Source organism: Chaetodon auriga, chromosome 15 (assembly GCF_051107435.1).
Source record: "Chaetodon auriga isolate fChaAug3 chromosome 15, fChaAug3.hap1, whole genome shotgun sequence".
Taxonomy (NCBI): domain Eukaryota; kingdom Metazoa; phylum Chordata; class Actinopteri; order Chaetodontiformes; family Chaetodontidae; genus Chaetodon; species Chaetodon auriga.
The window spans coordinates 24,599,432-24,671,520 of record NC_135088.1 but is presented as its reverse complement, the minus strand read 5'-3'; the positions used below and the strand labels follow the sequence as shown (position 1 = coordinate 24,671,520).

At 42.4% G+C, this 72,089-nt stretch overlaps 1 protein-coding gene and 1 pseudogene across 1 annotated transcript; one reads left to right on the top strand and one right to left on the bottom strand.

Annotated features, from left to right (window-relative positions):
- The first annotated feature begins 13,300 nt into the window (after window positions 1-13,300).
- Window positions 13,301-15,217, top strand: LOC143333133 (uncharacterized; annotated as a pseudogene).
- Window positions 15,218-22,341: 7,124 nt separating this feature from the next.
- sim2 (SIM bHLH transcription factor 2) lies at window positions 22,342-62,853 on the bottom strand. Its single transcript, XM_076751138.1, has 11 exons — window positions 62,679-62,853; window positions 48,865-48,947; window positions 39,791-39,880; window positions 39,490-39,598; window positions 37,709-37,794; window positions 35,710-35,906; window positions 35,440-35,546; window positions 34,428-34,575; window positions 34,176-34,329; window positions 33,247-33,406; window positions 22,342-23,057 (listed from the first exon to the last, which is right to left on the bottom strand). Exons 1-11 carry the CDS (start codon window positions 62,851-62,853, stop codon window positions 22,342-22,344), a joined length of 2,025 nt encoding a protein of 674 aa, XP_076607253.1.
- Between the last annotated feature and the right edge of the window lie 9,236 nt (window positions 62,854-72,089).

Below are 72,089 nucleotides of genomic sequence, written 5' to 3'. Positions count from 1 at the left end.
AGCAAAAGCTGGATTTATCCCGCCCAACATGACCAGTCCTAAGTGGAGAAACTCTGAACAAACTAGTCGCTGGGTATATCGTGGAGGAAATGCTACCTATTTCCACGGTTGACTCGCCCTCATTTCGCCGCATCATAGAGAAAATACCCACACAAAATAATTTCAGGCTGCCATGGAGAAAGACGTTTGCTGCCTACCTGGAGAGAGAATATGCGACAATGGAAGCTAATTTGAAGGCCGCACTGGAAAAGTTAGACTTTGTTTCCACCACAGCGGACATCTGGACCGTGAACATTAGAAGCTATATGGGTGTAACACTTCACTGGATTATCAGATCTACTTTGGAGCGCAACAAAGCTGTCTTAGCATGTAAGAGAATGAGAGGCAGACACACTTTTGATGTCATAGGTGCAGAGCTAGAACAAATTCACTCATCATATGGACTGCTTAGCAAAGTTGTTGCTACAGTGACAGACAATTCAAAACATATCAGCCCGCCATCTCTGAGTCTGATGAAGAGGAGACATCTGCCAATGACGAAGATGTCATTTTTACAGATCTCTCAGAAGCTCTCTCTGCTGAGAATGATACTGATGGTCAGTTGACTCTTCCCTCACACAAAGGCAAGTCGATTGCATCAGAACGAGTGGAGGAGGTGAGCCAGAGAAAGCTCCTGGTACCATCATCCACTAGGTGGAATTCCTTTTACGAGGCTGTTTCCAGAATCACGGAAATTCCCATGAATGAGCTGAACAGCCTGTGCACCACAGTGGGAGTGAAGTGCTTTAACGACAAGGAATACCAGTTCCAGCGTGAGTATTGCACTGCCATGAAGCTGCTTAAAACAGCACAGGACTTTTTACCATAACTGTTCTTATGGGACTTTATTACCCACACTCGAAGCCCTGATGGCAAAGACCCGTGCCTTGAAAGACAACCTCTCCAGGCTGACCGCTGACGTTCCAGATGTCATTGTGAAGGTATGTTTAGGAACATCTTTTAGCTAATTTATGGCATTTTGTTGCATTATACCATTCATGAACAGGGAACAGATAATACTGCAGTGTGTTTTAAGGCAGTCAGTTATCAAAAATAATAGTTAAAATATTCAGCATTATCACAGAAAAAAAAAGATTAAAACAAATACAGGGGTTAGTAAATAGCCTAAAACAAAATTGAATCTATGATCTTGATCCTATGAGGCATGGTTTAGGTCTACAGCAAATTAGTCTGCATGGCAAATAATTTTGACAAAATAAATAGTACACTTAATTATACAACTACAATAAATAGAACATATCTTATTTTTCAGGCCATCCAGACTCGTTTTGCAGATGTGCTGGACAACAAAGAGGCACTTCCTGTGGCTGTCAGCCATCCAAAATTCAAACTCCGATGGCTGAGAGATGACAGCAGGAGACACCAAGTGAAGGAACTTCTGATAGCAGAGCGTCGCACAACTGCTCCTGCAGCAGAAAGCCCTGCCAGTGGTCCTGCAACATCAGCCATCTCTGATGGTAAGATGGACTTTTTTGGATCATTTGAGACAGAGCTTGAGGAGAGCTTCTCAGCAGAAAAAGAGGTTATGGACTACTTGAGGTCAGGGGGGTATGAGCTTGAGAGTCTGAACCAGTTTTCAAACATCAAGAACATTTTCTTGAAGTACAATGCCAATCCCATCCAGCGCTCCTGTTGAGCAACTTTTAGTTTGGGAGGCTTGGTGCTTACTCCTAGAGGGAACAGACTATCTGACAAGAGGTTTGAGAAGCTTCTGTTAATGAGACACAACCACTGTTTCACTAGTTCTACTCCACTGTTTCACTCAGAACATTAGGACCTAGGGGCAGGCAAATAAAAAGAAGCAAAAAGCTTGACACAATATCAGCCTACATTTGGTGTTATGCGGTGTTTTTTTTTTTACTTAATTTTTTTGTATGATGGTGGAATATGCAGAAGTACTGATTAAAAGATTTACAAGTGCTAGAGTGAATGAAGTCAGGAGAACATTACTTTATTTTATATGATGGAATATACAGAATAAACCAATTACAATTTTTGAAAGGTACAGGGATAAAAATTAAGTGAAGACTGGCATTGTTTATTTTTTATATGGAATATTCGAGGAAAACAAGGAAAAGTGTTTAATAGTTTGGGTTAAAAAGTCAGTAGAGACTGGTTTTGTTTTATTTGTTATGTGATGGAATATGCACTTTAGTTAAAATATGTAAATGTTACAGAATTAAAAAGTCAAGACAGACTGGCTTTATTTTTATTTTGTATGATGGAATATGTTACAGGGTTAAAACAGTGAGGAGCAACACGCATTGTTAATTTGTTTTTACCTATTTATTTTTAATATATTTTTTTAATATTCAGGAAAACAAGGAAAAAGATTTAAAAGTTTGTGTTAAACGTTAGTAGAGACTGACTTTATTTTGTTATCTGATGGAATATGCATTTCACAATAAAGTGTATTTAGGAGCTGGCTAAACAGGTTGTCCTTTTTGCGGCATCAAAGGAGATGTAAGGAAAGTAACTAGTAACATTACTATTAATGTAACTAAGTATTTCTGAAATCAAGTAATCAGTTAAGTAATTTGAATACTTTTTTACAGAGTAATCAGTAATCAGTAATCTGACTACTTTTCTAGAGTAACTTGCCCTACACTGATTTATTGACAGCAATTATCAGTTCTGTAAAACATTCGAGCCTCACTTACATGTAAAATGTAACGGCGGTAATGACACACAATTATGATAATCCGAGGTCACTAAAATTATTGTGGAATCGTGTATATATGCAAAGACAATGTTGGACCAGTTTTCTCTGGGCCCCTGCCAGATTTGGCCAGTGATGACATGTTTACCCACATGTCATCATTCAACTGCTGGCTGTTGAGGTGCTGTCCAGCAAACGCTGTGGGCTTCAGATATTAGATAGATGATTGGCAGACTTTCTGGGGAAGACCTGGTCTGATTTGGAGAGATGGCATCCATCCCACTTTGGATGGAGCAGCTCTCATCTCTAGAAATCTGACTGATTTGAAGTGAGTGATAACTTCCAAGTTGGATTATTGCAATTCCTTACTATCAGGCTGCCCATATTCATTGCTAGATATTCTCCAGTTGCTCCAAAACACTGCAACATGTGTTCTGACAGAACAAGAACGAGATATCACATTTTTCCAATATTAGTGATTCTGCACTGGCTCCCTGTAAAATTTAGAATAGAATTTAAATCTGTCTCCTTACTTACAAAGCCATAAATGGTCAGGCACCATCTTATCTTAAAGAGCTCATAGTACCTTACTATCCCACTAAAACACTTCGCTTTCAGAATCTCTCTATTCCAGCTGGTCGAGGCAAATGGCCACCCACGCAGAGCCTGGTTGTCATGTCCAGGAAATTATGTTAAGTTATGTTTAGTTTTTGTCTTGTGTCTATGTTGTCTCGTGGCTTTTATTTTGACATCCCTCTCTCCTCTCGTTTCAGGTAACTTGCCCTTCCCTCGTGTGTCTCTGATTGTCTGCCCCGCCCTGATTATCTCCACCTGTTTCCCATTACCTTGTGTGTGCGTGTAGTCTCCCTTTGTCCTGTGCCAGTTCGTCTTGTCTGTCATGTCAGAGAACCACGCCAATCCCATGCCAAGCTCCTTGTTATTCCAGGTCTTGTATTATGTTGATACTTTGTTTAGCCTTTGTCATTGCCTTGCCATTTGTTATTTTGATACTTTGTCTTACTTGTGCTTATTTTGATACTTTGCCTTTGCCATAGCCTGAGTCACTTTCCTCATTTGAGTGTTTTTAGTTCTCGTTATTTCCTCCTAGTGAGTGATTCCTTATTTAGTGCATTTTGTGATTTTCCTTGTTAGAGTGATTTTCTGTTGATACTTTGTCCTTAATAAATTGTTTGTGTTAACCTTGTCTCCTGAGTCGTGCATTTGGGTTCACGTTCAAGCTCAGTCGTGACACTGGTTCTGCCTGAGGTTTCTGCCTGTTAAAAGGACGTTTTTCCTCGCCACTGTTGCAAGTGCTTGCTCATGAGGGAATTGTTGGGTCTTTGTAGATAAAGAGTATGGTTTATACCAGCTCTATATGGAAAGTGTCCTGAGACAACTTCTGCTGTGATTTGGCTGTGAAACTGTGAAAGAAATCTTGCTGCCTCTAATTGTGGCAATTTTGCAATTGAAGAATGATGCAATTTCTTCAAAGTTTGATGCAGAGAACTGCAGATAGGTGTGGGTGGTGTTGAGTAGCTGGTCAATAGTGGGAAATACTATTCTGGAGTTCCCAGCACTCTCTGTAATAATATTGGAAAAGCAATCTGTTCTTGCAGGATGTATCACTTTGTTATAGTCAGTCATCGCTTTTTTTAACCTTTAGTTCAAGGTCATTTAAAGAACAGTCATAGCTGTGTGACTTAAATTATCTCATAATATTGTAGAACCTTGCTTCAACCTTGTCATCTAGGAATCTTGTTTGAACCAACCTCCCTATTAGGCTTTGTTAAGATTAGGTTGAAATCAAAAAACACACAGTGATGGTCAAAAATAAGTAATTCTAACACTGAAACATTGTAAGTGTTTAACCCTGTTGTTATTACTAAGTCCAGAATGTTACCATACTGGTGAGTGGCTTCATTTAGAAGTTGGCTAAGTTCAAAGCTGCCCAGTAAATTCACAAGCTCCATAGCTTTGGAGTCTTTGCTTTTGTTAATATGAATATTCAGGTCTCCACTCAGGATTAATCTGTCATATCTAGTCATACCAAGTACAATCAGTTCTGGGAATACCTGCATAAATAGTGATGAATATCTTTGCGGTTGATACAGTGTATTGACAAGCACAGAATTCTGTTTTGAGCTGTTTTGGTTTATGATTGTTACGATGTGTTTGATCATGCCACTGGCTGTATAAGATCACAGTATATTTAAGGAAGGGCCATGGCATATATTTCATTTCTGATAGGCACCGAAGTGATGATGTCTGTTGTTATTGTTGTTTAATAGTTCACCACTTTGACCGAGCTTCAGTGTGACAGCTTTAACTAACTCCTTGATTAGCGATTGTTGATGAGGTATAAAAAGGGAGTCTTGGGTCCCTGGAGGAAGTGATGAAGAGGGGGAAGAGGGACAATGGATTTTTGACTGAGATAGAGACATCCTCTGTCTGCCTGTGTGTGGTGTGAAGCAGAGGGTTGGGTGAGTAGTCAGACACAGGCTTTCTGCCTGTGTATGCTGTCCTTGGTTCCTATCTGTGCATTCTTGTTTTGGTGTGGTATGCCAAGAGCGTGTCGCAGGTTGGCGCTGAGCAGCCTGCAATGTGTGATGTTTGGATGTATCCAACCAGGCCTAAAGCAATCTTTGTAGTTCCAAAAGATATTGAAAGCAGTGAACCATTCAATTCCTTTCTCCAAGGTTGGAATGGTGCCTGACATGAATACATGTTGTGATTGACAGTTGTTCAGTTTCTTCAGTTTTCCTTGGCAGAATGTTGAAAAGTCCTGGCTGGAGTGGATGCTCTCGATCTGGCACTAGTGCTAGCAGCTGATCCAGTTGTGCTAGGACACATCCAGGGTAATGTGTCAGCCAAATCTGTGCAAGGATGCTCTAGAGCTTTCTTCCTGTGTATAATAGTCTGTCCATTTTCAATGAATTGCTCATTTCCATATATTTGATGCAGCATCGTTGTAATCCTCTTTTCAATATGTGCAATGCTCTCAGTCAGTTGTTCACAATCTGTGCACCTCACAGACTTTTCCAAGTTGACTCCATTCTGATTAGTGGTGGGAATTCCGGGTCTTTTAGAAGAGCCGGTTCTCACAGCTCGGCTCTCATAAAAGAGCCGGCTCTTTCGGCTCCCAAGTGGCTCTCCAGATTTTTTGCTGCTGAAATTTATTTATTACCAAAATAATGTAAAATTATGTGTGAAATTAATTACTAATGTGCAAAACATACTCTATATCAAATTTGACTGCATTTCCTGTCACTCATTTTCTCACCTTTCCAGCGTTTTGTCTGTCGCGGCTCTGTGTGTGTGTGTGTGTGTGTGTGTGTGTGTAAAAATGCGCAATCATTGTATGTGGTTAGACACAGGCTTGACCAGAAAGGAAACCTTAGATTCTAATTTGTTAGTACAATATACTATATGTCAAGTCATATTTTCCAAAAGAAAACATTTCCACTGCTTTACAACTTAAAATGTAAAACATGTTATACATTATTAGAGCATTTGTGTTCTACATTTATTAGACTGTAGACAGATTATTACATTATATATGTTATTGCATTCTTTAAATTACATTATGCATATGCATCACATTATTATATGCATGTGCTTTGTAAATTATATGGCAGTCTAACCATTATTTCCTGCATGTACAAGTGCCTGATGGGATAATGGTGCCAAAGGAAAGGTGATGAGGTTGCCAAAAACAAACAATAGTACAGAGATGTATTTGGGTACATTATGCGTCTTCTTGAATGCACAAAGGTAACCCATGGACGATGTTATTGTGATCAACAAATATTATATGGGATGGCTGTGGCAGGTACACCACATCATCTATTAATCACAGGGTTGGTGATTTGAGCCTGTATCCTCATGTCCATGTGTCACAATGTTCGTTCCCAACGATTTGGCCAACGGCTTGCACAGCAGTTCACTGCCATTAGTGTGTGAATGGATGAGTTAGAGATCTTGCTTGATCTCTTACAAAAAAAATCTCTTCACAATACATGACTTCTTTAATCAGCAATCACTCCAATAAATTAAAGCTAATTCAAAATGGTTGCCAGTCCAGTCCTTTGTTCGTATGCCTGCATGTGAGCTCTAAATTTTGTTTTATTTGTGTCTTATACTGATAATCCATTCAAGGAATGTGACTTTTTACATCCACTCAAGAGGTTCACACCAGACTCTCTTTTGGCTTCTTACAGCAACCCAAAAATGAGATCAAATTGAAACCAAGTGACAACAACTTGCACTGGAACAGACACAATCCTATGATTAAATGACTTTCTCTGCCTACTGAGAAGCTGACTTAAGAGGTGCAAGGTGGAGTATTTTTTTGGTGTCTTACAATAGTCCAAAAGTGAGTTAAGGTTACTGGTACTGGGTTGTAGAAGACCTGCAGGAGCTGGTTTGGTCCTGATTCAATCACCTAGCCTGCCAGCTGGATTGATGCTGGCTCATCAGCGGCCGCACAGTGCTGGATGAGCAACTGGAGCAGCTTTTCTGGGTATTCTACTGAACTGTGCTGTGTAAACCCAACTAGGCCCATGTTGCTGGTATGGTGGATGCTGCGTCACTACTCATTGATTGCATTTTCTCAACAACACACTCCTGAAGCCAGCTGCTGGCTATATCCAACTCAGTACCTGTTATTTCATGTACTACGTTTTCCTATGCAAGCATACTGTGTCTGTTTTTTGTTTTTTTGTTTTTTTTGTTAAATGAATTACTATGTGTCTCCTTGGACTTTCTGGACTATATTGGGCTGGTGAATTTACATCATCTCACTCTCTCTTACAAACTCAGTCCATGCAACAGAAAAAGCTCCCAAGCACAAGTGGGCATTCTGCTATACCTACAATCTCTAAAAGCTCTGAATGATATTCTCACTGTGCAAAAAGCCTCCTTACACTTCACTGAGATGCTCATTATGACATCAACACAAACACCGGGAAACTGAAGTATTTTATTTTGCTGCTGCTGCTATTTGGGAATGTGAAACCAAACCCAAAATATACTCAGTCTGGCAGACGTCAAAAGTAGATCAGGCCTTGGCCTTGTGCATTTTAATGTTATAATGGATATAATAAAGCTCTGGGTTATCATAACAAATATGGATATTATGTGAAGGGCAGGAATTGAACCCAAATGCAGTACAGCAAACACACACAGGAATCACTCTTATAACAGGAAACCGGAGCAGCAGTGTAACGTGCTGAGTTAGTTTGAAAGCCAGATGGATTTACTCTGTCGGTGCTGGCACTTGACCCAAAGCACCGATAAAGGCTTGGATCGAAGTCAACCAAACTCTGTGTACCAGTTTAGCTCTTTTACCCTTGGTGGGTGAATTGGTCTGTATGCAACAATCTGGAGAAAGTTTGCAGGACTGCAACAGGCAGACGGAGTCTGGATGCAGGAAAACAAAAAGCAGGACAGGTCAGGAACAGGCGAGGTCAAAAACCAGGAGAATTCTACCACAGGTCCTTGACCCCAACAGCTGTCAGACTGTTTAATGTCAGCACTGTGCTGATGCTGTCTTTCTCAATTCGACATCATAAACTCTGTTTTCCACTGCTATCCATATTGGCAACAGTACTTTTCTAAACTGTATATATAGTGCATATGTATAGTCCTCGTATTTCTCAAGTGCAATAGTATTTCTCAAGTGCCACTCAACATATGACATTAGTAGTTTCTCATAAGAATATTGGCAATGGTACTTTTTTATGGCAGTCAGATTTTTGTGGCATTTACTATTTTTTAGAATCTGTACAAATGTACATATACATAGGTGTTTTTTTTATTCTGTACACTTTTTATTTTGACCCCTTTATGCCACTGTACTTTTTGTAATACTAGCTGGACTGAGTCCTGGCTGGGGGGTGTCTCGGGTTCTGGTGGTGTGGTCTGGACATGGCGGGCTGTTCTGGGGGCCTCCTTGGATGAGCTGAGGAGGAGGAGGCAGAAAGATCAGGGGAGAAAGAGGCCTCATCTGCACAGGCTTGATCTTGCAGACATGGAACATGGAATGGATTTTCACCTACCTGGGCAGATTCAGCCTCACACATATATGGACTGACAGATTGTTTGATTCGATTATATCAACTTCTGTGTGGACACATCTGTTCCAGTAAAAACAAGCAAAATGCCTATGCCTTGGGAAGGTTCTGGTGTTGAGGAAGATATCCTACCTTGTTCCTGTACCAAAGAAGGCCTCCCCCAGCAACTATAGGCCAGTCGTGCTGACGTCATATATCATGAAGACTTTTGAAAGTCTGGTCCCGGATTCCCTCCGTCCACTGGTCAAGCCCTCATAGTACTCCTCCTATATCTGCTTCATTGTGTCTACACCCACCTGGACAGGTAAGGCACTGCTGGGGAAGAAGATGACGTCATGCAGATGGATGCTCCTCTGGTGTCCTGGATTATGTGCTACCTGACCGGACACCCCCAGCATGTGTGACTCAGTGTGAGCAGTACTGTGTCTCCACAGGGGACTGTCCTGTCCCCTTCACTCTTCACCATGTCCACCGCTGACTTCAGGTACGACACAGAGACCTGCCACTTTACAGGAGCTCTGCAGCTGTTGGATGCACCAGGGGGGAGAATGTGTTTGGGTACCAGAAGGTGGTGGACAGTTTTTTGGACAGGTGTAAATTGTACTACCTGCAGCTCAACATCAACAAAAGAGCTGGCGGTGGTCCTCAGGCAATCTGATTTAGATGGTGGAGAATGTACAGGAGTACAAATACTTGGGTGTCCACAAGAACAGCAAACTGGACTGGACCAGAAACTCTGCGACTCTCTACAAAAAGGGTCAGAGTAGAATTGAATTGTTATTTTTTCCAAATGGCAATTACATACAATACACACAAATAATCACACCAAATAAGCAGCTTTACCATTGAACTAATCTCTATCAATAGATATCTCCATATGAATGTAGAATTGTTACCTTTCGGCAGGATTTGAACTCAACAGCAGACACACAGGCAGGAAGCAAGGGTATAATAAGAGTTGATTGTAGTATCTGTGGAATCCTGGCAATAGCTGGTGAGGCACAAGACACTAAAGTGGAGTGCCTCGTGCAGTTCAGGGATACACTGGGGTGCACAGAGCTCAGGTGGGGTGAGTGAAACTCGGTGGTGACGGTTGTGGACTGGAGGCTTGAGGCAGGTGGTTGCAAGAGGCTGGGTGGCATGGCAGCAGAGATGCTGGAGCTGGAGAGTATTGCAGGAGAACTCACTGAGCACAAAGGAAAAGACACAGGAGATCAGGCACTGGTAATTAACACTAGAGAAACACAAACTAAATATAAACTTATACATGCGGGAAACACTGGTAAAGTGGTGAACTCGGAGCAGAAACAATCTGCCAACGAGTCTTAGGCAGTCCACAGTCTTTATGCTGTACTTGATTGTGATGAGTCCCAGCACTGTTGAAGCCAGCTCCCAAGCCACCTGGTGAACCATGCCCATCCTCTGCTGGGAAACACAGGAAACAAAGCCCCACACCTCTCCACAGTACACAAGAAAATATCTGAGTTTCCCAAACCACCACAAGAATCTGTAGACGCTCATACCGAAGTTAAATCCAGCAATTGTTGTTTTCCTTGCCGTGCCGCAGACTCTGGTAACACGAAGATGTGGAGGGAAAAATTACAAGTAACGCATACTGAGGTCTCTGTTAGCTGCAAGACCAGCACAAAAGTCTTCATCTAGTCCCGCCGTCCGAAGAAGTGAAGATCCAATGGATTAACTTGATGGAAATGTCTCCACAACAACAGGAAATCTCTCACTTCAAAACTGAAGCTCAAGGATGGACTAATACAAATTTCAAAATTAGAAGCTATAAGTCTTGCTATTTTTATGTTGCTTATTAGCCTGTTGAATCTTGTTTTAGCATATTACTTCTTTCACATTGCTTTTTGTGCAGTCTCACATAACCAGACGTAGTGTTATCTCTACACTTCTTGCTGCCATATGTAAATGCACTTGATAGACATGACATGGTACACTGACTATTGTACCGTATGCTGTTGAGATGCCTAATCCTACCCCTTGCCTAACTCTAAGAATGAATCACATTACAAGGAAGCTACTCCTTCCATGTGGATGTAGCTCTATACCTCATTATCATTTCTATTTGAGGCCAATAAAAGCATTTTCATTTCCTCATAAAGGTGCAATGCAAAGCCAAAAAATAAACTGCCATTATCCACAGAATGTGGAAATAACAATTCTAATGGTATGGTAAGACGGGTATGTATTGCAGAGAAATCTATTAAAATTAGCATACTAACCAGCTAGCTACGTAATGTGTTGTAACACCACTTTGTACCTCAAGAAGCGATAATCCATTAGTATAGCTCCCTGTCGTTTCAGTGAGGATGTGAATGTGAGCATAAGTTTGCTACATTTCACATGCACTGTTAGCTTTTTTAGTCGAATAAATAAACAAGATGAATTCACAAAAGGGAAATACTCTTACATCTATTTTACTTATTAAACACAAAAATACAACCGTATTCAAGTTCCTCTCTTTTACTGAATTAAGACAAGCTTAATTACACAGTTGACTCATCATATAACACACTTCATTCAAACAAAAATAAAATCAGCCTAGCAAAAAACAAAGGTCAAATATGTGGCCAAGAACAAACGTTGCCAAGAAACAACAGGAATGCAAGAAGGCTGTAACTCAAGGGTCGACTGACGTGGGTCATGCCCTCTGTCTGTCGCTAGCCAGCGAAATCCCGAAGGTGCGGGATTTTCATTGAACTCATAAAAGAGAGACTGAGCTTACCACTAGCAGAGCAAGCTAGGTTTTTGGATGATAGGAGTTGGAAATTGAACAGTAAGGGCTCTATTTTCGTCCCCGCTGCTGCGAAGCACAGGGTGCGCACCCCGTGCAGTGGTATTTCCGTGCAGTGCTGATGGGCGCGCAGCGCACTTGGTATTTTGGTAAACCACAGTGCACAGAGGTACGCCAGGATGGGCATTGCGGTGCAGTAGGGGGAGGTGTCAGCAAGATCAGCCGGTGGATTTGAATTTTCGGTCCATTTCGGTCCCCGCCAGTGGCGTAAAACTGCGCTGAAAGCTTGCCACCCCAGACCTGGTCAACTCCAGTGGCACGCCGCTGGGCAAGTGGATTTTCGTAAACCAGTGGAGTCGTGCGCCCACGTCACCAGTACCTCACATGCAATTTTCCACAGTGTCTGGCATTTCACTGCGATCAATAATTAGCAACAGCCACGTATTCAATGCAGCTATCTGAGTCAGCATATACAGTCAGAGCTAAATTTATATATTTTGATCAGTATCTCATCTGACCACATCACAAGCGCGTTCAGCATGCGTAATGGTCACTCAACCTGACTGAATGTACACAGGTGAAACAGGGATGCAAACTAATCAAGTAACGTCGCTGTGCCAATCAGGAGCAGCCATGGCATCCTACAGAGCATATATGCTGCATCTATCTCAGAGCACTCGAGAGACAGAGAAAGAAAGACACACGGAAAAAACGTAAGTGATGATCGTTGTCCGCGATTACCATTTCATTCCAAATACAAATGTTATCGTTGTAATGCTTAACGTTATCTACAAAGGCCACTGCGAGCCTGGACCTCCCGGACCAGAATCAGAATCAGAACCAGAAAAAGCTTTACGAGGAATTTGTTGTGGTGAAGTTGGTGTATGACACATCTACCAAAAATAAGAGTACAAAATATAACAATATAAATATATATACACAAGTCTGTTTTTTGTTTGTTTGTTTGTTTTTTCCAGAAACACAGTCTGTTTTTTTTTTTTTTTTTCAGAAAGAAGTCCAAGCTGAGCGTTAATGTAACGCATAGAGTCTATGTCAATGTGACAAGATGAGGCAGAGGTGGAGTGTGAAGAGTGTCGGGGGGGTTCCGGGCCTTGTTGATAAGGCTGACAGCAGACGGGAAAAAACTGTTCTTGTGGTGTGAGGTTTTGGTCCTGATGGATCGCAGCCTCCTGCCAGAGGGGAGTGTCTCAAAGAGTTTGTGTCCGGGGTGAGAGGGATCAGCCACAATCTTTTCTGCACGCCTCAGGGTCCTGAAGGCGTACAGGTCCTGGAGAGATGGGAGATTGCAGCGAATCACCTTCTCTGCAGACCGAATGACATGCTGCAGTCTGCCCTTGTCCTTGGTGGTGGCAGCAGCGTACCAGATGGTGATGGAGGAGGTGAGGATGGACTCAATGATGGCTGTGTAGAAGTGCCCCATCATTGTCTTTAGCAGGCTCTGCTGTGCTTTCTTGATGAGGGAGCTGATGTTCAGCTAGCCCTGACCGAAACCTGGATCCATCCAGAAAACACAGCCACACCGGCTGCGCTTTCAGCTGACTTTACTCTCTCCCACACACCTCATCCTGATGGACGGGGAGGTGGCACAGGCACACTCATTTCCAAAAACTGGAAATTCATCAAGCGCACTCCTCTAAGCAACTGCTCTTCATTCGAATATCATGCAAACATGGTTACTACTCCCACTAAGCTGTATATATTGGTGGTATATTGCCCACCTGGGCAACTGGGGACATGCTACTCTCAACCATTCCTGAAGATGGCACCCCACTGATTGTCATGGGTGACATTAATATCCATCTTAACAAACCCCATGTGGTCAACTTCCTTTCACTGCTGTCCTCATTTGACCTAAAACAGGCCTCCACCACTCCCACACACAAAGCGGGCAATACTCTTGACTTAATTGCTATGCGAAACTGCTGCACGGCTAAGCTACTCACCCCACTACATGTATCAGACCACTATTTTATCGTATTCTCTGTGTCCTTACCAGAGCATCCTCAAGCTCCACCACAAATGGTCTCCTTCAGACGAAACCTCCGGTTCCTCACACCGGCTCAACTCTCCGATGAGGTCTCGGCAACCATGCCTCCTCACAGTGTTTTCTCCTCACTATCTGTGAATGAAGCAACAGATACACTCTGCTCTTCACTAGCCGCCTCTCTAAACAATCTATGCCCACTCTCAACCAAACCTGCTCGTAAAACCACTACCAGTCCATGGCTCACTGGTGTCATCAGAGAGCAACGGACGGTGCTCAGAGCAGCCGAGAAAAAATGGAGCAAAACCAGAGACCCCTCTGACCTCAGTGACTATCAGACTCTCCTGTCTGCATCCTCCTCCCACCTGAAAAGTGCCAAGTCCACTTTATTATCAGGAGAAAATCAGTAGTGCCAAAGACGCTCAGAAACTATTCTCTGCTTTTAACTCACTACTCAACCCTCCACTGCCTCCACCCTCAACTGCGCTCATAGCAGATCACTTTGGGTCCTTCTTCACTGATAAGGTTTTGACCATCAGCAACCAGTTCTCTGAGCCTGACCAACTCAGTATGAAACCACCAGCTAACAGAACCTCACTTCTCTTTTTCCTTTCCAAGACTCTTGAGCGCACAGTCTTTAATCAGGTCTCTGAATTTCTTTCTGAGAACAACCTGCACGACCCCAGCCAATCCAGTTTTAAATGCAGACACTCTACGGAGACCATGCTCTTATCTGTAGTGGAAACACTATGATCATCAAGGGCTACTGGACACTCCTCTGTTCTACTATTGCTCAACCTATCGGCTGCCTTTGACACAGTTAACCACCAAATCCTCCTTTCCTCACTCGCTGAGCTTAGTTTCTCAGAATCTGCTCTCCACTGGTTTGAGTCCTACCTCTCAGGGAGATCCTTTGCAGTATCTTGGAGGACTGCACTTGGTGCAGTCATCCACTCACATGGCCTCTGATACCATTCATATGCTGACGATACCCAGCTCCTCCTTCCGTTTCCAGAAAATGACCCCACGGTCTCGGCTCAGATATCGGTATCTTTATCCATGCCGATATCTCGGCACCAGCTAACTTTCAAAGAGCATGTGGCCTCTATTGCTTGGTCATGCAGATTCGTCCCGTACAACATCAGGAAGATCTACCTACCTACCTGTCTGAGAATGCAACACAACTCCTAGTACAAATGCTGGTACTATCACGCCTCGACTATTGTAATTCCTTACTGGCAGGGCTCCCAGCAAGCTCGCTAAAAACTTAGCAGATGATACAGAATGCGGCGGCTTGTCTGGTATTTAACCAGCCCAAGCCAACGCATGTCACTCCGCTGTTCATATCCCTCCACAGGCTCCCAGTTGTTGTCCGCATCAAGTATAAGTCCTTGATGCTTGCATACATAATTGCCACCAAAACCACTCCGACCTGCCTGAACTCCCTCATTCAGGTTTATGCTCCCTCCCGCTCACTACGCTTTGCCCAGGAACGGCGCCTGGTGCTACCACCTCCAAAAAGCCCTAAGTCTCTGGCTAGACTCTTTTCTTCCTTGGTTCCCAGGTAGTGGAACGAGTTACCAAACTCCATTTGTTCTGCAGAGTCCCTTACAATCTTTAGAAAAAGACTAAAGACCAAGCTCTTAACTGAACACCTTGTTCTTTAAAAATATATAATGAAAAAAAAAAACCTCTATCAACTCTATGCACTTTTTGCACTACTTCATAGCATTGTCTTGTAGCACCTATGTCCAGTTGGAACAGAAATTTGCGTTAGGGCACTTATCCTTGTTGTTCTCTCCCATCTAGAACCATGCTTGTGTTGTATGAAAATCTCACATGTACGTTGCTTTGGATAAAAGCGTCTGCCAAATGATAAATTGTAATTGTAATCGTAAGTCTGCATGTAGACACAGACAATCTGCTAACTGATTGGATGACTGAATACAGGCGCTAAGAAAAACTGGTGGGAAACTGAACAATGACCGGAAGGAAACCATACAGAAATGCACGAGAAACACCTCAAAATAAAACAAGAAATTCAGTCAAGCACAGTCCATGCACGACATCACACATTTTTCCTGGCAGTTCATCCTGTTTAGCATCTTTTAGGACAGTAACGACTTGAGAATGGTCTTTTTCATCACTGTGACTGCATCTCCACAGACTAACACACTGGCTTGCATTTTACTTGAGCAAAAAATTTTAAAAAATCATCATTTGTCCTTTTCACTTGGAAAGCATGACACTCTGCATATCAGCCATTCTGTGTGTGCTGCACTCAGGGACTGCTCGGAAGAATGTGTTAGTTTATCTTCTAAGTGCTTCAAAGGCAACTGGACTTGCTTGTGGTTCTAGAAGATGTTTCATCTCTCATCCAAGAGGCTACTTCAGGATTAACTGACTGGTGGGGAGTCCCAGTGAGAATCAAAGAGCAAATATTGATCTGTGTGCGTAGGTTTTCTGTATACTTCAATGTTGAGGCTCCTGTCATCTTCAATGTGCACTGCACAATCGATCCATAATGATGAATCAAAGTGTTGGAGAACCTGAGACCTGTAACTGACCTTTGTCCCTTGCATTCCTTCAGGAGAGCTGGAGACGAAAGACATTTCAACTACAAAGGGTTACCTATCAGTTAAACTCTTTTTATGGAGATGCCAATTCTTTCTTCCTGCTCCACACCAGATGAAAGCGTTAAAACCGTCAGGATGGAGAATAAACAGGTCTCAGGTGTATGACACATCTACTAAAAATAAGAGTACAAAATATAACAAGAGTGTCGGGGGGGTTCTGGGCCTTGTTGATAAGGCTGACAGCAGGTGGGAAAAAACTGTTCTTGTGGCGTGAGGTTTTGGTCCTGATGGATCGCAGCCTCCTGCCAGAGGGGAGTGTCTCAAAGAGTTTGTGTCTGGGGTGAGAGGGATCAGCCACAATCTTTTCTGCACGCCTCAGGGTCCTGGAGGCGTACAGGTCCTGGAGAAATGGGAGATTGCAGCCAATCACCTTCTCTGCAGACCGAATGACACGCTGCAGTCTGCCCTTGTCCTTGGCAGTGGCAGCAGCGTACCAGATGGTGATGGAGGAGGTGAGGATGGACTCAATGATGGCTGTGTAGAAGTGCACCATCATCGTCTTTGGCAGGCTGAATTTCTTCAGTTGCCTTAGGAAGTACATCCTCGGCTGTGCTTTCTTGATGAGGGAGCTGATGTTCGGCTCCCACTTGAGGTCCTCGGAGATGATAATTCCCAGTAAGCGGAAAGACTCCATAGTGTCAATAGTGGAGTCACAGAGGGTGATGGGGGCAGGTGAGGCTGAGTTCTTCCTGTTGTCCACAACCATCTCCACTGTCTTTAGAGCGTTGAGCTCCAGGTTGTTCTGGTTGCACCAGGTCACCAGATGGTCAACCTCCCACCTGTAGGCGGTCGCCATCAGAGATGAGTCCGATGAGGGTGGTGTCGTCTGCATACTTCAGGACTTGTGTACAGGGAGAAGAGCAGAGGAGAAAGAACGCAGGCCTGGGGGGATCCAGTGCTGATGGTCTTTGCGTCGGAGATGTGTTTCCCCAGCTTCACGCACTGTTTCCTGTCAGGAAGTCTGTAATCCACCTGCAAATGGAGTCAGACACGCTCAGCTGGGAGAGCTTCTCCTGAAGAAGAGTTGGGATGATGGTGTTGAAGGCAGAGCTGAAATCCACAAACAGGATCCTAGCGTAGGTTCCTGCGGAGTCCAGGTGCTGGAGGATGAATCAGAATCAGATGCCTTTATTAGTCTCCCGAAGGAGAAATTCCATGAAGTGGAGGGCCAAGTTGACTGCATCGTCTACAGACCTGTTGGCTCTGTAGGCAAACTGTAGTGGGTCCAGGAGAGGGTCAGTGATGTCTTTGAGGTGTGAGAGCACAAGGCGCTCAAAGGACTTCATGACCACAGAGGTCAGGGCGACGGGTCTGAAGTCGTTAAGGCCTGTGGTCCTTGGCCATCCAGAGACTAGTAGCGGTTAGGTTTCAGATACATGAGACAATTATAATTAGTAATGCTTAATTTGCCAAATATAATCCGCCTTTCCTTGTTCCTTTTTTCTATTAGTTAGCTGTACTATTAGTTATCATATAAGTTAGTAGTAGTATTGAAGAATGTTGCCATCAATCAATGAAATGTATCTGATGCATGTGTATTGGTGTCAACATAGATCTAAACCAGTGACGTGCAGTGAGGTTCATGACTGGTGAGGCACTGACTCTTCTGGAGTTGGATGTAAAAATATATGAACCCAAAATAGGACCAACCTGAAGTGTCCAATATTGCCTCTCAACATCGGCACCGGTTCAACTGGTTTGCCCCAGTGGACTGCAGCACAGATTGGAGTCACAAGCGACAGCCTGGGTTTTGGGACAGACCACCATTGGAGCGCTGCTGGCACAGAAGTAGGCATTTTCCATGCTGCATTGAAATAAGAGTTGGTGTCGTAGGCTATAACAATCTCAGTTTTCATTGGACTCACTTAGTCATTAATTCAAGAAATTAACACGTCCTAATTTTTCTTCAAAACTACTTCTCACTATTGTCAAACTCATTCCTTTTGTTATTTTACTATAGCTTCTTCATCCAGTTGTTTGTGTTAGATCATATAATCCACATTATTTGTCTTGTCAGTCATTATTCATATCCATTCTCATCATTGTGTCAGATAAATAATACTTCTCATGTAAGTCACTGTCTGACAGTGTCCTTTTGAGCTGGAAATAGACAATCACTGTATTGAGAGCTTACACTTCAGATGATGAGACTGATCTACCATTAATTCATTAATTATTATTAAATCAGCATTAAAAGAAAAGAAGAAAAGCTGAGGAAGCTTGGTGCCCCTTTTTATATTCATTCATTCATCTTCTATACCCGCGTATCCCTTTCGGGGTTGCGGGGGGCTGGAGCCTATCCCAGCTAGCAATGGGCGAGAGGTGGGGTACACCCTGAACCGGTCGCCAGCCGATCGCAGGGCAACATAGACAGACGCCCATTCACACTCACACCTACGGACAATTTAGGGAGTGCCCGGAGAGAACCCACGCATGCACAGGAAGAACATGCAAACTTCACACAGAAAGGCCCTGCCCGACCCGGGGATCGAACCAGCGACCTCCTTGCTGTGAGGCACGTGCACTACCTGCTGCGCCACCGTGCCGAACCTTTTTATATTGATGAGTGCAAACATTAAACACAAAGTTTAGCGACCTAATTCCCCTACACAAGCCAAGTTGCCTTTGGGGGCACTTAGAATTACCATGGACCTGGATGAATGAGAATCTTCACAAACAATGAGTTAGTCTACTATTTTATATTATGTTCTTTATTGCTGAAAAAAGTAATTGCTTTTTTGTATTTATGAATTGCCTCATGGGTTGGATCAAATGGTCCAGAAAATTAACAATATTATGATCCAACAGTGCCCCCCCCCCCCTTTGACATTGTCTCCTTTGACTGCTTCTTTCTTCCCTGGTTGAAATCTCATTAATTAACAACACTTTCACTAATATTAGGTTGGGATCCTACTTTACCTGTGAACCACAGATTAAAAAATGACAGCTTGAGTTTATCTGTTGGGTAGATTTTATTTATCAAAAATGCTAACAAAGCAGCACAGTAAACAACAAGCAGAAACGTGGGGCCATTTTTACCTTGGACTGCTTTGAGGGCCTTCGAGGAAACCACCCTCTGCTGTTGTATGTAAATGTACTTGGCTTGCAAGTGGCCTGCTTTTGTGATATTCTCCTGCTAACTTTGAGGCAGATTTGTGATGACAAGTGAGTGCTGCTGTTTCCTATGACTGCTGCAGAGGAAATCAGAGCCGCTGTGACACAACCTCCTGGACCTCCTTGAATGTTGCAACCAAGGCACCCACATCCACATTTTTTATATAGAGCTCTGTATATATAATGTTGCTTCCTTTGAATTCCTCCAAAAGAGACGCTCACTGCCTCTGAACCATTTTGGTTCTGCTATGTCATGGACTGAGATGACTAATTAAGTTTAAAGGGCAAGTTAATACATATCTAGGATTGACTTTGAGTGGATTCATATCACATCAAGCCACTTATTTTAATTATTTGCTTCAATTAATTAAATTTATTTTCTTTAATAGGAGCAATATGCTGATTTGTTACAGATCAAGCTTCATCTTATTTTAAATTTACACCTAACAATTTAAAAATGTAATTTCTTGTAATTTGGGTACAAGTTACCTTTAATTTCATACTTTATAAGGAAGCAGAATAAGGGCACTCTGTGATCACTGCAAGTAAAATTAGTATAGATATGATCCAGTCCAGCAATTCATAGATAACTGGATATACATAGGTAGTAAACCGCTACCAGACCCTGAATAAAGTTACAATTCAATTATACAGCAATTATTGTACAGTAAGTTAACAGTTCTCGTAGTTCAGACTAACCACCTCTGCATCTCTGCCCATGGTACACTGAGCAGTAGTCAGTGTCCCCTGTGTCCCCTGAGGCCATAATACCATTTCCAATATCCATATGCCAACTCAGTCACAGAGTTTAGTGTAATGGACTTTTCAGCCTTTAGGGCCTGCTAGCTTACATTATACCAAAAACTTCCAAGACTGAGTATGTTAGTATGTAATTGACTTCAGCTGTGCAATGTAATATCAAATAGAGCATTTAAAGAAGAAAATTGTTTCTTGTTAAAAAAATTTTCATTTTCAAGAGGTGTTGTACTGGAAGGTTGTGTTTGCTCATGCTGTTGCGGCATCTTTAATTTTCAAAAACTTCTGTAAAATAGATCAAATTTTTGAGAGATTTTCCAGTTTATGGATTTATGCTTGCCATTGCTATGAAACATTACTTTTCATTCAAAAATTATTTTCACGGCGGCACGGTGGCGCAGCAGGTAGCGCGCGTGCCTCACAGCAAAAAGGTCGCCGGTTCGATCCCTGGGCCTTTCTGTGTGAAGTTTGTATGTTCTTGCCGTGCATGCATGGGTTCTCTCCGGGCATTCCGGTTTCCTCCCACAGACCAAAAACATGCTCATTAGGGTAATTGGTGACTCTAAATTGTCCTTTGGTGTGAGTGTGAACGTGAATGGTTGTCTGTCTGTATATGTTGCCCTGCAATCGACTGGCGACCGGTTCAGGGTGTACCCCGCCTCTCGCCTGTTGACAGCTGGGATCGGCTCCAGCCCCCCCGCAACCAAGAAAGGTATAGTTGGGTATAGAAGATGAATGAATTATTTTCACCTTAAAACATTGCAAACTCACATTGTCATGAAAAATTTGTTTTGTTTTCTAAATAAAGACTGATGTTGTCTGACCCAATACAGGCTGTCTGATATCCTCACATGCTTCTACATGTTTAAAGTTGAATGGTCTTTTTTTCTTTCTTTTCTTTTCCTTTCTTTTCTTTTCTTTTCCTTCCTTCTTTCCCTTTTTCTTTTCTTTTCTTTTTTTTTTTTTGCTTTGGAAGGTTCCTAACTGAGTTAAATGGCCTGGAAGTAAGTGGCAGCCATGATAAGAGCTGTTTCTCTAAATGCTAAAGAAAGGTGCTTCAGTGCTTCCTTTTGTATCTCCTTTGTTACAGGATACACTGGACCATCCTTTGTGAAAGGGAAGAAGATAATTCTGTCCCAGAATTCCTTGTGACAGCAACATCTGAGGCAACACAGCATTCAGCTGTTCACAACAACAAAAGATCAATATGTCACATTACACATCCACAGCCTGTATCAGTCATAATTACTCCAAAGCACAATCAAGTCAGTGTTTAAAGGTGCTTACTGAGTTGTGGCTTTTAAACTATTATATGCATAGCCTCATAATGAGATCAGAATCAACATCATAAACTTAACAGAGAAGTCTGCCTTTCAAGAAACATGTAACAATGGAGAAAGATGTTTTCAGTCAGATGATATTTTTAATTCAACATGGTTGATCAGTAATGTAATGATATGTACAGTCATAGATTTGTAGGCCTAACACTTAATGCTTGTATAAATTTAACAATTATTTTCATACAAACGTTCTAATTAGAGAACATTTACACTATGCTCAGACGGCAAACTTAAACATGAACACACCGTAAAGCAACAGCAACTGTCATAGGGGGTACTGCAGCCCCCCTACTTCTGGCATCCATACCTATATTCCTTTTTTAATTTCAATTCCAACTTTGGGAATAAAGTAATATTTTTCATTGTCCATATTTATATAGCCTATATGGAACAACACAACACACCATCTAGCATAATTATCTAGCCTTGTGTGAGTAGTCAGATTCTCTTAGCATTGAGGTTGTCTTTTCTAAGTTCTTTGAATTCTCCTTCATATCTCTCCTTGACCTCATGACATTTTCCATCAAGGTTAAAGAAAAGTGTTCAGGAAAAGACATAGGATGCAATTTTTTTCACTATTAGACTGCACCCCGAGTTAGAAAAGGCATTTCCATGTATGGAATTAAAATGTTACACATATGCTTTTGTCTTTGAGTACAAATTGAGGTTCAAATCAAAGATAATGTTTCAACCCTTAGTTAGGGTTTGGGTTGAATAATAATAAAAAGAAAAGCTAATAAAACTTTCACAAAATCTGTATATGTTCAGGTTGATACTTTATATTAAGGACAACATGCGAGAAAAAGCTGTAATGTCCTATTGCATGTCAAACTATCCCGCAGACATAAAATATTAAATAAAAAAAAGAACAGAAATTACCCTGACTGGAATTTGTTAAAGAGTCAGGTTATGGTTTAGGAGTCTCCTGAGCTTCTGTCTTGGAGCTTACCTCTCATTTGTGATAATGACGGATGTGCCGATGTAATGTGGTATCTCTCTATGGCTCTTAGGGGATGAACTGGACCTGGTGCTCTGACTGTTGCAGCTGTAAGAGGCCATCTCTTGATTGTGGTAACTGTGGCTGTCTGTTATATGGCTCAGTGTGGTAAAAGGCTGGGTTTTAATAGAACCATGTTTGCTCAAGACTTTATGAAATTTCAAAGACATGTATGGAGTTTGGACTGGAAGTCTCACCCCATACCCCATGCCAGTCACCATTCTCATATCCTCCTCAGCAGACCTGGCCTGCAGCTCCACAGCAGCCCTACACTGCTGGTGGCCATCAGAAGATTGTGGATATCCTGCAGCTGGATAGATATAGGGAACATCCATTATATCTAACTTCCTCCTCTGCTCCAGCATCATCTGCACAGGGAGAGGCTGGCCCATGCTGTGCAGCAAGTCACCCTGCTCACCTTTACTCAGTACCAGGCCACTGAGCAAAGGGCAGTCCAGGACCTGGTCACCTTGAAGTCCCTCAGCAACTCTTGTATTATGCTGGTCATCCTGGCTTAAAGGCTTACTGTCCTTGGTAGTATGAGGAAGTGTGTAATGCTCATAGGGTTCTTCCTTCAGCCTGCTGTTAGAACTTGGGTTTCTGCTGCCAGAACAATGCTGGTACATCTCATCATGGTACCTATGGTCAGCTGCAAGCACGTGGCCTGATAAGGAAGATAAAAGAGAGAGGAAGCAGCAGTTGAAACATTCAGTTCTCAGTAAAGTATTTAAAATTTTAGAATGTCACGAGGTGTGTTAATGAATATGGTGGAAAACAACTCTGGTATGTCCATTACGCAAAGGCAGTGAGACTTGTGACCTAAGCATCTACTGGCCTCTGTCTGTCCTTCTAAAATCCTAGAGTCTGTGGTCAATTCCTGACTGCATGCATTCCTGGAGAACATATAATGGAGAAATAATATCCTTCAGACAGAGCAGTCACACTGAAGACCTGTTCATAGTGCAATAAGTGCTGAAAATGTCGTGAATTAAATTAACTCACATAATAAAAAAAGCTCTTTTTAGATTTCTCCAAGGTTTTTGACACCATTGATCATAACACTAATCGTCATTAAAGCTGCAGTAGGTAACTTGTATAAAAGTAATTTTTTTAGTCAGATTTGCTAAAACTGTCCCTATGCCCAGACAGCAGTACAGTGAAGCAAGTAATCTGTGAAAAAAATCGGCTCCATTGGTCCCACCTACTGCTCCTACTACAATTTGCAAGAATCCACCACACCCAACACAAAACAACCAATCAGACCCAGAAGAGTGTCTGAGGGAGTGTCTGACATCTGTCAATCACTACTGACACACGCTGTGAACCGCCCTCTCCCTCCGCTCATGCTGCTGGCTGCTGCTCAGTTAAACAGCCCCGTGAGCAGTGTCAGGAGGCTACTGAAAGCTATGGCAGAGCAACAGCCATCCGCAAAGGAGAAACTGCCCATACCGCCACTGCCAACAACAGCATATACGGCTAAGACAACAAATAATCATAAAGCTAATATGGTGATTGTAACAGTAACGCTCTGCAGCGGCTACAGTATGTTAGGGACTGTGATGTAGCAGCTGGGCAGAGTTAGCTTGTTTCTGATACTAAGGCTAACATTACCGGTTGTCACGGCAGCCGCGCAGACGCCGCAGAGAGGAGGGGCTTAGAGGCAGGCATGAGTGCAGCGGAGAGGGAGGGGGAGTGACGTGGAACTTGTGTTGGTTAAAATTTTCAGGCTAAGTCTGCTCTCTTCTCAATCTTACGTACTGCAGCTTTAAATGCACTGCTTTCCTTGGATTTTGACTCTGATAGAGTTGTCTGATAGAGTTGTTGCTCTCCAAAATGGCTGATAGATGATCAAAAGAATAGGACCACATATTGTTTGTGTATTTTAACTAAGCAATGCAATGTCTTGTATGTCATAACAGACAAGACAAGATATGATAAGATAGACCTTTATTTATCCCAAGGGAAATTGTTGTGCAGCAGCTGTGGTATAAAGTAGGAACAAAGCAAATATATCGGATGCAAATATAAAAGCATCAATAAACACTTAAAAATCTGTACAATGGCAAGAATATAAACAAGGTTAACAGTAAGATTGCTTCTTCTGAGTTTCATGTACATATGTATGAGAAGTGACATATAGTATAACTATGTATGTACAACATCAAGTCTCAAGTACAAGTAAGTGTATATAGTGTTTGCTTGACATCTAACTAAGAATACTCAAATATTGGAAAATATTGGCATTAAATGAATGCTCTGCACGATATCAACATGGGAAAACGTACAGTGCTTTCTGGTCTTTTCCACAGTAACATCACATACCTTGAATCATCGTGAGATGTGCAATATGTGCACTGATGCCTCCAAGGTACCACTGCTACCATGACATTGCTCCCTCAAAGACATAGTCTCACATCATTTTCATTACACAACTTTAGCACTCAACCAACAATAAATCATTTTCTTCTTTTTCTTTTTGTCCTTTAACAGGCAGCCCATCTCCTTCTTTTCTGTCACTGTCCTTCTTCCTTACCAGGAAGAATTTCCTCAAAAGTCTGTGCTTGTGTGATCATTGTTGTTTCAGCCCCAGGCTGTCAGGACTGGCAGTATCCTCCTGCCTGTTTACTTGTGTTTGTCTTGTTCCTCCTCCTTTGTGTTTCTTGTGTGTCCTTGTCCTTCCCTGAGCTGAACTGGACGTGGTTCACCTGCTCTCCGCTGCCAGCCCACCTGCCCACCTGAGGTTGATCAAGTAATCAAAACTCATAATATATAAACCCCTGTACTTTACTCCAGTCTTTGTCAGATTGTCAGTTATCCCATGTAGTATGTTGTCTTGGCTCTTGTTCTGCTCTTGATAGTCTGTTCCATGCTTTGTGCTCCTGACCTCACATCTGTGTTTTGTCTCCTCTGCCTAGAAACCTCGGAGCCATTCTTCACCTGGATTCCCTGCCCTAAGTCAGCCAAACTCCCTGCCTCATCTCTCTGATAAGCCTGTCTTCCACGGTCTCCCTGCTTCTTCTCCCTGATCTTCCTTCATCTGCGATTCCTTGTTGTTTGCCCAAGCTCCAGCTAACTTCACGTTCTGAACGCTGATACTGTAATAATATACTACTTGCACTGATTTCTGTCTACCATTCTGCTTCTGGGTCCTATGAGCTCACACATTATGACAGAATGAGCTCACCAAATAGACCTAGAAGTTTTGTGACAAGAATCAGTGGTGCAGAATACCATTTCCAACTACGGCAAACTCCTGGGACAGCACGACCAGATCCTCAAGATACTCTACAAAGAAAATCAAGTCAAAACAAACTGGGTAACACAGTTAGCTACACAGATGGAACAATTAATCACCCAATGTTCCCAGCTCCACCCATTCAAGAGTCTTATGCCCTGGATCCAGCCCGCTTCTCCAGTGATCTTGGCAAGTGTTGATGCTTCGTTCTGCAGTGCTACCTGGTATTCAGCCAATGGTCACTCACATTCTGCTTAGATACAAACAAGGTACATTATGTTGTGGGATTACTGTGGGGTTGGGCAATAGATTGGGCAAAGGCTTTTCTGGCCAACTGGTCCACTTCCTAACTAACATATGAACAGTTTGTATGGAACCTAACAATTGTGTTTGATCACCCAGACCACATGGGGACAGCATCCAACTGGTTGGTGATACTGAAACACGCCTCACATACTGTGGCAGACTTCTCCATGGAGTTCCCCACTCTTGCAGATGACTCCCAGTGGAATGAGGGTGCCCTTCGCAGCGCTTTTTTGTAATGCTCTGTCTCATGAAATTAAGGATAAGTTAGCCATCTACAATGAAGAACCAAACTTGGACTCTGATCTCCACAGCTATCAGGCTGGATGCCCATTTAAGAGAATGTCATTGGGGAAGGGTGGACCATCCCAACTCAGCAAGTGCCGGTCAGGTCACATCTACTCTACTCTAGACTTAGCACTCCCCCTACCTCGCATCAACCTTATGACTGTGCCATAGACATTCTCACAAGTGCACCCTTACCATCTCACATGTTGTTCAGTTTATCTCATCCCGAAAGAGAGGCAATGGAAAATACATCTACGAGAGTTTGGCTGTTGGCATTGTCCATCCGCCACTGGGTTTCATGAATCCATGTACAGTGCAAATGGCTCTTCCCCAGTTGATGCTGGTTTCTTCTTCATGGGTAAAAACGACTGTTACTCAGTTCATAGTCAAGATGTACACTGAGACATTGGGGTTAGCACACTTCTTTCTCAACACACTGAATCAGATGGGAAACTCCACCCATGCGCCTTCTTCTCACGCCATCTGTATTCCACAGAGAGCAACTATGACATGGGAAACAGGGAGCTGCTGGTGGTTAAACTGACATTGGAGGAAATCTGTCTTACATTCACACCGCTAAATGTCTCAACTTTTGCCAGCATGGTTGGTGTTTTTTGATAGGTTTAACTTCACACTTACATTTATTTTCCATACCTGTTAAGTCTGACACTCTGACAGACTCTTCCAACAGTCCTGAGACCATCTTGCCCTCCTCCTGCCTGGTTGGAGATTGAAACCTAGAGGAAGCTCTGCACTCTTAACCCAACCCAGGTAATGGTCCTCCTAACCACACCTTTGTTCCTGAAGTGGTCTGATAGCAAGTGGTCCACGCTGCTTGCTGTCACCCTGGCACAAACTGATGTTGTCTTTTCTCAAGAGAATGTATTGGTGACCCACAATGGACTCAGACACCCAGGGATATGTCCAAACCTGTTCGGTGTGTGCACAGAGTAAAGCCTCACACTGTCCTACTGTCCTTACCTTCCCAAGGTAATATGGCTATATTAAGCCTTATTGACCAATTCAGTAAAGCCGCTCACCTTGTGGCTCTTCCCAAGCTCCCCTTGCCATGGAGACTGCTTGGATCCTAGATGATCAAGTCTTCCTTCTTCCATGCCCAATGAGAGCGTGCTAATCAAGAACTTGAAGCTGCACTTTGCCGTGTTATGTTCACAAATCCCTCTCTCTGGACTTCATAGCTTCCCTGGATCAAATACTTGCATAACTCTGTGACCAGCACAACAACCAGGCTGTCCCCATTGAAGGCATCATTGAGCGGATACTGACCACCTCTGTTTCCCAGTCAGGGAGATTGCTGTCCCATCAGTACAACACCTATGCCATTGTCGCCGGGTGTGGAAGAACAGTGTTGCATCTCTATGCTACGTGGATCTGAACAAGAAACATGCCGAGAATCATCGGATCCCTGCTCTAGCATACCACCCAGGTCAGAAAGTTTGGCTTGCTTCAAAAAAATATCCCATTCAAAACTGACTCAGAAAGAAAGAAAAGAAAAGCCTTGCCCCTGAAGTTGACACTGTCATTAGCCCATCAGCAGTTAAACCAAAACTACCTCGATCCCTGAGAGTGCATCCTCCCTGTCTCTCAGCTTAAACCAACTTTGTCTACCCTCTATGTTTCTGCTTGAAAACTGCACCTGATTTCCTCCTTGTTTGGCCAGTTAGGGTCTAAGTTCTCAGACAGGATGGGGAAAGTTGTCAAAATTTTCTGACCCTATATATCATCAGAGCCAGGAGGGGATCACCCTGTAAAGGTAGCAAAGGGGATTCTCCCTTTGCTACCTTTACAGCCTATCCATTACTCTGGGCATAAAGCAGACTAGATGTTAGATGAATTAAGCATCTTTTTTGCTGTACTGGCTGAACTACCATACTGTGCAAAGGTGGCTGTTAGCTCTTCTATGATCTGGCTACTGGTTGCGTTGGGTAGGTGCAGGATCTCTAAATACCAAGAGTAGTGGTCTGACACTACCAGATGGTACTGCCTTTTCTACTCGCACAGGTATATACATTTTGCCATCATCTGGAAGGCAATAAAATTGACATTAGTGGCTCTTAAAGCATCAGGGACTTCTTTCTATATTTGAGCATACCTGGTCTCCATGCCCCTGAGTCTCTGGAAGCGGTAAGCCACAGGTTTCCAGTCCTCACCATGCTGTTGCAGCATGACCTCTTCAAAGCTGTAACTGCTAACCAACACCACAGTCGGCCTGGTAGCATCATAGAAGGAGATGCAAAGACACAGAGTCTCAGTATGTGGAAAGAAGTCTGCTGTTCAGGACCCAACAGCCATTCTACCTTCACCTTCAGCAGTTTGTAGACTGGTTGTTCTGCTGTATGGAGCTCTGGGATGTATTTGGCTGAATACAAGCCCAATTCCAAAAAAGTTGGAACGCGTTATAAAGCATAAAGATTCAAGATTCAAGATTCAAGATTGCTTTTATTGTCATTGAGCATGGCCATGTCAATGAAATTTGCATTGCAACCCCCGTGTAGAAAGAAAAGATAATAAATTAAGATAAAATAAAATAATAAGATGAACTCACATCTAGATAAAATAAATTCACAAGATAAAATAAACTCACAGGATAAGATAAACTCACAGATAAAATAAACTCACAAGATAAAATAGACTCACAGGACATAAAAAGTCAGCATTTAAAACGTATATACAATATACATAAAATGCAATAGTACTGTGTGTATACTTAAATGTTAAGTACACAGAAGGTGCAAGTGAAGGTGGTCGCAGTGTGCAAAAAGAAGTGTCCTCTCAGTCTCTCCCTCCAATAGGTGGGAGTGACTGTGTGTGGCTATGTGGGGGGGAATGTGTGTTTGGCAGCGGGGGAGGGGGTGTGGGTGTGAGGCGGCGGGGGAAGGGGTATGTGTGTGTGTAGATGTGTGTGTGTGACTGCAGGGGGGGGGTGAGTGTGTGGGTGTTGCTGCGGGGTGGTGAGGTGTGTGTGAGGTGCTGCAGGGGGTGATTCCTCTGACAGCTCTGGGGAAGAAGCTGTCCCTCAGTCTGTTGGTGGTTGTTCTTATGTTCCTGTACCGCTTTCCTGATGGAAGTGGTACAAACAGTCTGTGGCCCGGGTGGCTGGGGTCCGTGGTGATGGATCTTGCCCTCTTCTTGACCCGGCCTGCATATATAGAGTCCAGGTCAGGAAGGGGGCAGCCCACATGCCTTGTGCAGTTTTTACCACCCGTGCCAGTTGTTTCCTCTCCTGTGCCGTGCAGCTGCCATACCACACTGTCACACTGAGGCAGAGGATACTCTCGATCGTGGCCCTGTAAAAGTTCACGAGCAGCCGAGAGGAAAGTCCAGCCCGTTTCAGTTTCCTGAGGAAGAAAAGCCTTTGTTGTGCCTTCTTCAACAGGTGGGAGGTGTTCATAGACCAGGAAAGGTCAGATGTAATGTGGAGGCCCAGGAACTTGATGTTGTCCACACGCTCCACCACTTCTCCGTCCATGAGGAGGGAGGCGTGATCCGTCTTGCTGGACCTCCTAAAGTCCACAATGACCTCCTTGGTCTTCCCTGTGTTCAGAACCAGGTTGTTGGCTGAACACCACTGGGTGAGCTGGTGAATCTCCTCTCTGTAGTGGGTCTCGTTGTTGTCTGAGATGAGACCCACTACTGTAGTGTCGTCCGCGAACTTCACGACTGTGTTCTTGGGGTGGATGGCAGCACAGTCATGTGTGAACAAGGTGAAGAGGGCTGGGCTGAGCACACAACCCTGTGGCGTGCCCGTGCTGAGGACCAGAGGGGATGATGTTGCGTTCCCTATTCTCACCACCTGAGGCCTGTTGGTGAGAAAGTCTCTAATCCAGTGGCACAGTGACGTAGGCAGACCCACCGCATGTAGCTTCAGCGCCAGCTTCTTTGGGATGATGGTGTTAAAAGCTGAGCTGAAGTCAACAAATAGCATCCTGACATAGGTGTTGGGCTGCTGCAGATGGGTAGGGCTGTGTGCAGGGTGATGGAGACAGCATCCTCTGTAGACCGATTCCCTCTGTAGGCAAACTGAAGGCTGTCTAGGTCCGAGGGGATGAAGTCTCTGATGTACCTGAGAAGAATCCGTTCAAAGCACTTCATGATTACCGGGGTTAGAGCAACAGGCCGGTAATCGTTCAGGCAGGTGGCGGACGTCTTCTTAGGCACTGGTATGATGGTGGAGGACTTGAGGCACTCAGGAACCATGGACAGCTGCAGGGACAGATTGAAAATGTCCGGGAGCACTCCTGCTAGCTGGTCAGCGCATGTTCTCAGAGTCTGGCCTGACACCTTATCCGGTCCTGTAGCTTTGCGGGTGTTGATCCTCCTCAGGGTGGATGTCACCTGGTGCTGCTGTAGGACGAGGGGCTGGTGCTGCTCCTCCAGCCTGGGTAGATGTGTAGCTTCTCTACTGCCTGACATGTCAAAGCGGGCAAAGAAGCTGTTTAAGGTGTCAGGCAGAGTGGGGTCGTGGCTGGCGAGCTGAGTGCTGGACTTGTAGTCCGTCATGGTTCTGATGCCTCTCCACATGTTCCGGGGGTTGTTGTTATTGAAGTGGTCTTCAATTTTCTGTTTATGCCGGAGCTTGGCCTGCTTAATTCCTTTCTTCAGCTCTGCTCGAGCCCTGCTGTTAGCCAGCCTATCTCCAGATCTGTAGGCGGTGTCCCGGGCTTTCAGCAGGGACCGTACTGTGCTGTCCAGCCATGGATTCTGGTTGGGAAACACTGTGATGGTCTTAACAGGGAGGACAGCATCAGTGCAGAACTGAACGTAGGACAATACAGATGATGTATACTCCTCCAGGTCTGCCCCTTCACTGAACACACTCCGGTCTGTGTGCTCAAAGCAGTCCTGGAGTGCAGAGGAGGCCTCCACAGTCCATACCTGTATTGTCCTGGTGGTTGGCTTTGTTCTGCAGGCCAGAGGCTTGTATGCAGGAATCAGTTCCACTGAGATGTGGTCTGACATGCACAGGTGTGGAGCTGCTGCAGCCTTGTAAGCAGCAGGGATGTTGCAGTAGACCTGATCCAAAATGTTATTGTCTCTGGTAGGAAAGTCTATGTACTTGTGAAATTTGGGAAAAACTGCCTTCAGTTCGACATGATTAAAGTCTCCTGCCACAATCACAGCCGCTTCTGGGTTGTCGTTCATCTGCCCGCTGATTAGGCAGTACAGCTCCTCTAATGCTAGCTTAGCATTAGCCCGCGGTGGGATGTAGGCAGCCACAATAACAATGGACGAGAGTTCTCTAACCAGCTTGAACGGTCGGCATTTCACCGCCAGGTATTCCAAAATCAGGAGAGCAGAATGTGCCGACGGTGAGTGTAGCTGTACACCAGGCATTGTGTACGTACAGTGCCAAACCTCCGCCTCTGCTCTTACCCGAAGCTGCAGACCTGTCCGTGTGTGGAGTCCGAACTGTTCGGCCCTGCTGTACTGTGTGAGAGCTTCCAGAAGAGTGGTGAACGTAGAAATAATTAAAAACAAACAAACAAAAATGTAAACACGGGAGCCACAGGCCGCTGCGTCTGCACGCGCCGCCATCTTGGACTGTAGAAAACAGAATGCAATAATTTGCAAACAAACTGTGTTTACCCATTTTCCTGTTTCACTTCACAATTTAGTTTCCTTGAGTCTGCACAACACGTGTGCCCTTTTCTGTTAGGCTTTTGGACCAGGACCATAGCCACACACCACTCTGTGTACTCTGTACTGTGCCAAATGGTGTACCTCCTAGAAACTGAAACTGCCCCATACTCTCTGACTTCATCCAGTACTTTGGCACAGCATACTCTTGTTGGTGCACTTTTTACATGCACTCTTAAAAGCAGGGCATTTCTTTTTATCATGGTGCTGGGTACAATGCCTACCATGATTCTGGATGTTTATATGGGCTCTTATTGCTCCGTTTGTTGTGTTTTCTTTCCTATGTTGCCCTCTTTGCTGTCTCCTGGCTTTATCATAAAGCCACCTGCAGCTTTGATGTGTTGGACTGGAAGCTAATTTATTTAGCAACCTCCTTGGATTGGCACAGTTGCTGGATAACTTGTGATCACGTCAAGAGCTGGAAATCTCTGATGCCTGCAACCAGTCTATTGCAGATGTGTTCATCCTTTTGTCATCAAATTGAAAATTCTCTGTTAGCTCCTCCAGAGCTGTATGTATGCTTCTGCTTTCTCACTGGGTAGTTGGCTCCTTTGATAAAAGCATACCCTTTCATGTACCAGGTTCCATCTTGGAATGAAATATCTTCAAAATGGCACTGTAGTCTTTCTTATGTTCTTCCTCCTCAAACTTGAAGGAACTGAATATCCTTTCAGCTTTGTTGCCCATTGTATAAGTGATCGAGCAGACCTGGAAATCCCCATCCTCTCTGTTTAGCTTGGTGACTACCCTGAAGTAAGAGAACATTTGCTTCCACTCTGGCCATTCTCCCGGGACTAGTGAACTTAAACTTCTTTGGAGGATTTAACATCAATGTCGATCCTTTCCAGTTTGCTTTGCCACTCCTGACACCATATAATGTCAAAATCAGACTCTTCGATCTTGGAGGATCGCAAGATGTGCAATGATGCCTTCAAGGTACCGTTACTATTGGAAATTTTATTTATTACTTATAGTTAATTCAGAATGTGCAGTCCATTATATTGCAGCTAATATTACACATTATGTCCAAGTTGTAAAGCTTAATTTCCACAGGAAAAACTGATTTCCTGTGGCATTTTTCCATGCATCATGGAGAAGTGAGAGTTGTTGTCCATGACGTAATTACAGTGCAGCATCCACCACCAAAGACTCAAGCTCTACCATCTAGGGTTAGGATTGATGGTAACAAATCATTCTCTGTGGGGTCTTAAATCCACACTAAGCCAGCATTCCACCTGTGAAAATTAAGCACTCCCAAGCAGACAGATCTAAAATCCACAGTGTGTGGTTTCAAAATTATGTTTTGTGGAATCACCTCTAAATGAGATTTAAGCTTGGTAACTTAAACTTTGATAGATATAGCGTGTACCTGTGTATTTGCTGGGTACTGGGGGGCTGCTGATGTTCCATCCAACAGACCCTGTGTGGTGCAGGGAGCCGAAGATCTGCTGAGCCAGCTGAGATGAGGTACCCGAGAGAGATAGCTGACGAGTCGAGTGGTCCAGTTGGAAATGGCTAGTGGCCTGCTGCTATCCGTAAACAAACATTCAACAGCATAGAGAAGATTATCAAAATACAAGGGTGTTTACTGCTGCCAACACATTTGTTTTTTCTATTTATATGTTTCTCTGTTTGCAACAGTAGTTTTATAACAGACATCCATTGAGAAATTTTGTATTATCTGTCTTTCCTACTGGATCCGTATTTAGTCAAACATGTAGTGTGGCTATTAAAGGACTGACATTTTCATATTTTTCCTAAAATAAGAGCTGGTAGTCAAATGAAAAAATAATGCACTAGTGCCTCAAATAATGGTTTCACCTGTACTGTCCCCCTTGAGCCATAGAAAATAACATCTATATGTTTCGCCTCAGTTTCTATACATTTTTCACCAGGTTTGCAACTTGCTGACAGAATCACCAAATGATGTGTCATCGTCAGACAAGTGAAACTGCACTGAAAGTAGACCTGATTCTTAGATACATTTTTTCAGGGTGACCTCTTTCTTACCAAAATACCAACTTGCGGCATGCTTTGTGCTGTGTGGTGAGCATTAGGTAACAAGGTACCAACTTTTCATAGCACAATGAAAATAGAGACCCTGTCTTGCTGTAATCTTTTTTAATGATCAAATGATATTCCTATAATCGAATCCTCAAAATCTTAAATACGTGGTTAAAATATTAGTCATCTTAGGAAAATAACTGAGGCACATAACAGTTTTAAACATAAATGTGTGAAAACATTCATCGTTTGAGTACTCTGAAATACCATCATTATGCCAAATGGAAGTCCCACCTCAGGATAGGGAGCTGCTCTGAATTTGGTTTTCATGTTGATCGCTTTGGTTGTGAGTTGTTTGTGGTGTTCTTGAGAGGAACTGAGACTGAAACCAGGCTTAGTGGCTCGACTTTGGTCTTCAGATAACTGCAGCTCCTTGCACTCAATGTCACTGTGTACATGCAGACAGACACATTGTATATCTTAGTACTGGTTTAGTTTGTACTGGAGATTTTAAATGGAGAATTACATGGGGAGGGGCCAACTCACGTGAGAACGTAGTTAACACTGACAATACACTGAGGTCTGGAGGAACGGCTGTTGTGGACAATGGTGGCGTAGCTCTGCACCCACACCCAGCCTCCATGCTTTGATAACATGCGGTAGTACTTAGTGGTGACCTGCCCCTTCACCAGTACTATAGGGAACAAATAGATCAGGATCAAGGGTGGAAAAATGTTGAAATCTGACATTAGCCCTTCAGAATCACACAGCAATCTGGCAGCAAAATGCTCCACTATGTTCCCCAGCTAGTCTCTCACACTGTAGATTCAGCTGATATATCAAACTACAAGCGACCCCCATTCACATTGTCACATTTTTTTCCACATAGTGATTATATTATTATACATATCAATTTTAGCGACACACTACAATTTAATGCAGCCATAAGAGTCACTGCTGTAATTATAAAACATTGCAGTCAGATACATGTGCCATGATGCCAGCACCATCTCAATTATTTTTTTCCTCCATCAACCATTTCTGCCTGTTCTAATGTTTCCTGTCAATGCCTCTCCACCCAAGCAGTTGCCCTCAGTTCTTCTGAAAGTTCACAGAAGGTGAACTCTATGTTGAAGCACCTTAAAAATGTTCTCTGTCCTCACTGCAATTTTGTTCACACCTCCAAGCCTCCACCACTTACATTATATCAAACATGGAAATATGTCATGCACATCATCAAATTCTTCTAAAAGCTGAAAGACAACATATTTGTTTCCCACAATAATTAATTGTTTAACTGATTCAAAATATTCAGTGGGGCAAAATCCACAAGGAATCTTACCATCACGACACATGTGGTAATCATAAAATAGTGTGTTGTGGTTGTTCATTAACACATTTTGACTGGTGCTTTTTAGTCTAACAGGCTGTAGTTTTTTGTAGATCTGGGCTTCAATGACTGGATCATTTGGCCTTTGAAAACTTGGTCTGTTGTTGATTTGTCACTTCTACTTACCTTCCCACCCATTTAGTCTGACTAAAGATTTCGAGGACTCACATAAATGGTGAGCACAGCGTAGATGAAAAACGTCACAGGTGTGTACATGGTGGTACAGGGTCTTCTCTATCAGGTCCTGAGGCTCAAAGCCTGTCAGCTCTGCCACTCTGGCTCCAGCAAAGGGGAAAGGGAACAAACTAACAGTCAGGGGTTGATTTGGATCATGTTGCACTTCAGTACACATGATCAGTTAACAACCCAGCAGTCCATATACTCTAAAAAGCTAATGTAAAATGTTAAGCATGTTTAGGAGTCAAGAGTCTCCCTTACCTTGTGTCTAAGAAAATTAGTTTAAAGTCCAGGCTGGCCCGGAACATGAACATGTTGCTGTGGAGTTTGACCTCAGTGATACCACTGGGGGGCAGGGAATGACCAACAGCCACCAGACCCACAGTCTGATAACAGGATTCATACAACGTGTCCATCATATACTGACGCACTTTCAGGTAACCGCTGCAGTGGATGACCTGGGAAACAACCGTATAAAACCAGTGTCATTACCTGTTTATGTTCAATGGAATCCAGAGTCACAGAAAAAGTTGAGCGTTTGTGCCAAACACAGTATTCTGGTATTTTCCAAACCTGACAACACCAAAACAGCAGACTACAATTTGAACTGGGGTTGCTCAGTGGTCCCATGCCTATAATCCATTTTATGTCAGGAGCATTCTATCTTTCTAGTTTAAGTCTATGGGCTCTATTTTCCTTTTCCGCCGCCAGCGCGGCGAAGGCGCGGCGCAAAGTCACGTGCGCTTCGCCGATGCGGCGTGGCGGCGCAGACTGGTATTTTTGTGCACTGCGCTGCGGACGCAACAACCCCCCCCTTCTCATCTCAGTCCCACCCAGCGGCGCAACTCGGAAGGAGGGAGGGGAGAAGGCGAGGAGTGGGTTTGACACAGCCGAGTCCAGTCTTCACCAATCACACCAGCTCCTCGCCTCACCTTTAAAAACGCCGCTGGCAGGTGCATGGCAAGTTTCGAGGAAGACTGAGCCCGCAGCCGGAAGAGCGCAGCCGGGGTGCGCGCTACCAAGTCGACGACCTCCCATGGCAGATGTAATTTGTTCCTGTGACATGCAAGAGTAGATGATTAAAGAAAATTGCATAGCCTACAGTGTTGAAGGCGTTATTCTCATGGCCCACCTGCTCTCCTGCTCACTCATGTCTAAATATGAGGTCCTTAGATGGTAAATCCTCGGCCTCCTCCTCCTCAAAGCAATGATGTACTCCGTCTTTGTAGATAACGTTAAGCATTACAATGATAACATTTGTATTTGGAATAAAATGACGTGGGTAATAGGGGACAACGATCATCACTTACGTTTTTTCCGTGTGTCTGTCTCTCACTGTCTCGAGCGCTCTGAGATAGATGCAGTATAGATGCTCTGTAGGATGCCACGGCTGTTTCTGCTTGGCACAGCGACGTTAATTGATGAGTTTGCATCCCTGTTTCACCTGTGTACATTCGGTCAGGTTGAGTGACCATTACGCATTCCGAAAGCGCTTGCAATGTGGTCAGATGAGACAGTGATCAAAATATATACAGTAAATTTAGGTCTGACTGTATGTGCTGGCTCAGATAGTTGCATTGAATACGTGGCTGTTGCTAATTATCGATCGCAGTGAAATGCCAGACACTGTGGAAATCTGCCTGTGAGGCATTGGTGACGTGGGCGCACGACTTCGCCGGCTTACGAAAATCCACTTGCCCAGCGGCGCGCCGCTGGCGCACAGAGTTGACCAGGTCTGGGGTGGCGAGCTTTCAGCGCAGTTTTACGCCGCCGGCGTGGACCGAAATTCCGCCGCAACGCCCATCCTAGCGTACCTCCGTGCGCCTCGGTTTACCAAAATACCAAGTGCGCTGCGCGCCCGCCTGCGCTGCACGAAAGTACCACTGCGCGGGTTGCGCACACTGCGCGCTGGCGGGGACGAAAATAGAGCCCTTTGGCTGCACAGTTGTTTGGTTGCCCAGTACAAACACATCTCACCTGTGTGCTCATAATGATCATGAGAGTCGCTATTAATTGAAGTGCATACGCAAAGATGTTGTTGTTTTATTAAGGGGAACCTGAACAGCCCAAATTTCCGAAATGTGTAGCCAGTTACTGGTTGGCCAAATAGCTGGTAGCCAAAAAAGACAAGAAACCATAATGTATGCAGGACAAGTCCAGCTGGTGCTGCTGCTACTTCATAAGATCATATCCTCAGTTGAATAAAGTCAGCCTTAAGTTATCATGTTGGAGCAAATGACAACCCAGTGGTTGTACCTACCTTATATCCCCCACATGTAAGTCCTGCATTTCGTTTAGCAAGAACACACTTCATCCTCAAGAAGAAGGAGCGCTCTATTTCATACTCTGTCACAAACACACATTAGAGAGGTATTACTCACATGTTAGAGTATATAGTATTTTTTACATTTTTTGTATTTATTATTTAAAGCACTTTGTGTTACAATGCTATGTATGAAAAGTGCTAACCAAATAACGTCTGATAAAGTCTGAATACAATGTCCCAGTCCTCTGGTCATCAATAGCAGTTCTTACTCCTAAGATTGTCTCAGATTTAGTGTATTTATTTTTGCAGATCAGCATAATTAAGTGTGCACCTTACCTAGCAGCAGTAACCTGTACAAGTGTAATAAGATGGACCAAACAAAGATAACTTAATTACTCTGCTCACTTTGTTGCCATCACAACCCTAAACCAAACTAGTAGCTAGAAACAGTCTGCTGTTGAATAGAACAGAGTCTTAATCCTTTACTAACACTATATGATTTCTGTAGACATAATTGTGATCCTTACACATGTACATTTAAATTCATTAATTTGGCAGATCATTTTTTCTCAAAAGCAACATGCAGTGGAGGTACAATCCAAGCCACAAGCACATATGCAAGGAAGTAAAAGTTGCTTCATTGTTTAATGACAAGAACAGAGTCTGTATTGGTTGGACAATCAGCCATAAAATCCTCTCTTTTTGCCTTTCATAGCATTGGAAAATTTCAAGGCATACTTTCCAGCCCACCTTTTAAAAATGAAGGCCACTCACTCTGTTTTAAAATCCAAGATAATTGTTTTTTTAAGTTCAATAATGGGGTATGCAAATGATTTCCAAGACACACAAAATTAAAAAAGAGTGGTCAAAATCAAAACAGCATATGTCAAGATCCCCTTGTGCAACTCAATAACATCTTTAAACACTCCCTGTCTGCTAAATGACCACATCTTTAAGACTCCATAGCCCCAGCTTGTAATGCAGACTTTCTGTTAAAAATGTGTTTTTACATACACAGGCTGAGCCTAAACTTGATGACATCATTATGACATCCTAATTTCAAACCTAATCTAATCACAAAGACAAACCTTCCACGTTCTTCTTCATCACAGTAAGAAGAATTACCCACAACATTCAACTATATCAACTTTCACTGCAATATTTGAAATATAGAATAATTTAATATAGAACTGAGCAGTGGTAGGCAACCAACAGAAGTGCAGCTCCTCACTGACCAGAAAGTGCAATTCAGACTTATCTGTCCACTGAAGCAGTGGATAATACAAACAAACAAACAAACAAACAAACAAACAAACAAACAAAAAAATAGACTATGTAAATTCTGAGGTATATCATAATAATAATCTTTGTATAATAATAATCGTCTCTGTACAATAATATTTTTGGCAAAAATATTAACTCTAACTATTAGATTAACTATTATAGACTATAATATTAACTGATACTAATTTAACTTACTAGGTTTTTTCAGAGCTTTTTACCACCTCTCACAGTCTTGAGAGAGGAACAGAATAGGGAGTACGAAGTATGAATAGTGTACTTTGCATTAACAGATTAATTAGCAAACAAAGAATGTCTATGAGATGATCCTGTTTCAAATAAAGTTCCTTATGCTTTTGAGATAAATTCCCTGGCCACTATTTGAGAGTTTATGTGTGTGTGTGTGTGTGTGTGTGTGTGTGTGTGTTTGTGTGTGTGTGTGAGTGATATATTATACGTGCACAAGAGCCTCGAGGTTGACAGTGTTTCAGTACCTGGAGAGAATTGATGGTGTGGGGGCTGGCAAAGACTCAGAACTGCTGTCATCTCATCATGATCTGATGGGTGGATGTATTCAAATATACTGTTTCCTGTTAGTTCCACCTGCAGCACAGAAATTTCCAGCATGTACTCATAAATGTGCTGAGTTAATGAATGTAGAGATCAGCTGTAATGCAAAATGCAAAATGCCCCCAACAAACACACACACTCACAGACACTTACCAATTATACTAATTACAGTTCACCTGGTGTTTCATGTTTGATTTAAATACTAAGGAGAAGGGATGGTCTTACCTGAGACAGACCAAGGTGGACTGATGCTGTTTCCGAGATATACATGATTTTGCCATCAGAAGCAACAACAAACACAAAGCCATCCAGAGTCTGAGGGAGCAGTAACAAAGTAGTTACTGTCAAACACCCGTTATTAGTGTTAGTGATATTCATTTTTACAAAATTACTATGTGCCAATACATTTGTTTATATGCTGTAAGAATGGACACTGACTGTTATTTTATTTAATTGACTCATGGTGCATAATCAGCACCTCATTCACATTTTCACTTTGGTATTGAATGCATGCTCTGAGTGGGTAGAGGACCTTTTTTCTTACTTTTAAATGCAGTTAACAACATGGTGGCATAAATGTTAAACCAAAAAATACTGGAAAATAATACAAAGAATAATAACTTCTTGCATTACAATAGGGTCCTTGCACCAGGCCTTAATTAAAACTGCAAGCCAGATTGAATGGACCCTCGCACCTTCGTACATGTCGACAGCTGCAGCCCTTTTACTTGACAACAGCTAAATGACACTGCTCATACTTTTCAATTTCAATTTTGGACTCTGCATGAAGGAGTTCAATGTCACTTACTGTGTCCATTATGTGGTGCAAGAGAACACCTTGTAATTTTACCTTGTGTTCCAGTATATCAGTTGTATATCACACCCTGATAATTTCATGTAAATCAAATGATAATTGTCACACAAGACTTTAAATGTCTCTTAAGCTTCAGAATGCTCACCAAACCTGAAATTTGAGGCAGATTGAACATTGTATATTTAAGTTACAACAACGCTGAAATTAACCATTCACCGCCACAGGAACGCCGTTTGATGAGAACTCACAATTTTCACAGGAGTGGAACTGGTCAACCCGCTAAGAGAAGAACATCATATTATAAACATGTTATTTCCTTTTGCCTGGAGGTGGTGCTATGACTATGACTGAATATTGACATGTATATGTTGTCAGGCCAGGAGTCTTATCAAATGTGAAGTTTGAGGCAGATTGTACAATGCATTTCTGATTTACATCAACTTGCTGTTTCATGATGAGACATGATCAAACATTGAAATTTGACCCCTCACCATGTATCCACCATTTGATGTAAATTCATAGGTTAACAACCTTTTGTTATTGTCCCAGCCCAGCACTTACCTGTTGCTGCAGCTCCTCAGCCATGCCCCACACCTACTCATCTGCACATCTGCCCTCAATTAGACTCATCAGGAAGGTATTTAAGCAATGCTGGCACTCTTTCCTGTTTCCAGATTTTCTATGTGCATTGCCAAACTCCCTGGTATTTGACCTCACCTGATCCTGATTAGTCCATCTATCAAGTCCCTATGTCTGCGGGTGTGGAGATCTTACCACTTCAGTGGTAATAAAGACCTTGTTCCTCCTCCGAGAGTTGTTTTGACCATGCCAAAATCTGTCAATGATTTCTGACCAGGTCCGCTTAAAGGAAGCCAGCCATCAGCAGGGAGTCATGTCCCCACCAGAAGCCCCAGGAAGTGTTCAGTAAGGCCAAAGCCACCTTCCTGCTGCCACACCACCCATATGGTTGTGCTATAGACTTAGTCTCAGGCACAGCTCCACCCAAGGGTCGGCTGTACTCCCTGACCGGCCACAAGAGGGGGGCTATTGAAGCCTACATCAATGACTCCTTGGGGGCAGGGATCATCCGGCCATCATCCTCCCGAGTGGCAGAGTTCTTCTTCATGGGCAAGAAGGACAGTTCCGTGAGACCCTGCATCGAGTACCGTGGACTAAATAAGATAACGGTAAAGAACCGGTTACCCTGCCTTTGATCTCCTCGGCCTTTGAACTCCTGCAGGGGGCTGCCATGTTCACCAATGCCTACTACCTGGTCAGGATCCGGGAGGGAGATGAGTGGGAAATGGACTTCAACACACCCACGGGGCACTATGAGTACTTTAGTGATGCCATTTGGCCTCACGAATGCCCCAGCCATTTTCCAAGCCCTGGTCAACGATGTACTGCGAGACATGCTAAACAACAACATTGTATATTTAAGTTACAACAACGCTGAAATTAACCATTCACCGCCACAGGAACGCCGTTTGATGAGAACTCACAATTTTCACAGGAGTGGAACTGGTCAACCCGCTAAGAGAAGAACATCATATTATAAACATGTTATTTCCTTTTGCCTGGAGGTGGTGCTATGACTATGACTGAATATTGACATGTATATGTTGTCAGGCCAGGAGTCTTATCAAATGTGAAGTTTGAGGCAGATTGTACAATGCATTTCTGATTTACATCAACTTGCTGTTTCATGATGAGACATGATCAAACATTGAAATTTGACCCCTCACCATGTATCCACCATTTGATGTAAATTCATAGGTTAACAACCTTTTGTTATTGTCCCAGCCCAGCACTTACCTGTTGCTGCAGCTCCTCAGCCATGCCCCACACCTACTCATCTGCACATCTGCCCTCAATTAGACTCATCAGGAAGGTATTTAAGCAATGCTGGCACTCTTTCCTGTTTCCAGATTTTCTATGTGCATTGCCAAACTCCCTGGTATTTGACCTCACCTGATCCTGATTAGTCCATCTATCAAGTCCCTATGTCTGCGGGTGTGGAGATCTTACCACTTCAGTGGTAATAAAGACCTTGTTCCTCCTCCGAGAGTTGTTTTGACCATGCCAAAATCTGTCAATGATTTCTGACCAGGTCCGCTTAAAGGAAGCCAGCCATCAGCAGGGAGTCATGTCCCCACCAGAAGCCCCAGGAAGTGTTCAGTAAGGCCAAAGCCACCTTCCTGCTGCCACACCACCCATATGGTTGTGCTATAGACTTAGTCTCAGGCACAGCTCCACCCAAGGGTCGGCTGTACTCCCTGACCGGCCACAAGAGGGGGGCTATTGAAGCCTACATCAATGACTCCTTGGGGGCAGGGATCATCCGGCCATCATCCTCCCGAGTGGCAGAGTTCTTCTTCATGGGCAAGAAGGACAGTTCCGTGAGACCCTGCATCGAGTACCGTGGACTAAATAAGATAACGGTAAAGAACCGGTTACCCTGCCTTTGATCTCCTCGGCCTTTGAACTCCTGCAGGGGGCTGCCATGTTCACCAATGCCTACTACCTGGTCAGGATCCGGGAGGGAGATGAGTGGGAAATGGACTTCAACACACCCACGGGGCACTATGAGTACTTTAGTGATGCCATTTGGCCTCACGAATGCCCCAGCCATTTTCCAAGCCCTGGTCAACGATGTACTGCGAGACATGCTAAACAAGTTCATCTTTGTTTATTTGGATGATATTCTCATCTTCTCCCAGACCCTAGATGACCCCATCATTTCCCCCGGGAGCATCAAGACGGATCTTGGCAAAGTCTCCACCGTGACGTCCTGGCCGGTCCCCACCTCCTGAAAAGAGTTACAATGCTTCCTGGGCTTCGCCAACTTTTACTGTGAGTTCATCAGGAACTACAGCACCGTGGAGGATTCCCTGACATCCCTAACTTCGGTGAAGGTGGAGTTCCAGTGGAATCCAGAGGTGGCCCAGGCATTCAAGACCCTGAAGGACCGGTTCATCTCTGCACCCATCCTGCAACTGGCAGATCCTGACGGTCAGTTTGTGGTGGATGCCTCGGGGTGGGGTGGGAGCAGTCCTGTCCCAGCCCTCCAGCACTCCTCTATGGACCAGAAGTTATACACCCCTGTGCCGACTTTTCCCACAGGCTCTCTCTGGCTGAGAGAAACTATGACATTGGTAACTGGGAGTTGTTGGCTGTAAAGTTGGCCTTGGAGGAGTGGAACCATTGGTTAGAGGGGACAGAGGAGCCATTCCTGGTGTGGACGGACCACAAGAACCTGGAGTACATCTGCTCAGTGCAGAGGTTGAACTCTCTGCAAGCCAGGTGGGCTCTTTTCTTCACCAGATTTAACTTTGTTCTGTCTCTGTTCTGGTTCATGTAACAGCAAACCAGATGCTGTCTCACAACAGTTTCAGGAGGAGAAGAGAGTTCCCCAGGAGCCCACTCCGATCCTGCCTGCTTCCTGTCTGGTGGCTCCAGTCCTCTGTGGAATAGAGAAGAGAGTCCAGGCCGCTAGTGAAGACCAGCCAGGCCATAGCACTTGCCCTCCGGGGCTACTGTTCGTTCCCCCTGCACTGCAGCTGGAGGTACACCAGTGGGGCCTTTGAATCTTTCCTGTCATCCCTGAGCTCATAGGACATGTGAGGTCATCCATCTGAGGTTTTGGTTGCCTGTCAAGTCCCTGTGTCTGCGGATGTGCAGATCTTGCCACCTTGGTGTTAATAAAGAGCTTGTTCCTCCTCCGAAAGTCATTTCAAGCACGTCGAAATCTGTCAGTGATTTCTGTGTTTGATCCACTCTCATAACAGTAACTCTGTCTGAGTCTGCTCGGTACTGCACATTGTTACCCTGGTTGTCCATTTTCCCGTATTTCCCATCAGCCAGCACTGCAATTGGGTCCTCCACGAGCCTGTTACACATTCGTAAGATTGTTTATATGAACAAGATTGAGGTGGAGGTGAGGTGCATCCTTGGATTTCTTTTAAATATGACCCCTGTAAATGGCAAAAATATGCAGTAAAAATACAAAATAAAATCAAAGTGAGGATTGGGTTTAGGTCATGGCCCATAGAGATTTTTTTTTAAATCTTGGGATGTTATAATTGCCAAATGTTGTACATCTAGGTGAAAGGTACCACAAGGGCTACTTCATTCTGTAGGGAGCACTATAAAGCCATTTTACCATAGCAAATCCTAAGGCCCATATCAGATATCAAAATCACCTATTCTGATGTGTGCCAGGTCGTGTGAGTTTCCAACCATCCCTCCACCTTCAACAATGCCATCTTGTTAATGGCAAAACATCACAATTTGCCCAATGCTTAGCCATCACTTGGCTTATTTCTCACAAAATAGCATCATTTGATTCATTTGGTGAAACAATAATAACTAGACCTTTAGGAAGTTATTAACAGGGGCCCAAGCCAATGCAATGCAGGTCAGACCTGAAGGCCTATGGACATGATGCAAGTTGTGCATTGAGAGCAGGACAGAGGATGGAAAAATATATCACTTTGTGTACCTGGAGGAAGAAACTGGTTTGCAACATTTTCACTTTGTGTCAAGTTTGGGATGGAGAGTAATATGGTCTCAATCACGCAGCAGCATGACAATTTTCACAGACGTTTTTGCTGTACAAACACCTTCAGCAGAAAAAAGTAATAATGAGAAATTACATTAACTTTATATTTGTCACAAAATTTTCAAAGCAGCACAGGATATGGAATGTAAACTTTACAACCACAAGAGTTTCCAACAGAGGGGCATTTTTTTGACACCTGCCTAAAACTTTTGCTCTGTACTGTAAGTGGTTAAAGCAGGATTTAGTATAAGAAGTAATTGTATGTGCCATGTAGTTATCTGTGTAGCTGACTTTGACCAAGGCATATCATTTAACGTGCTGAAAACATTCCAGCTCTGTGGAATGTACGGGTGATTTCTTTTGAATTTTTTTCCCAAGTTTAAAATGTGAAATTTTGTTTTGTTGTAATAAACCACAGCCACTTCCATCATTACCAAATAGTGCAAAATGAATTTTGTATGAACATTTTGTGCATTTCAAGATACAATCAGAAAAGCAGGTACAATCAATACCACCAACACACAGCCAAGATTACAAAATTGAGGCAGCTAAGCAATGAAGTCTCAGAGTAATCAATCTATTGATAACACTCCAACAAACGCAGTCTTGTTACAATGCCAAAGGTCCAGATGATGCAATCCAGTAATATATTTAGTCTAAAACATTATAATAATCCTATAACTATAATTAGTCAGCAGATGTGCTAATCTTCCACGTATTCTTCATTATAACTCCAGCTACCATTTACTCATAGGCAATGTACTGGCAGCAAAATGGCCACTACACTGACCTCATGATTGACACTGAACTTGACCCAATATAATCTTTCATGTTCTGTCCACAGTCTACAATGGCCAATGAGAGTCAGTGATGAAATAAAATGCTTGCCCCTCTTTTGAATAGAGATCAGGAAAATTCAGACAATTGTGCAGATGACTTGTGACTTCATATAGCAAATTAAATTCTGCAAACGAGGATATGTTGCTTCAGTGGGTAACTTTACTGCTAAAACAAGGAATTGACCCTTTGCTAAACCCCTCCTCCAAACAGCAACTGTCCAGTCATAGCTTAGTAACTGTAACTAATTATCGGCAGGCCTGTCAAGTTTGGCATCTCTCTGAAGCTCTAAGAAGATTGATACTTTGTGCTTTAAGAATTTGGAAGGTGACATCTTTTTTGCAGTCTTTTAAAACCTGAGTAAATGTGTGACAAATGGATTAAACTTGTCTTTATCTGCTGTCATTAAGCTGTGTGCCTAAATAACTTATTACCTACAGTAGTAATCAAGCATTACGTCTAAGGCAATGGGCATGATATTAGTTTTCTACATTAATTTTTGGGGCTGCAGGTTACATGAGAAAATACCTGTTCAGGATCCATCCATCCACTGTTTGCGTATATGTGTATGAGCCAAGATGAATGCAGAATTTAGAGTAATGATAGCAGCTCAGTCCTGCTCTTTGTTTTTAGGGAAGTTCACACACCAGAAACTCCAGCCAAATGTGTGTTAGATACCATTGCATTTTTCACACTTCTGGGAAATTTCTCATATCCCCAAATCCCTCTGTCATAGCAAAGGAAAGCGCATTGTTTGAAAATACAAACAATAAAGCATAGCCTAAATCTATTGCTTGCCCAGGTACATTTTTCTCCTATAGTAAGCATCCAAACAATTTGAAGGATATTAGAACAAATATCATTTCAATTAGCCTACATTGTATTGTTTTTACATTTTATTTTATTTTTAATACCACACTACAGGGTGAACTAACTCCATGCTAAAATACACAATGCTGCCCCCCTGTATAAATTACATGGATCACCAACTGGTGAGGATGCAGATGTTTTGCCTGGCCTTTTTTCATGTACACAGCCATCAAGTACATATTTAAGGGTTCTCATCATAAAATCTCAAATAGTTTTGTCAGCTGGAGATGGACTTTGCAGTTGATTCACTGTTTAAGCATTAGCATTGGCTTACTACATTAATAGTAAGCTTGCTATACTTGTAAGATCTTTTAGCCTTTGAACCTCTGTTACTTGATGCCAGTAGCACCTACAGTGAGTCTGACTGTTGAGGATAAAGCTTCAGAGTGTTACATTTCAAGAGAACAAAACCACGCAACCATGCATGCCATAATCAGAATAAACTTTGTTCCGTGTGATCACAAGTCAGCTGGTTGAAAACTGTAATGAAAGTGGAAAGACGGGCAAAACATAAATGAAGGGGGTAATGTGATTTCATAGAGGTTTATATGGGTGTGCCTTCACCAATTAAAATGACCAAAATATTACAGAACACAAGTCCTGAGCTCTCAATCTGCTCTGAGCAGGCTGGCACTGGACTGTTCAAGACATATTCATTCTTGGCAGTTATATTGCAGTGTAATGCTGGATTGGCATTGTCACACAGCTCTTCCACACCTCTCTTCCAACTGGGCCTCACTACAGGTCACCAAGATACCAAACCAGCGCAGGTGAGGAAATAAACTCAGGGTGCCGATGCCTGGACTTAAATATATGTGATCATATAAAACTTTTTTCTATTGCAGAAACTTAATGAAATATGTAACATCATATCTTAATCAATTTTCATTGGCTCTTCTTCCATGAAACGGTTTGATGTGATGCATAGGACACAGTGCCATGGATAAATTTAAAAGAAAATATGTAATATTATCAACTGTACTTTTATCATGGTTTGTTCCACTGCTGCCGTTTTAATTAAAATACAGTGGAAAAGCAAGGAAGAACTTGGCACTGAACCTCCCAAGGTTCTTACAAGTTTTAGTATATGGAAATCTTCCTGTTGCAGGTTGGTAGATTCCTGTGGTGTAAAATGACTGTATGATTGGTTTGTGAGTCTTCCTGTAATCTATAGGCCACAATCAGACAGCACTTCCTTTTGAAAAACATGTGAAAAAACATTGGAAACTAAAAACCTAATCTGAGCCCCACTTGCTGTCAATCCTATATTATTTCCAGGTTGAGAACTACAGGGGAGCCATGGGGAGCTTGACTCCCCTTAATGAGACATGAGCTCCCCTGAAAACATGTTTTATGAAATTTTTGGAGGTCTCTAAAATATTGGCAACAAGCTATTGTAATGCTGGTTGCTTTTGTGACTTCACCAGCTATTACTTAAATGGCTCCCTTTCGGGTAGTGGGTAAGAAATAGCACAGAGACAGCTCCTATGTCGGGATGTGTATCTTTTTAATCTCGGCCACGAACAGCTTCTTCAGACCAACAATGCACCTCTACAACAACTCAAAGATAATCCCTCAAGTGTGATGTATCACTTTGCTGACTTTTAACAATCTTAAACACAGTGTGAAAAGAATATGGGTCAATATAAAATTTAGAACAACAAACAAATAATATTAAAGTTAATCAACATAAAAATATCCTCCAATTAATTGTTTACAAAATAAATCTCTTCTTATACTATTTTTGCCATGCATTTCTATCATTCTGTATCATCACCATCATTGATCATATGTTTAATTAGGCTATTATTGATGTATGATTAGAGTGAATCAACCTCATGCATGATGAGGTTGATTCCTCATTACCCCCATTGACCATCAAAAGCGTGGTGGCGCAATATCCCCCCTGAAAGAAAAAAGAGCTCCCCAGAAAGCCATGATATACCTCACACACTGATTATTTCCTCTATTCAATTGTAAATACAACATGTAACTGTTAGCCCAAACATACTGATGTAATCTGAAAGGCAAATTACAAATTTAATTGTACAGTTTAATTAATTGGTGTAAGGTCAGATTTAGTGTGCATGCTATTTGCTACTGTTTCCTGACCCTCACTCTATATAGTATAGCATTGCCCACACATAAACAGCAGCGCTACTTGAGTATGGAAGACTAAACAGTGCTAGAACATTGTTTACTGTTTCCTGTACCTACTTGTAAAAGGTGTGAACCCAGTTCTTTAGCCATGCTATCCAGAGGACTAAACTTTGTTGACTGACCCCATCCATCACCAAGACCTGCTGAGAGAAACAGACATGGCATGAAAATCATAAGGACAAAGACTGATATATATATATATATATATATATATATATATATATATATATATATATATAGAGAGAGAGAGAGAGAGAGAGAGAGAGACACACACACACACACACACACACACACACACACACACGTATCATCATTTCCATAAATTCCAGGGCAAAGAGTGTTAGAGGACCACTGCATTATTATTCCATAAATTGGAGATGATCAGGTTGCAATACAGTAAGAGATGTTGTAATCTGTGGAAATTATTTTTATCATTAAGTTATTATTGATGTAATGTGCACCTACTCCAACAGTAAAAATGCATATTTGTATTAATGTATGGGTAAAAGATCCAGATGAAGATCCAAGCTGATGAGATCTCTGTGTCCGCTGTGTTGCTCAACATACACCAATCAAGCAAAACATTATGACCACCTGCCTAATATTGTGTTGGTCCCCCTTTTGCTGTCTAAACAGCCCTGACCTGTCGAGGCATGGAGTCCACTAGACCCCTGAAGGTGTGCTGTGCTATCTGGCACCAAGATGTTAGCAGCAGATCCTTTAAGTCCTGCAAGTTGTGAGGTGGGGCCTCCATGGATCGGACTTGTTTGTCCAGCACAGATGCTCAGTTGGATTGAGATCTGGGGAATTTGGAGGCCAAGACAGCACTTCAAACTCGTTGTGCTCCTCAAACCATTTCTGAACCGTTTTTGCTTTGTGGCATGGCACATTATCCTGCTGAAAAAGGCCATAGCCATCAGGGAACACTGTTTCCATGTAAGGGTGTACATGGTCTACAACAATGCTTAGGTAGGTGGTGCGTGTCAAAGTAACATCCACATGGATGGCAGGACCAAAGGTTTCCAGCAGAACATTGCCCAAAGCATCACACTGCCTCTGCTGGCTTGCCATACTTAATATTTTTCAGTAATTTAATTAATTGTATTTGTAATATTAGCTCAGCTTGGTTATTGTACATTGTAATCAATTAAATTGTTTAATATTTCGTACTAAAATTAAGATTAATCTAAAGTTTTAGTTATTAGTAGAGATAAGTAAACTAAACAAAATATATTTGAACAACAACTTTATTTTGCTACATTACACATTACAAAACATGGAGTACAAGTATGGCATTTAAACTTTTTGGGTTTTGGTGGCAGGCTGGCCTCGTGGTCAGAGAATCAATTCTAGAATCGAAAACAAAAAACAAAACAAAAAAACAGTCACAGGTTCGATCCTCACCACATGTTAATACTTCAGTCCTGTGCTGACTATTCCAGAAATTGCAAAATCTTCTGGATCTGCATTTCACATCACCTTAAATGCTCTGCATTACCCCCGCCCCCCATAACAAGAAACAACAATGCACCTTAACAGTGTTCACAAGTGCGGCTGAAGAGATTCTACAGTCCTACAGAACACAGATGTTGTTCATTAGTCCACAGACTTTGGCAGAAAGCCTTTCACCATTCATTTACATGAGCGCTTTCTGAAGGAATTCGTAGTAATATTTTTAAAAGAATGTGAGCTGCTGGTGCTCCCCATTTAACCCACAGTAAGGTAACAGTGTATGGAATGGCAGTGCAAGCTCTGCACATTTGTGGCATCATCAAAAGGGGGACTTCTTAAACACTATCGACTGAAACATGGACATTTTGGTCATGGACATTATCTGCCTTGTATTCATTTGAACTGTCCATGTTCCTTTAAAACTTGGAGTGGCTTGCGTTCACACTTGTATAGAGCTCACAAATCAGAGGAAACTGAAAATCAACGAGATGCGATAGCTTTCAAATGTAAAATTTGTGACTCATGTTTTCCAAATACCAAAGATTATTTTCAACTCATTAAGTCTCATCTGAAAAGACTAGAAACAGTAGTGTGTGTGTTTGATGGCTGTGAGTTCAAAACAAACATATATGGCACTTATGCTACTCATAGAAGTCGAAAGCACCAATCTTACTCATGTGATGACTTAAAGGCTGATGTCATTGTAAAACTTTCAGTTTCTACTGGTCTTCAACAGAATGAAAGCCATTTTTCATCACTGGAATCAACTGTTGATGTGGAGTTGGAAACTACTGTAGATTTGGATCGCGAAGGACATACAAGAGCATATGTGGAAATAATTGGTTCACTCTTGTTGGTCATCACGTGTGTCCTACCTGTATGCCTTTGAAATCATAATACCCAACCTAGTGGCCAAACAAAAACTACATATGGTGCCAACAGTCCAGTTGACTTAATTCAATAGCATTGTGACATTGTGACCTGGATTAATGAGAATTTGTACAGATACCTTCATTAGTGTTGAAGTCATCATCAGTATTATTATTTGCATGAGTGTATTCATATCATTCAAATTTGTCATATATGGTAGTTAAAATAATAGACAACTTACAACATGATGTTTGTATAGCTGATTTTATGTAGTTTGGTCATTTATTTTATTCTGGTGTCATTCTGCCTGCTCTAACCACTTTTCTTTACAATGTCTACAGACTTCTGATGATTCAGCCGTCAATGTGGAAGAAGAGCTGGCAGCACAGATAATGGCTCTGTACCTTGTGCGAAGTGAAAATGGACAAATCAGGGATGTAGGGGTCGTCATTGAGGGTTCCATCGTACTCAACCACCTTGGGGATCTCAGCAGAGCCTGCTGCTACTTGCTTGGGCTAGTTTATGCCTTGGATCTTAAATACCCCAAAAATCTAAAGTGAACTTTTGAAGTATTTCAAAAGATGCTTGTTGAAGTGGATGCTGGGAACCTGTCAACAAAGGTGCAAAGACTGAAAAACAATGTGATGATATAGTTGTCTGTTGGGTGAGCACAGATGAGACTCAAACCCACTTGAACCATGCGTGTAAGGTAAAAACAGACTGTACCCTCAGTAATTAGTGAGATCCTTCTGGACAGAAACTTGGATGATCTGTGGCTTCATTTTGGAAAACCATTCCCAGGTGTTGTCTGTCTCTGATTTCACGATCTGATTTCTCTTTGACTGCACATTTACATTGTGTTTTGTTTTATCATTCCTGTGAGCCTCAAGGCTTCAAATTTTTACTTTAGAGTTTGAGGCAGTTTCATCAGAAATAACTAAAATGTTGTACTTCTAAAGGAGAAAGTTTTTGTATTTTCAGTTTGGAGTATCTTCAAATGTGAGAAATGCATGTGATTAAAAAGCACAGGGGTTGACCATTGTATTGTCACATCTAAACGTGAAGCCACATATGCTGGACATGATGTTTGCCCTTATGTTACAGATTGTTATAGGCATAGGTACTAGTCATCAATGTGTTCAGTGTGAAGATGACATCGAGCATTAATATTCATCTTTAATATGTATCTTTTTTTCATGCCCATTTGGCAAGAAGCATTTGTTTGATCAGAGGTGTTTGATCTTGGGTATACTGAATTTCCTTTCCTGTAACAGCTTCAGATGTGCTGCTGTAGGTTGTGTCCACATAACTTGAGTGGTAAGACGGACGGACATGTTTGTTGTGATACAAGTCCAGTTCTTGTGGAGAAGTATTTGGAAAAATCTTCTTTGTTAAAATGCACTTTTTGGTTATTATTTGCAATATGAATAATGTTGCTGCTAGTATCTGCAGATGTTGGAAAAATGTAATTTTCTGAGGGAAAATAGTTTTAAAATAAAGTTTTCCTGTTTTGTGAGCTCTTGGACATATTCGTTTATAGTAGCTACTGAATATCTTCAAATAAAAATTAAAATTTAAAAAATCAGTCAGTTCAACAATTTTTTTTCAGTAAGTCATTAGCAAATTTGCAGTTATCTCCTATAAATGTTTTCAGTTATATTTGCTGAGTTTCTTTAGTGTTTTCTACTCAGGTTTTCTATATGGTTAACACAGCATTTCAGTTATATTTACTTAATTTATGGTGGTATTTGAGCCAAGTCAATTCATTCAGACATACTTGAAAATATTACTTAGAGTTACTCATGACTCATGAATTATTTTAACAGATTTGAGAACTTTCAAATCAACAATATTTTTGAGTGTAAAGATGTTTCACTAATTGTATTAAGTAATATGCAGTATTACTTTTTAGAGTGTTGAGGACTGGGGCCCTTTTAAAGTTTACATCACTTGTAGCCTGTGTAAAAGTATTCCATTGATTAAAACTACATAAATACTTGCATATTGCAAAGACATATTTTACAAATTGTAGAACATTTCCAGCCTGACCTAAAACTATAGATTTAACTGCCTCAGGGGTATATGCCCCTGCCAACAAGTAAAGATGCAGCTTTACCTGTGACCTGAATAAACTTTACATCTGTGAACTAAAGATTTCTCCTGTCTTGTTCTAGGGCTTCCAACAAAAGAATCAGGCTAACAACTGCATGTGTAATGCGAGGCAAACAGACAGTTCCGGTGAGGCAAACGAGAGACAGAGGCCAAACGACAGAGAGAGAGAGAGAGGGAGAGAGAGAGAAAGAACAAGTGTGTGTGTGAGAGAGAGAGAGAGCAAGCGAGATACAGTGATAGAGACAAAGAGAGAGGGTGCAGAGCAATTAGAAGCTGAGCGAATCAATGCGCTACAAGTAGTCCTATAATTAAAGAGTGGAAAAAAATATTTATTGTGGTGGTCAGTGCTGATATTGTGGCAATGCTTGGTAGAGGCTTTTAGCTGAGTTCATTCTGATATGCTACAAGTTAGGATTGGTGCTTTCTAGCGTGAGCATTAATCCTCTGAACTACGCGCATCTCACGCTGCCCCCTTTACAGGGGGTGCTCGTATTGGAAGAAGCTTGTTGTCACCCACCAGCTAGCTTTAAATTTTGTACATATCCCTCCATGGCATAATTAAGTCCTTTCTGGTGGCTTCTAGGCGAAATCAGACCCCCCTCTCTGAGCATGGGCGGGGCTTAGCGATAGGTCAATTTCTTTCCAGAAGGGTTAGGGTTAGGGTAATAATAATAATTAATAATAAAATGCCCTGTTCTATAACGTAGCACAGTCAACAATACTTAAAATAACACAGACTTAACAACCAAACCTACGCGGACTCTACGCCGTAGCCTGACGCGCACCTCCAAAAAATCCTGACTACGCGTCGCGTCGACACATAGTGACGTGAACGTTGAGGACTGTGATTGGTCCGCTCACAATGTAATTTCCAGTTCAGTCGCAGCCCTATGGTCGCAGCACAACAACACCGCCATTTTTAAAGTTTCTGTGGTGAGAGCTACAAGAAAAAATGGACCAAGCCGAAGAGAGAATAATCGAGGAGGTACGCAAGTAAGACCACCTCTACAACTCCTCTTCGCGACACTATAAAGACTGCCAAATGGCGAACAATTTGTGGAGGGAAATCTCGCGAAACACGGGGATGGAGGTCGCCGAATGCATGAAGAGGTGGAAGAACCTCCGCGACAAATATGTGTGTCTCCGAAAGAGAATGGCCACAAGAAGTGGAGACCCAGGCGGCCAAAAAGTGCCAGCTTTTTTTCATTTTTTGTCATGGCTGGCACCACACGTGAAGCACCGGGAAACTGACTCGAATTACAAGGAAAAGGTATGTGTTGTGCTTACGCCAAAAAATATGTAGTATAGAGTATTGGTTGTACTCCACCACATTGACTAAAGCCTTCCCTCTTGCATTAAAAACAGACGTCGTCGTCCTGTTCAGCCGAGAGCGACAGCCTCGTCATCATCTGTGCCATTGTCCTCGCGATCTTCCACACCGGAGCTGCTTGCCACTTCTGCATCTCCGGCTCCTCCGGCATCTCTGGCTCCTCCTGCATCTCCTGCAGTTCCTGCTCTTCCTCTCAAGTCCCCCGTCTCTCGGCCCAAAAGGAAGAGGGACCAACAACAAGAGGAGTGGTTTATGCGGCAGATGACAACCCTGGAGGAACGCAGGATGGAGCTGCAGCAGAAGATATTGCAAGGGACGGACGAGTGCTCAAGGTTCGGGCAAACGGTGGCCAACCTTCTGCACAGAGTGCCAGAGGATGAGAGACCAGATGTAATGTTTAAAGTGTACAGCTTGATCCACGAAAGAAAAAAGTAGTCTGGAAAAAGCACTGGACTTTCGGTCGTAAATAGTTTTGTTTTGTGTGGTTTGAGTGCACTTTACTGTTACCTTTTATATTGTACTGAGGATTGCTGTGACTTATTTATGTTTATGCTTCTTTATGCACAAATCACATGAACAATAAAGCACAAGTTTGGTGTGAAAGAGTAGTTTTGATGTTTATTTTCAACAACATAGACAGTTTACACACTATGGATCATTCCACCATCACTGATTGAGTGTGCCTCAGCACACAATCTCATTTTGCCATGGCACGGTTCCTTGAGGTGACTGAAAGAAAGCCATCAGGTCATTCCGCACAGCCAAGGCAGCTCTGGTGGAACGGGCCCTGGACATCTGTGCCGGATCCACAGGTTCGATGAGATTGGAGTCATTGGCCACTACTTTTCTCCACTCACCAGGCTGCACTGATCCAGAACTGTCAATGTCCACAAAGTTCGGTGGGATTTATCTGCTGTCTGGGGTGCTCACTTCATCAGTGTAGGTGAGGTAGTTGTGTAGGACCACACAGGCTTTCACAACATCCACTGCTTTTTCAGGCCGGAATTCAACTGGTCTCCCAAGAATTCTCCACCGCGCAGCTATGATCCCGAACGTGTTTTCAATAACCCGCCTGGCCCTGGAGTGGTGGTAGTTGTACACTTGTTTGTCCATGCTCATGCCTTTTCCTTTATAGGAAAGCACAATTATATATAATACAATAATAACTACATATAATACGTGTGTGTGTGTGCAAACACATACTTATTGATACATACCTGGAAAGGGGCGCATCATGTTGCAGTGCAGGGGAAAGGCAGCATCAGCAACAATGACATGTGGGATCAGGACTGCGGTCCCTGGAAGTGTAGCTGGTGGGGGCAGATTGAGTTTATGGTCGAGCAGCATTGACCAGAACTTGCTCTCTTTGAAAATTCCACCATCACTCTCTCTTCCATATCCTCCAACGTCCACCACTGTGAAACGGTATCTGAAAAAACATCAATTTTTCATCATTGCATGTTGTTAGTGTGGTTACTGTGCAACATGGACTCAGATCAAACGAACAAGTTTTAAATTATGTGGCTCTCTTACCTGGCATCGCATGTTGCCATCAACACAATGGAGTGAGTCCTTTTATAATTGAAGTAGTCACTTCCTGCATGTGGCGGTGCTTTTATGGTAACGTGTTTACCATCGAGGCTTCCGACGCAGTTTGGGAAGTTCCACAGCCGCCAGTAATCTGCTGCAATGGCTTCCCACTGGCTGGTTGAAGGACACGGCAAAAACTCGGGCTGGAGGGCTGTCCACAATGCTTTGCAGACCTCGGACAAAACGCCGGACACAGTGCTCGACGCCAGTTTGTAGCTAGCCGCCACAGCTTGCTGACTTCCACCCGAGGCTAAAATTCTTAACGTCACCGCCAGTCTCTGGGCGGCATCAACAGGCATGCTGTGTGTTGTCTGGTGCGATATTAACGGTTGTATACGGCGAAGAAGGTCGTCAAATCGGGCCGCTGACATTCGAAAATAGCGAAAGTGCATTTCCTCATCGAGACGCCTCAGTGGGCGAACCAGTGTGGTAAATTCCCCCGTTCTCATCTTCGACTGGTTCAATGGTCGGACAGACCACCTCCGCAAACGTCTTCTACGTTGCCTGTACTTCAATATTTGAAGTAAAAACATTTGTTGTTCAATATCGATGAGCTCCATCTCCAAAAACAACCGCTCCATCTCAGTCGCCATTGTTGTCTCTGACCGGAAGAAAACCAAGGAATCCGACAAGAGCCCCCCGAAACCATACAAGGACACAGCCACACCCCCCTAGCGGCTTGGCGGTGAATTGCTTAGCAACGCGTTCCCTCGACGCAGAACTATGAATGCTCAGTGACGGCATCGGGTGTACGCCGTAGGTACGGCGTCGCCGTGACGCAGAAGCGTAAACCAAGCTTAAGTCCTCTTTGGCTATCTCCACTGAAGTCGGCTTCATTTTCATACCGCCATTGGCTTCATTTTGGCAGCGCCACTTCCAAAATGAAACCGTCTTCAGCAGAGAAGTGAGATGATGGATAGCTCGTTGAGTTACATTGTTACTAAAACAACATTTACTGACAAAATAGCTGCCAAATTAATCAGTAGCTCTTACAGTTACTGTAATGGGAATTCTTATTATTCATCTTCTCTGTACTCAGTCATAAGTATTCACTGTCTTAGAGCCAAATGAACAATCATATCATATGATTAGGTGTGTGCGTGTGTCATAATCTGCTGACCATGTAACCACGTACAGTATGTCATTATGCACTGATTAAGTGAACCTTGTGTCCTGATTGTACAACACATTATGATGTGCCTATTGTGCTGACATTGTTCTGATGATAGAACAGTCATCCTGTCTACAAAGTTAACATACTGTATATAATCTATCAACTTCTCTTGCTCCGGGCTCTTTCTTGTCATCTCACACTCGAGACAGCAAGAAGGGAGTCCGCCTGCAGGCGTCAGAATAAACTCACAGAAAGACTATGAACGACTCTGTGCTTTTTAGTACAAAATTTAGTGATATAGTGCTGAGTGCTGAACACTCTTGTTTCATCTTCTTCTTCTTCTTCTTAGTGATACAGTGCTTTGCACTGAACTCTCTTGTTATTCTGCGTGTTTCTTCTTATTATTCATCTTCCGTACACATTTCGATTCGCTACTCGTCAAAAACAATAGTGAGCACCCAGGCACATGATACACCAAAACGTGTGGCTCGATCGGACTTGGTGTGCTATTATTTATCTCCACAGAATACGCACGAAAATTTCCCATTCAAAGTGATGGGGACGAGGTGAAAAAAGTGAAAAAAAATCGACCTTTTTCAAAGGACTACTCCTCCAGCATACATTCACCTAGAGACGCCATTCCAACTTTAAAACATAGACACAAGTCTTGTGTATTGGTGTATTATTCCACATTTTGATAGGTCGTATAGTTTTTGATCAGTCGCTGTTCAATGACCATGATCAATTTTGGAGAAATTTTGAGATTATAATGGGTGTGTATTGCACGGAATGTTCATGTTAGAGTGTGTGATGTCATTGGTCAGAGTGGCAGAGAGCCTAAAAAAACTCCAGATTTTTTGGCTTTCCACACTCTTCCCAGCCACAATTTACGCTCTAGATGCATGATTTTTTCCACATTTGTAGACACATTTGTTCTGTCTCTCACAATGTGCTCAAAAAATCAGAGACTTACAGAATTTGAATTAGCAGCCTCTAAGTTCGGCCACATCTGTCTCTGCTCCTCATTGACTCCAATCCAAAGATTTTCTGAGAGAAGCAGAATGGACCCCTGTTTTAAACTCGCAAGTGTCTGCAAAATATTTTGTGTAGAAACACCAAAAGCACACCAAAGCGTTCAGGAAGTCCTTACAGCGATGATGGTCTGTGTTTTTTTCTGATAGGAGCTACCGTTGTCTCAGGATAAGCCCAAATGTGGGAGCAGTGCAGAGGCAGAAAATGGCTCTTTTTCTCCGCTTTTCTGTCTGCCCCTGTCTGTCTGCCTGGGGGCCCCTATCGTCAATGGCAACCAGCTCAAGTTGATGTGACAACCTCTGAGCCTCAGTACTTCTCTGAGCACATATGAAGCTTCATGTGATTACAGATACACACACACAGACACACGCAAACGCCAACACACATGTAACCAGGGTTAAAACCCTCAAATGTGGCCCAGTAAACCTCTATAGCATTTACAAGGATCTCATGCAGTGTTGTCTGTGGTGTTTACTAACACAAACACACACACAGCTGAGATGTGTGTGTTTCTGTGTGTGTGTGTGTTTTAATAGCACTGCAGTGCTATAGAGGTCAGTGTTCTGTCTTTAGTACTGGACACTGACCTCTATAGCACTAGCCACACACCCCGGCATTTGCGCACTGTATCACTCTCAAAATTTCCTGCTGGAGGGAAATTGTCTAGTTTAAAATATCATCCACGTCACATGTCCTACACCTACAAAACAACTGTGTATTTATTAAAGCGAGATTGGTATCACTCGTGCTTAATGCGGGAATTATTTTCACCAGACATTATGACCGGAGTTATTTGAAAAACCTTAATTCCAGGATAAGTGTCTTTTCCTTGATGTTACCTACTAGTGGAAACATCAGCCACTGAAAAACCCATATCGGTCAACCACTATTACTTACCTTATGTACATTTTTTGAAAACCTAGTGAGGTTAGCTAGCTAGTTAGCTAAAATTACATCTAACGTTAGCTAGCTAACCTTTAACTTAGCTAGCTCATAGCCATAACTACTTATTTCTCCATCAAAACACATTTAAAAGTGTTAACAGGGCGCTGTTTAAGTAAAAGTACAGCATACAAATGGTTATGGTGTAAGTGCTTACTTACCGAAACCAGAAAGCCTTAATGGAACGTTTTTCAAGCAAGTCCCACAGAGAAAATTCAGTCCCATCTCTAAATTGGCGGTAACGTGTTTGGACATGCGCAAACAGGGTGGCAACCAGCATGTTGAATTCATAATTTATTCTACTTACTTTCAATTGAGTAAAATTAAGTTGTTTTATTTACGGACAGTATATTCTGGATTTAATTAAATAATATAAGAAGACTTAAATAACATTAAAATCTAAGAAATGAACTTAATTAAAACGTGTCACATTTAATAGGGGTCAAAATCAGTTTTTTTCAGTGTGGTCATAATGTTACGCTTGATCAATGTAAATCAAATACCCACTATCATTAAGCTAGGAGAGTCAACAGTGTGACAAATCAAGTCCCAGCTAGTTCTCAGTAATTATTTTTGAGAAGTCAATTGCCAGCCTAGTATCAAAAACATATATTTTTTTCCTGTTTTGTAGTCGACAGGATTGAAGTCTATCACAGAATACAATCAGATGCACCTGGCTGTATGTGTGCGTGTCCCAATCACATACTGATCCTCACATATTTTTACATGTTCTTTTACATTCTCTAAGACATTCTTATTGCCTTTCTATTTTTAATACTGTTGGAGCAACTGCAACTGATCTAATTTCCCCTCAGGGATCAAAAAAGTATTCTGATTCTAATTCTGAGAGGCTATTAAAATGGAAATACTAAACTAAAGCACCACGGCCACTGCCAAACACCCCTAGATCAAACAGAGCATTACGGGACAGAACAGGACAAAGCTATGTGGACCGTTTGACCATTAAGTCTTCAGTATCAAATAAACTTAAACTTTAATGAAACAAACTGAAAATTCTATATTTAGTTTTTTCTATCGACGTCATATAGTTTAAATTAGTTACCATTCATTTCACACACACACACACACACACACACACACACACACATACATATTATGTGAAGCCAATCAAAAAGCAATGAAATGTTTAAACAGTCGAGATAAACCTACACATACACACCTACATAAACATACACCAATAAAAGCTACATTTCAGGTGAACCCCCTCAGCTACTTTTCAAACAACGAAATGGCTTCAGTTGTAGGCCACTGCTGCCCACGGGATTCAATATTGCTTTAGCCAATTTGAGGGAAGCCCTGCATGAAAACAGTGGCCCATTCAGGTGAGTCAGTAAATTGATTCAACAAATCTTGACGCTTCATCCACTGCAGGTATTAATGCGAGGCTATTATTAAATGTAAAAAAGTATTTGCACCAGAAGGAGATCAACGACAATGTGTGACTTCTGTCTGATCCTGTCTTCTTCTATATTTTGTCTATATTAACATTATAACACATATCGCTTCTTCCGAGCATTAAAACAGGCGGTGCAGTCACGCATCAAATTGTTTCCACGCACCTACAGATAACTTGAATTTGAAAAGTCATTTCATAGGCTATAATCAGCCACTTATGGACAGATTATTCCTACATTAATTTATGATTACAAATGAAAACACGAACGAGACCTCTAAAATAAAGTTTGTTTTACTAATCGTGCTGTCTCACATCCCGCGGCTTTACTGGAGCCGTAGTGGAAATACAGTACTACAAATTCACAAAATGGATCCATGACATTCTAATTCCTAAAGAATGCCATTGGATCAATCGTTGGCATTATGAGCGCTGAGAATTCAGATGCTAATGGAGTAAATGAATGCACCGGCAAGTACACAAATGTACAATACACATATACGTGTTGTCGCTGAGGCTTTACTGCGTCTCGGACAAAGAGGGCGCATTGCCATCTTTGCTGCAACGGTGGCCCGGCCATAAAAGGCCATGCATTGACTCTGACTTTATGAATCATGACAGAGAGGAAAATCTCTGTTTGCCTGCCCTCTAACCTACCCCAGTGTAGCTGTATGTGGTCTAATGAAATAATTCACCTTGATAAACGAGTTAGGCGTTCAAATTCAATTAAATCATAAAACGTCGTTGACACAGTAATTAACAAAATTAGTTTAACAGCTGAGAAATTATTGTTCAGTGAAGGTGCAAACCTCCAGCCTGAAATTCACTTTCATTTTGCGTGGAGAATCGTTGTGGACACATAAAACGATTATTATTATTATCATTGCTATACTAAAATACTACTACTAATAAAATAATAATGATAATATAGATTCTATTATAGTAGATTTATACTCAAGTAGCTTTCTTTTTTTTAACTTAAACTTTTTAAAAGCTTATCCTAAGCTTTGTTTACTATATTGACACTGTTTTTAAAGCGGTAAAGACGGGAATCACTTTCTAATTATGCACCCGTGATATAGGTTTTATAAGACGTAACTTATGGCTTTTTAAATGGTTAATTAATCATTTACTTAAGAATCTATTAACAAGAACAACACTGGGGCTGCCAGGTCGTGAAAAATCCCTTTGGCTGGTGTTTATGCTTTCTATTTATTAGTTATGCAGCTATTTGTCCATGTAAATTATTAATATAAACAATGGACGTCTCACTTTTTAATAGAAATGTATAAAGAAAATTATTTATTGACCATGTTAAAGCAATTAGTTATTACTTAAAAACCCTTTACAAATTATGCCTTATTAAAAAATGTTACCAAAAAGTGTGAGTGTATGGATCTATTTCTCCCCATAGTCAACATTTTGACTTTCTCTTCGTCATTATAAACAATTTCAGAGAGTGAGAACTCTTCTGTGTAATAGCTGAATATTTACAGTACAGAGCTCTCGCACAAATGTTCTTAAGGAATTCGTTATTTCCTCTTCTTACATACCTCAACGGAACAAATATAATTTCTCCATATATTTATACAAACATATAATATATTTTGCTATATTTAACATGCATGGAGGAATACATTTTTCACATTTCAATTCTGTTTTGTTTTGGGTTTTTTTTTTTGTTTGTTTTTTTTCCCCAAAATTATTTGATTTAGAAAATTGGCGATGCTTTCCTAAAGAAATGGCTATGAATTGACAACGTCTACTGTAGCCTATTATAACAACATATGGAACCTGTATTTTTGACTGATGTGCAAGTGAGTGTATTACATCGGTTAAACATTTCAATTGGTCACTGTTGCTTGTAGGCACATATGTTTGTTGTCTATGTTGGTTATGAATATAGATTTATTTGCAAAATTTGAAATTCGAATGGGCCCCTCTTGTATACTATTAACATTTATAGTCTACAATTAGGCGTACCGCTTTCTGACTGTTCCCCCAGAGTGCCCTACCGTCGGGGAAGACTGTCCTCATCTTGAGGTAGCTGCTGGTCAACCGGATGATGGAGGCTTTGTCCAGCTGGGAGGTGATGGCCGCCGGCAGAGGCAACAGCTTGGCCAACTCATAAAATTCTCCGTTCTCTTTCTCTCTACGGGTCTTCGCTGCGTTCTTGCATTTTTCTTTCATTTCTAAAGTTTCAGATAAATGATTCTTGCATAAAAGTCTCCACTGAGCCCTTACCATACACTTACGGAACATATACAGTTAGACTATTTAACTAAGAGATGAAAACCACCGTCTTGCAGTCCAGATTTCTGTTCAGAAAAAGAAAAAAAGAAAATAAATAAAATGAAAACGAACAAGAGTAGCACGATTCTGTTACACGAATCCAAACAACAGATCAGAGTACATGTTTCGCCTATAGGTCCATCAACCGACCAACGCACATCGAAAACTAGAACACCCACGTCCACACTCTACGTGTTAAAGCTTTGTTCGACTCTGCAGCTTCACCTGTTCAGCCGTAACTGCAGACAAATTGCAGAAACCCTGGGATTGAACGCCACGTCCACTTTGCGGCGTTTACGCGATGCTGGCAGTTTCCCTCTCATCCAGATATCCAGACGTTCAGATGTCCTTTTCTCTGAACAACGAGACACTAGTGCACAGAAAAGAAAAAAAACAAATACAACACTGACGAAAATTACTACATAGACCAGGGCAGCAGAAGACTACGAACTGAGCTAGTCTGAAAAAAAAGAAAAGAAAAAAAAGTCTCGGACCTCATCTCTCTCTCTCTCTCTCGCTCTCTCTCTCTCTCTCTCTCTCTCTCTCTCTCTCTCTCTCTCTCTCTCTCACACACACATACACACACACACAAATATAAAACATGATTCAGGTGAAAACATGAAACATTTACAACATCCTTTTCTTAAATCCATTTTAACTCCTTACTGCTGCAACATGCATTTTTAAAGTATTAGTTGGATACCTTTATTACACAGTGATAGAAGAGACCTAACAGGAAATGAGGGGAGAGGCAGGCGATGACATGCAATAGAAGACCTCCTATTAGGAATGTTGTGATTACAAGTTGTGAGGAATGCTGATAGACAGCGATAGACTTCGGGGAATTATTGGGTTCACCTCTACACGCAGCACTGTGTCTGAAACTTAATTCCTGGAGAGGAGCTGGATTCTCCTTTTCCAGAGTTCCAGCAGGTGGTGGTTGCTGAAGCAAAAACCCCATGTGTGGGAGGTATTCAGTAGGCCTGAAAGTTCTAGCAAACCATCAGAAGACTCAGAAAGGATGTAGGGGAATTGGGTCATTGAACCTTTGGGTTTAATGCACTCAGTAATAAAAAAGGGGAACCAACCCTCCTCAGCTCAAAAGGATTTTATTTATTCTTTTCTTTTAATGCTGATTTAATATAAATTAATGAATTGATCAATTTCTGAAGCGTAAGCTCTCGATACAGTGATCATCTATTTCCAGCTCAAAAGGACACTGTCTAACAACAACTTAAATGAAAAGTATTATTTATTTGACACTAATGAGAATGGATATGAATAATGAATGACAAGATAAATAATATGGATTATATGATGTAACACAAACAACTGGATGAAGAAGCTATAGCAAAAAAAAAAAAGGAATTAGTTTGGCAATAGTGAGAAGTACTTTTAAAGAAAAATGCGGACACAAATGTAGTGGTAATTTCTTTAATTAATGACTAAGCCAGTCTAATGAGAATTGAGATTGTTATAGCCTGTGACACCAACTCTTATTTCAGTGCAGCATGGAAAATGCCTACTTCTGTGCCAGCATCGCTCCGATGGTAACCTGTCTTGAACAGACACGAAGGGGGGCCCCAGACCGTTGCTCTTGGCTCCGATCTGTGCTGCGGTCCAACGGCGGGAACCAGTCGAACCGCGGTGTTGAGAGCCACTATGCTTCAGGGGCTGGAAGGCCTTCGGTGTCGGTAACAGACGAGGAGCGTCTCTCTCGATGGCCATTTGACCCAGACAGATGGGTTGAGGGTGACTGCAGGACTTCAGTCCTAAGAGGTTGACAACTGTATAGCAAAACTTCCCAGTTAATAATAAAGTTGAGAATACTTCTGATTCTGATTCTTCTGATTCTGATTCTTTCGATGGCTTGTTGAAAAAATCTACAAAAATATTATTTGATGATTTGGCTTTAATCGTTAAAGGAAAGAAGAGTTTGTGTTTAACTCTGGAAAAGTTATGCAGTTTAATGTGGCGAGCAAAAATAGACAAAAAATTACAATACTGCACCAATAGGTGTTCAAAAGACAACCGGCGAGCAAAAATTGAAATTGCAAGAACTACACCGTGCTCCAAATTATTATGCAAATTGGAGTGTGGAGTGCAAGTGTCATAAACATTTAATTTTTTGTTTTTCAATTAAATTCATGGATGGTATTGTGTCTCAGGGCTCTTTGGAGCATTGAAATCAATCTCAGACACCTGTGATAATTAGTTTGCCATTTGAGCCCAATCAAAGGAAAACTACTTAAGAAGGACGTTCCACATTATTAAGCAGGCCACAGGTTTCAAGCAATATGGGAAAGAAAAAGGATCTCCCTGCTGCCAATAAGCATCAAATAGTGCAATACCTTGGACAAGGTATGAAAACATTAGATGTTTCACGAAAACTTAAGCGTGATCATCTTACTGTGAAGAGATTTGTGGCTGATTCAGAGAACAGACGGATTCATGCATATAAAGGCATAATGAGGAAGGTTTCTGTTAAAATGCCATTACAAAGCAGCAAACACGTATTTGAAGCCGCTGGTGCCTCTGGAGTCCCGCGAACCTCAAGGTGTAGGATCCTCCAGAGATTTGCAGTTATGCATAAACCTACTATTCGGCCACCCTTGAACAATGCTCACAAGCAGAAACAGTTGCGGTGGGCTAAGAAATACATGAGGACTAATTTTCAAACAGTCTTGTTTACTGATGAGTGCTGTGCAACCCTGGATGGTCCAGATGGATGGAGTAGTGGATGGTTGGTGGATGGCCACCATGTCCCAACAAGGCTGTGACGTCGGCAAGGAGGTGGCGGAGTCGTGTTTTGGGCCGGAATCATGGGACGAGAGCTGGTAGGCCCCTTTAAGGTCCCTGAAGGTGTGAAAATGACCTCGGCAAAGTATGTCGAGTTTCTGACTGACCACTTTATTCTGTGGTACAAAAAGAAGAACCGTGCCTTCCGTAGCAAAATCATCTTCATGCATGACAATGCACCATTTCATGCTGCAAAGAATACCTCTGTGTCATTGGCTGCTATGGGCATTAAAGGAGAGAAACTCATGGTGTGGCCCCCATCTTCCCCTGACCTAAACCCTATTGAGAACCTTTGGAGCATCCTCAAGCAAAAGATCTATGAGGGTGGAGGCAGTTCACATCAAAACAGCAGCTCTGGGAGGCTATTCTGACATCCTGCAAAAAAAATTTAAGCAGAAACTCTCCAAAAACTCAGAAGTTCAATGGACGCAAGAATTGTGAAGGTGATATCAATGAAGGGGTCCTATGTTAACATGTGTCTTGGCCTGTTAAGATGTTTTTGATTTAAACAGCTTTTGATTTCATAAAAAATGACCTCCTAATGCTGCAAATTCAACAAATGACCATTTTTTTTAGTTCTTTACAACCTATAAAATGTTTTGACATTCTGTTGTGCATAATTTATTCATTCATTCATTCATTTTAAATACTGTTATCATTGGAAGGTCTGTTCAATAAAATTTGAATTATACTCGGTTGATGACTTGAAAATTTTACTGACTGTCATTTGCATCAACTATTTAGGAAAATCTGAGAAAAATATAATTTGTATAATAATTTGGAATGTGGTGTAAAGAAAAACTAATGTGTCGAAAAAGTGAAGTAAGTAAAGAACAAAAAGAAGAGTGAGTATAAAGAAGTAACAAAGAAGAAGTGAAAGAGTGAGCTCTTGCCGTGGGAGGGATATACCCTCTGGTACTCTGGGGCGTGTCTGTGAAACACGCCTTCGCTCGCTTTAGAATGATTTATAGGTGAACACTGTTATTTCGTCCTAAAATAAAAAAATGAACTAATGATTGCATGCGATGGTGTTAGCCCAGTTCTTTTATTGGAAGCCCGAGAACAGACCGGAGAAATCTTCAGTTCACAGCCGAAGTATTTATTGAGGTCACAGGTGAAGTATAGCAGCGCTGGGCCCGGAGTGACAGAGCTCACGCTGGAGTTCTGTCAGAAAGAGCACAGATGTCTGATAAAAGTTCACATTTATCGTCTTGGGCTGAGCCAGCCCTGTACAGAAGTTGGACTTACGCGATCGAATGTAATTGGCCAGTTATCAAGATGTGGACAGCCCAACTACTGTCCACATCTTGTCCTTGGAATGTGATAAGCAACCTGTTTGTTTTGGCATGTATCTAATGCAACAGACGTTACTGACAGAAAAGAGAAGTGTCATCTGCCTCTTGTTATCCAAGATAACAAGTGTCATCTTGTTGTCTCACAGCTCTGAACAGTACAAGGACATTCATAAGGTTACACAAGAGCAGTAAGAAAGTACAGAATAAGAACACATAAAATCACTAGACAAAGCCAGTTGCAACTCATGGACTCATCTGCTTCTCACTGTGGTCAATCACAGAGTTTAAATGATCAATTTTCAATCACACATCAACATTATTCACAACATGTATGTTGACACAAATATACATGCATCAGACAGATTTTTCTGATTAATGGCAACATTCTTCAATACTAATACTAACTTATATGATAACTAATAGTACAACTCTAATAGAACAAAGGAACAAGGAAAGGCGGATTATATTTAGTGAATTAAGCACTACTAATTATAACTGTCTCATGTCTGAAACCTAACCACTACTAGTCTCTAGATGGCAGAATGGTGTCATTTTACAGGCTAGAAACACAGGAAAAGCATTGATACCATACAAATTGTGACTGTGATCCAAAGTTGAAGTAAACATATCGTTTGCATTATCCTGATGTGGTAGAAAAGAAAGCACACAGACACACAAAACAGTTTGTTACAGGAATGTCTGATTTACAACTTGTCAATGTTATCAGGGTCTGGTGGCATCTTGAGACCTGTTAATTGTCCATCCTGACGGTTTTAATGCCTTCGTCTGGTGTGGAGCTGGAAAAAAGAATTAGCATCTCCATGAAAAGAGTTTAAGTGATAGGTAACCCTTTGTAGTTGAAATGTCTTAGACTAAGAATAGAATAGATCAATTTTGTTAATCTGAGTGACAACAAAGTATCACTACTTTAAGAAATCTGTCATTGTCTCTATTAACATGACATTTAACTAACACTTTTATTGATCACACCTATGGTTTAGAGCAGGGGTGCCAATACTTTTTTGGCTTGCAAGCTACTTTTTAAGATTAGATTCAACTTCATTGTCATCGTCAGAGTGCAGCACAGAGACAACGAAATGCAGTTTAGCATCTAACCAGAAGTGCAAATAGTCATAATATCCAAAATACAATTACATACAGGTACTGCAATTGGCATGAAGTATAAATAGTATGAGGTAGGTGCAGGCAGTGCAAGTTATTTTGATGAAACTTTAAAACATGTGCAACAAGGTATGTAAAAAAATGACATGTGCAACAGACAGTAAGTCGCAGTGGGGTGATAAGAGGGGTTTTCAGTGTCGATGGGAGGGTGGTGGTGGTTGGAGAGGGGGGCTGCTGGGGGACAGAGTTCAGTTCAGTTCTGGGGAAGAAGCTGTTCCTGTGCCTGCGAGTGCTGTTGTTAATCAGGCCTATCACTGTGGTCTGTCATCTGCGAACTTGATAATGGAGTTGGAGCCAAGCACAGGCACACAGTTGTGGGTGAAGAGGGAGTAGAGGAGAGGGTTCAGCACACAGCCGTGTGGGACGCCGGTGTTCAGGGTCAGGGTGGCAGAGATGTGGTTGTCTAACCTAACAGACTGGGGTCTGTTGGTCAGGAAGTCCATGGTCCAGTTGCAGAGGGAGGTGCTGATGCCGAGGTCACTGAGTTTGTTGACCAACTTGGAGGGGATGACTGTATTGAATACTTAGCTGAAGTCAATGAACAGCATCCTTACGTAGGTGCTGTTGTTGTCCAGATGAGTCAGGGTGGAGTGCAGTGCTGTCAAGATGGCATCCTCCATCGACCTTTTTGATTGGTAGACAAACTGATGGGGTCCAGTGTGGGGGGAAGGTGTGAGGGAAGCCCCCAGCCAGCTGTTCTGCATAGGCCTTGAGCACACGGCTGGGTATGCTGTCAGGGTCAGCAGCCTTATGGACGTTCACCCTGCTGAGTGCAGAATGCATGTCATGAGTGGAGAGGGTGATGGGCTGTTCATCTGGGTGGGGAGCAGATTTGATGTCTGGTTGTGTGTTGTCTTGGTTGAAGTGAGCGTAGAAGTTGTTGAGCTCATCAGGGAGGGTGGAATTGCTGGTTGGTGGGGGGCTGTCTTTTTTTAGCTGATAGTCTGTGATGGCCTGGATGCCCTGCCACATGCAACGGGGGTCTGTAGCTTGTGAGCATGTTTAGCTTCCCTGATACCCCTCTTCAGCTTAGAAGTCAGCGTGGGCTGGGTGGCGAACATGCTCAAGTCTGTGTGTTGGAACTGGTACTGGAGTGTAGAGTCCGCTCCCTCTGACCATACTTGAGCAGTCCTCACTGATGGCTTCACACTTCTGATCAGTGGAGTGTACTTGGGGAGTAGGAACGATGAGCGGTGATCAGACTGTCCCAGGCGGGGCACGGGGGTGGCTTTGTAAGCCTCAGGAATGTTTGTATAAACATGGTCCAAAGTTTTGTCTCCTCTGGTGGGGCAGGAAACATTCTGGTGAAATTTGGGGAGAACAGTCCTCAGGTTGGAGTGGTTGAAGTCTCCAGCAACAATAAAGGCTCCATCAGGGTGTGCGGTTTGTTGTTTGTGGATAGCAGCATATAGGTCTTCCATTGCTAGTTTAGCATTAGCATCTGGGGGGATATAAGGTGCAGTTATCACAGTGGATGTGAACTCTCTAATAGGGATGGGAATCGAAAACCAGTTCTTGTTGAGAACTGGTTCCCAGTGTTTCAATTCCTCTGAATTGTTTGCCAATTTTGCAAACGATTCCCTTATCGATTCCAGTTGCGCGAATGACGTTGCGCGTTGCACATTACATAGCTTACGCAAGCTACGCAACGTGTGTTGCTCGAAAACAAATGCTTGAAAGTTTGGTTACATTTCACAAGGAAGGATGACAACAGGACAACTTGCAATACTTGCAAAGTGGATATTTCATCAAAGGGAGGAAATAATACCAATATGCAGAAATATCTGCACACACAGCATGTGATAACTTTCAATGAATGTGGCCTTTTCGATCTGCTCCGGAGTGAACCTCAACCCAGCAGCAGCGGCACCGTTAGCACGTCCTCTACTGTTAATAGCTGCAGGTAACTAAGTAACTAACACTGCCTATTATGTTAGCGCCATTTGCCTCATCGTAAAACCTGCTTTTACTAACTGTTAATATTAAATGAATGCCTTCTCATGCATTACATTTAGATGACCATGACAAGAGACAGAGTCTGACTGGCTCAGAGGCTGGCAGTTCTCGCTCCAGTTCACGTCTACCTCTAGCTTCCGAGTGGATCAGGAGATCCAGCTATACAGAACCCTGCCCCCCATCCCCTGCAAGGATAACGCCACCCTATGGTGGTGGAGCAAGAGAGAGACTCTGCCCCTGCTGTCAGGACTGGCTGAAAGCTTTCTGTGTATGCAGGCGTCCTCCACCCCATCGAAGAGGGTGTTCTCCACAGCTGGAGACACCATAAGTCCAGAAAGATTGCATATACTTCCTGAAAAAGCAGATACGCTTATTTTTCTGCAAAAGAATAGTTAATTCTTCATAGTTAATGTTTGCAGAATTGCACAATGCACAGTTCCATTGGACTTGACTTGATTGTATCTGTCACTGGCTGACGTGGTTTTATTTTTGAGTGCTCAGCTCATATATCCTTTTAAAAAGGAGAATTTTAATTCCTATTAGAAAAATGTTGAACTTGTTACTGGACCTTCTTGTGTAATTGCCACAGAATAATTTTTGTTGTATTTTGTTAATTTCTACAGAATTATTATTATTTTTATTAGTTTATATTAATTTTCAAAACAAATTAATTTTTCTGAAGACCCCCTGGCACCCCATCGAGGAGCCCTAGGCTGTGGCCCTCTTAAGACGTCACTGTTGGGTTTGTAAGGTCATGTTACTTCTAAACTAAACAAAGATGATGCCAATCAACCTGTTTGTTCTCCTTTTTTCCAAATGAGAATCAATAAGAGAATTGCTAAAGAACCGAATCATTAAGCAGAATTGAAAATGGAATTGGAATCTTAAAATCTTATCAATTCCCATCCCTACTCTCTCGGCAGATAAAAAGACCTGCACTTGATCATCAAATATTCCACATTAGCAGAACAGTGGCTCCCGGTGATAACAGAGTCTGTACACCAACTTTTGTTCACATTAATACGCAATCCTTCGCCCCTGGTCTTATCGGAGTGCTCTGCTGTTCTGTATACTCTGAAGACACAACGTACCTGCAGCTCTATCACGTTGTCTGGGATGCTGTTGTTCAGCTACATTTCAGTGAAAATCATGACGTTACAGTCCATAAACATTCTCTGTGAGGTGATTCAAAGTCTTAGCTCATCTATTTTGTTTGCCAAAGGCCAAACATTGCTGAGGAAGATATTGCGTAGCGATAGCTGGTGTGAGGTTAACTGTAGTTTAGTCCGTAGACCTCCTCACTTCCCTCCTCTTTGGTTATGATCTCAGTCAGCATAGCTGAGTTGCTGTCTCTGTCCTGGTGATCTCTTGGGGGAGCTGAAGTTTGACAAGTGCACTGTTTGTGCATCGAAATCTTAAATCCAAAAGTGGTTGTCTGCTGTAGGAAGTGTTCGCAAAGCTGTTGTGAGGGGAACAGACTCGAAATCAATCCGGCTTCCACACTGGTCCTGGAGGCTGGCATCAATGATGTGAAAAACCAGCAGTCTGAGGTACTGAAGAAGGACTTTGAGTCGCTGATAGACCGCCTGTTGGACACGGGGAAACGCCTAATTATCTCCGGCCCGCTTCCCCCACCATGCTACGGTGACGTCATCACCAGCCGGCTTCGCCAGCTGCACCTGTGGCTGAAGGGATACTGCCTGACCAAAAGTATCCTGTATGTGGACAACTTTATAGCGTTTTTTAACAGGCCTTGCCTTTTTAAACGGGACAATCTCCACCCCAATCAGGAGGGTTCACAGCTTTTATCAGTCAACATTGATCTCACTGTCCGGTCCTGCACTTCAGCCACCTCCTGACTCAATGGTATCACTCACTCACACAGGCCCTCTGCCCCACACT

Excerpts from the sequence above, each read along its gene's own strand:
- sim2 (XM_076751138.1), bottom strand. The coding sequence starts at position 62,853 with ATGAAAGAAAAATGCAAGAACGCAGCGAAGACCCGTAGAGAGAAAGAG. Across the intron at positions 34,576-35,439 it reads ACGCTGTGCTCACCATTTAT|TACTGGTGAAGGGGCAGGTC; the intron begins GTGAGTCCTCGA and ends TGTTCCCTATAG. Across the intron at positions 23,058-33,246 it reads AGTACCCAGCAAATACACAG|GCCACGTGCTTGCAGCTGAC; the intron begins GTACACGCTATA and ends CTTCCTTATCAG.